The 72,089-nt window shown below is 35.3% G+C and overlaps 1 protein-coding gene across 1 annotated transcript; it reads left to right on the top strand.

Moving 5' to 3' along the window:
- The first annotated feature begins 37,942 nt into the window (after positions 1 to 37,942).
- Positions 37,943 to 57,190, top strand: LOC131151307 (uncharacterized). Its single transcript, XM_058102560.1, has 3 exons — positions 37,943 to 38,162; positions 56,556 to 56,768; positions 57,051 to 57,190. The coding sequence occupies exons 1-3, from the start codon at positions 37,943 to 37,945 to the stop codon at positions 57,188 to 57,190; spliced, it is 573 nt and encodes a 190-aa protein (XP_057958543.1).
- Positions 57,191 to 72,089: the final 14,899 nt, after the last annotated feature.

The following is a 72,089-nucleotide window of genomic DNA, read 5'->3' as shown; positions in this document are numbered from 1 at the left end:
GGCCTTTAATTCCTTTATCCCCAATTGTTCATACACATTATAATGTAGCAAATTAATCCTTGCACCTAAGTCTAGCAAGGCCTGACCAATCTTAAAATTTTCAATGACACATGAAATAGTAGGTGACCCAAGATCCTTGTACATAGGTGGTGTATGATTTTGAATAATGGCACTAACTTGCTTAGTGAGGAAAGCCTTTTTCTGCATATTTAGTTTGTGTTTTACAGTGCATAAATCCTTTAGAAACTTAACATAAGCAAGAATTTGTTTTATAGCATCAAGAATTGGAATGTTAATCCTAACTTGCTTTAAAATTTCTAGGATTTCAGTATGTTGTTTTTCTTTATGCAAAGGGAGAAAACGCTATGAAAAAGGTGTAGGTATGGGACATGCATCATTATTTGAATCTAAAGTGCTTGTCTCACCACTAACTAGAAGATGGTTAGCTTTTTTACCTAAACTTCCTACAATATGGGTAGGATCATCCACAGACTTACCATTCCTCAAAGTAGTAATAGCTTTCATTGATTTCACATTGACTAGTTCACCAGTATTCTAAGATGGTTGACTTTGCCCTTGTGGTTTGGGTTGAGGTTGAGCTGGGAATTTTCCCTTCTCTTAGCTACTTAGAGTAGTGGTTACTCTAGCAAGGGTCCCTCTAATGTTATTGATGGCTTGGGAGTTTTGGTTGTTGATTGTGCTCTCACTCTGCATAAACTGTTGTAGGCTAACAATTAGCTATTATATGAAGTCTTCCACTCCCCTTGTCTGCATTGGAGGAGGCTGATTTACAAAATGAAAGGGTCCCAAGCCTTGGCCAGCTGTTGTATAAGGAGTACACTGACTTTATCCCTGTGTAGATGGCCCCACATGGTCATTTTTCCAGTTGAATTTTGGATGACTTCTCCAACCTACATTGTAAGTATTAGAATAAGGACTAGAAAAATTCTTAGAAACCATATGCACAAGGTTGGATTGATCAAACAAAAAAGTAGGAATTTTTGGGCATACATTAGCCACATGCCTTAGATCCTCACGTATGCTGCATTTTTCAGAAGATGGTGGTAATATATGCATTTCATTTACTTTCTTAAGCTCAATGGAATCTAACCTTTTAGAAATCAATGCAAGTTTAGAATTTAAATCATCGGCTTCTTTCAATTGATATTTACCAAATATCAATTAAATACCAAATATGTATTTGAGATAAAATCCAATGACATAAAACGAGTAAGTTAACTACTAAAACTAGAATAGACAAACAACCACAATATATTTACCTCAGCCAACCAACAATTGAATTCAAAGATTCAGCTCTTGTCTGAATTTTAACTGAAGACTTTAAAACATAAAAACCATTAATAACTCAATGGATTTATTCAAAGTACTTCAAACCCGAACTCAGCGTTCAACATAATTTCCTAATTAATTCAAAAACATACATAGCAGTTTATGATTGTAGAATTTAATGAGAATACCCTCTTGCTAGGGAACGATTATAACAACGAATCGTCCGATTGCAAAACAGCACTATAAATTCGTTCGTAAAAGAAAACACTCTCACAATAGAGCAAAATTGTACAAGATTAAGCACTATGTACTCAAAACAACAATATGCAATAGAAGCTCATAAAGATTGCAAAGGGATTTTGATTGCAGTATGAGAAATTAGGAGAATTGAAATCAAAATACATTTAGGGCTTTCAACAAAAACTCACACCAACTTTTCGGAGTTTGAATCAAGAGTATATCAAGAATTCAATGTGTATATGCGAGTATTGGTTGCCTTAATTGCGAAAAAGTCATCTTTACATAGAGTAGGAAACCAAATCTTTCAATTTTGGAAAGAAATCAGCATTGTTAGAAAGTTTAAAACACAGACTTCAGTCGCCTGAACTATTTAAAAATAGTGCTCCAACATAGGCAATAGCAATTCAGTCGCCTACCCTTATTCTAGTTTTCTTGTTTACACTGGCAGTAGCATATTAGTCACCTGAGTAGTAAACCTCAATCGCTTGAACACTATACTACTTAGTGTTTTTCACATTTTGATTCCAAAACTTGTTTAAATTAACTTAGAAAAGTATTTTGAACCTTATAAAAATATTTTCCAAATTCTAAATCAGGTCTCTAAGTTCAGAGTTAAATCATAAAAGTTGCAGTCACAATATTGAAGCTTAGAAGTACTTACATAAGACTCTAAGAAAATAAATACACTTAATTCCTATGTCTTCATGTCGTATAGCTTTGACATTGTTCAAGCTTGATCAAAACTTCAATATGCTTGTATTCTTCAAGACTTGCAGCTTTAAGTTAGATTTCATGTAATCTTTGCCAAGCATAACCATTTACTTTGTTAAACACATGATTCTTGAAATTTAACTTGAAAGCACAATTAGTAACCTTAATTTAACTTGAAAGCCTTGTTAGGCCAATAGCCCATGCATTATTAAAAGCTGCCCTAGCAGCCTTTTATCTCCTCTTCAATTCTGCACACATGGCTCATGCAATTGTATTTTTTTTTCACCTTTAATTCCTAAAAATTACCTACAATAATTAAACATAAGTGCTCATAAATTTACGGGCAAAAATAGAATAATGGTCCTAATGTTATCAATTAAGCTTCATTTAAAATAATGTACATAACTAGGCTTTTTAATCCAAATTGCAATAACCAATAAACACATTTAAGCACTGAATTAAGCAACTTTGACACCTAATCACACCCCCTAACTATCGTTTTGTTAGTCTCTAACAAATAAAGTGAATGAACTCATACAATGGGAAGTTACCAACTACAATTCTAGTATATTCTAAAATCACTCGCCATGAAATAAACTTGTTGAGTTTAAGAACACATGAAATAGATTAGTATGAATTTGAAATGAGCTCCAGAAGGGTCAAATTTGGCGATGAACATAGAACGAAAAAAATGAAATATATATATATATATATGGATATATGATGTGACCCGGCCATGCAAGCCGGGTCAGATCCATTTTGGTTGGGTCACTTATCCGGGTAGGCCACTATAGCTCTCTTTTAAGAAGCCAACCCGATCACAGCTCCAGGGGGCCTCTCTTCTCTCATTCTCCCCTCTCTCTTGTTCTCCATCCTATCTTCTCTTCTCCTCTCTTCTTCCTTCTTCTTCTTCTCTTGTTCTTGTTCTTCCCTCTTTTCCTTCTTCTTGCTCTGTCTCTCTCTTCCCTTAACTATCTCCCTCTCTTTCTCCTTCTTTCCTCTTCCCATGTTCCCTCTACAGAGCACCAGCAGACCTGCGTTTTTTCTTCTAGCTCCAACCACTGCAATAGCCCAAGAGGAGGCCAACCTGCCAGCAGCCACAGCAGAGAACCGAGAGGTCTTACAGCAACCATCATCTGCCTCTCCCCCTGCAGCAACTCGGGTGTTCCACAGCAGCTTCTACCAGCCTCCCGAAGCACCATACGCAGCCGACCACAACACCAGCTCCATGGTCGAGAGCCTCCACAACAACCAGCTGCCACAGCCAGTCACTCCAACACTGCTAGCCGCCGAGAACCCCCTACAAGAACAGCCAGCTTCACTGTCCTCTCTTCTCTCTCTCTCTCTCTCTCTCTCTCTCTCTCTCTCTCTCTCTCTCTCTCCTCTCTCTTTCTCTCTCTTTATTTTATTTTATTTCATTATTTGTTTTTTTGTTCCCCTTCTTCCATTCTCCTTCAATGTTTTTTTTTTTTTTTTTATTTCAAGTAAAGTTCAAGTTGAATTGTTATTGTTTAGAGAATTTAAAATTTTTTTATTTTATTTTATTGAGTATTAAGTTTCTATTAAAGTTGTTTTTTTTTGTTGGTTTTGTTTTTATGTTTGAATATGTTAAGTTTGATTTCTTGAGAACAAGAAAAGAATAAAATACAAAAAGAAAAAAATTTGTCTTTATTTTAGAGATTAATTTAGTTGCTTTTCTTCCTTAAAAATTTGATTTTTGATTGAAACTCAGTTTAGTTAGGGTCCATTTTATTAAAGTTTATATTTTTAATGTGCTTCGTTTGCGTAAAATTGTGATTTTATTTTGAGTTCTTAGTTTCATTAAGGGTCTGGTTTTTATTGCGCGTGTGTGTATTTGGTTGAGTTTCCATGGTGTGTTTTTAATTCCACGTTCTAGGTTGCCATTTTTAATTAATGCGTGTCCCAATGTTTCCTTGAGTAGATTAGGGTTTCCGTTTTTGCTCTCAATTTCAGTGCATGCTAGGTTTAGCGTTTTAATTCGTGTGTTATTTAATTCATCAAAAGTAAAAATAAAACACCATTGAGACCCCGAATCTGAACTGAGTTTAGTACATTTTTATTTTTGATTGGACGAATGTAAAATTTGAGATTAAAACGCATTCCCTGAGGAGATGATCTAGTATTTTAGACTAAATATTACATGACATAACTCTTATACTTGGGAGAGCTTCCGAGCTACTCATTTTTTGAGTGAGTCAAGTTTTTGGTACTGTTGCTGGGGAATGTCGGTCTTTGTCTCAAATTAGCGCTTTTTCGTGTCATTTTTATTAGTTTTATGAAAAAGATAAAGAAAAAGAAAAGCAAAAAACAAAAACAAAAAAAATTGAGTTTCGAAAAATGGTTGCACTTGTTCTGCGCATGATAATGGACTTTTTACAGCTTGAATATGCTACTGCATCCTCTTCCAATATTTTGTCTACTGACAAGCTTAATTTCATGATGCAGCACGGGAGGACGTCATTGCTACCCGAGTTCTACGGGATGGAATCTGAGTGCCCTTATCAGCACTTAGCAGAGTTTGAATTAACTGGCAATATGTTTTTCCCTCATGCTAGGACTGATCAATCTATTTGACTGAATTTATTTCTTGCTACTTTGCAGGATAGGGCATAGATGTGGTTTCATTCCTTAAGACCTCACTCTATCACTAATTGGTCTGATATAGAGTGTGAATTTTTGCGCACATTTTGTCCCTCACAAAAAACTTAATTTTTACAGGAACAGATTCTTAATTTTGTGCAACAGGATGATGAGACATTTCGGGCTTGTTAGGAGCGATTCAAGGATCTATTAAGTACTTTTCCACATCACGGGTTCGACACATGGAGGTTAGCTGATTTACTTTATACTGCTCTTACCCCTGATTGCAAGTATTTTGTCCATACCATGTGAAATGGAGAACTCTTCAGCAAGGACCCAGATCAGGTGTTATCGTTCTTTGATTACCTAACTGAAAATGTCCCACAGTGGAACACACGATACACTCAAGCAATCATGACTGCACACCCTATCAGCACAATCGGTGGTGGAGATATATATGAACTACCAAACTATCGAGATATTCCTCCGCCTCAACACCAGCCACAAAAGATCCCTCAAGGCTATACGCCGTCAAGAATTTTCGAGGATAACATAACACAGATGGTGAACATGCTCCAGAAATTCATGCAAACTCAAGTCAATTATAATAATGAATTGCGGGACACCATTAATGCGATGAGCACACAGTTGGACATTTTAGAACAAGAGGAATCACTTGCGGAACATCACACCAATTCTCAAGAGTACTAGCAATAACAACAAATGAATGATGTTCTCTATGAGATAGCAGAGACCGCCATTACTCCGAGAAGTGAGAAAGAAGATTCTCAATCTGAAATGCTCATCGCCGGACAACCATTTGTCCCAGCACTAGAAGTTATGGCTGAACCAAAAGAGGTTAAAGAAAAATCAGAGGAAACGAGCTTAGAAGCGGAGCAGTCAGTTAATGCGGAGACTGATACCAATGAGGAGTACCAACTTGTGGTACCTCACACTCAGAGCTTAGAACCTGTGGAACTGTCACTCCCGCCTGAATCAGATGTCAAGGAGCCCAATGTGGAGGCAGACCCTTGTAGTGGTAAGATGATATGTACACCCGATAAAGAAGGTGACCAGACTAGTGAATGTATTATTTTTAAGGAAGCAGGTAAAGCTTTTAATGTTAATGCTTCATAAGAACTACAGGTTATTGCTTAAATAACTTCCCATCACACGTTGATTCGTAAAGAAGCAAATTTCCTGGACACAATGTTGAATAAAGACCCTTTCTTATCAACACATGAGGGTCGACTTGCACACATATTGTTTGGTATATTGATGAGCATTAATTCATTTGAGGTTGATTTTCGTGCAGGTATGAAGGCTGATCGATTGTGGCTGCTTAAATTTGGAGACCCGTCGATGCAATTTATATACCTGCGGCCACCAGACGAAATTCCCCCTGAGCCTCCGTCAGACAATTACGATCTTTTTCTTTCCCTTATTTTCCTTTTATTTTATTTTATTTTATTTTTAGTTAGTTTTCAAGTCGATTTTCTCGTAGTTCGATTTTTGTTTTCCATTATTTCGCCACTCAGGTACGCCCTACTTTTCCCGTGCACAAACTTTTCTATTTCCCTTATGCTCTCACATTGAGGACAATGTTCTACTTTAGTTGGGAGGATGAGCATTCACATGTGACACTATGCACGTACACGTACCAGGTTTTATATGTGTTTTATATTATAAGAAAAATCAAAAAAATCAAAAAGAAAGAGAGAAAGAAAGAAAGAGGAGCACTGAGGAACTACACTGCATTATGCCATGCTTATCACTAACTCATACCCTTCACATACTTGTGTATAACTTACGAATTACACATTTGAGTCAATCATGCATAGTTTCTCTTTATACGATCTTATGACTCCACGAAGAATCGATTGGTAGTACATTCGTGTTAATTTGGCTATATAATTTCTTGTATTTACATGGCATCTAACGAGACTAAATAGACACATTCACGTGATTCATTGCACTTAGGGTTTCCTATGAGCATTGAGAGAACAACCATGGCGACTATGACACCTTGTGAGATATCCTTGAGCTATTTATCGTCCTTTTGAGCATTAATATCAAATCAGAGTTCACATAACTCAATTCTCTCTTTCTAGATGATTCCTTATACACTAGTCTCTATCTTTAATTTGCTAGCCTAGAGGTGACACCTAGTGGGGAGATAAAAACCTAGGTCTTGTAGCCTACTCAAGATGTGAAGGCTGAGCCACCCCTAGAGATAGACTTAATTCATGAACCTCTATTCGAGCTCAATTCTCATTGATGGTATGAAGATTACAAAAGAAGTGTTAAGATTGTCCTTATTGCTTAAGAAAAGATAGAAAATAAAGAATGGGCAAAAGAAAGAATAAGAAATAAATATGTGCATGAAATGAAATGTCAATGCTGGTCCACATACATATCACAAAAAGTCAAGGACACGACACACGTTTTCCACGTATGAAGATGCTTCAACCGGTTAATGCTTCAAATGTACTCACGACAAGTTTGTGAATAAGTTGATCTAGGGTGGTCTCGATTGGATATGGCGAGTAGGTGAGAAGATGTTAGGGTGAAGGACCCAACACCTCATAGATAGGCTAGATCCTTTCCAGACTAGTCCACTCCGTATATTTAGCATTTGTTCCTTTTAATATGTGCGATGTTTGATCGCGACACTCCTCCTCACATATGATGAGTGAACCCATTTTCTTTGAGTGTTTTTTAGGGTATACCAGTTAGGCCGAGTCAAAGCGACCGTCATGTAGGTGTCCACTGGTATCCTAGGTGTACTGAGTCACACACATCACACACACGTCGAGAGTTTACCTATTTATACTCTGACTTATATGACTGCATTAACTCTGAAATGTGCCGCTGGTTAACTTCATGTGAGTATATTGCTCTTAAATGACATCTAAACGATGAAACTTGCATGAGTCACATGCTTCGAAGTTGTGTGTATTGAATATGAACAAGCCTATGTGAGTTTTAGTTATGTTCTTGTATGTGAAATGGTATACTTGTCTCGCATGTGCATTGATTTCATGATCACTGGAGTTCGTAGTGCTGGGCACTGCCCTAAAATTCATTCATGTCAATTGCTTGAGACTAGTAAAACGTTAGTTGGGGGGGTGTGATTACGCGTCAAAATTGCATAATTTGACACTTTAATTCAGTCTTTACGGCTTATATTTTTAATTAAGTGTCCAAATTTGTCCAATATTTTAATAAAGTTCCGAATTTATCATTCTTGAGTTTTATTGTGTAATTTATGAATTTTTGGTAATATTTTATCGTAAGAAAATTCCCAAAAATAAAAACCGACACCTATTCGTATTTCATGCATAACCTTTTCGTATGAGCTCCGATTGAGACAATTCAAATTTTTAAAGAAATATGAAAGGATTATCTACAACTTTTGTGTTTCGAGTTCTGTAAGAAATGGCCTCCAGAAGGGTCAAATTTTGTGATGAACAGAGAACAAAAAAAATGAAAAAAAAAATTTTAATGATGTGACCCGACCATGCAAGCAGGGTCAGATCCATTTTGGTTGGGTCACTTATCCGGGTAGGGCACCACAGCACTCTTTTATAAAGCCAACTCGAGCACAGTTCCAGGGAGCCTCTCTTCTCTCATTCCCCCATCTCTTTCGTTCTCCATCTTATCTTCTCTTCTCCTCTCTTCTTCCTTCTTCTTCTTCTTCTCTTGTTCTTCTTCTTCTCTCTTTTCCTTCTTCTTGCTCAGTCTCTCTCTTCCCTTAACTATCTCCCTCTCTTTCTCCTTCTTTTCTCTTCCCCTGTTCCCTCTGCAGAGCACCAGCAGACCTACGTTTTTTCTTCTTGCTCCAGCCGCTGCAATAGCCCAAGAGGAGGCCAACTTGCCAGCAGCCATAGTAGAGAACCGAGAGGTCTTACAGCAACCATCATCTGCCTCTCCCCTTGCAGCAACTCGGGTGTTCCACAGCAGCTCCTACCAGCCTCCCGAAGCACCATAAGCGGCCGGCCACAGCACCAGCCCCTGCTCCACAGCACCAGCTCCATGGCCGAGAGCCTCCACAACAACCAGCTGCCACGGCCAGTCACTCCAACACTGCCAGCAGCCGAGAACCCCCTCCAAGAATAGCTAGCTTCACTTTTCTCTCTTCTTCTTCTTCTTCTTCTTCTTCTTCTCTCTCTCTCTCTCTCTCTCTCTCTCTCTCTCTCTCTCTCTCTATTTCATTTTATTTCATTATTTGTTTTGTTGTTCCCATTCTTCCATTCTCCTTCAATGTTTTGTTTTTTTTTTAATTTCAAGTAAAGTTCAAGTTGAATTGTTATTGTTTAGAGAATTTAAATTTATTTTATTTTATTGAGTATTAAGTTTCTATTAAAGTTGTTTTTTTTTTTTTTTTTTTTTTTTTTTGTGTTTTTTTGGTTTTTTTTTTTTTTATGTTTGAATATGTTAAGTTTGATTTCTTGAGAACAAGAAAAGATTAAAACACAAAAAGAAAAAAAATTGTCTTTATTTTAGAGATTAATTTAGTTGTTTTTCTTCCTTAAAAAATTGATTTTTGATTGAAGCTTGGTTTAGTTAGGGTCCATTTTATTAAAGTTTATATTTTTATCGTGCTCCATTTGCATAAAATTGTGATTTTATTTTGAGTTCTTAGTTTCGTTAAGGGTCCGATTTTTATTGCACGTGTGTGTGTTTGGTTGAGTTTCCATTGTGTGTTTTTAATTCCATGTTTTAGGTTGCCATTTTTAATTAACGCGTGTCCCAATGTTTCCTTGATTAGATTAGGGTTTCCGCTTTTGCTGTCAATTTCAGTGCATGCTAGGTTTAGAGTTTTAATTCGCGTGTTATTTAATTCGTCAAAAGTAAAAATAAAACACCTTTAAGATCCCGAATCTGAACTGAGTTCAGTACATTTTATTTTCGATTGGACAAGCGTAAAATTTTAGATTAAAACGCATTCCCTGAGAAAAAAATCTAGCCCTTGAGCTGAATATTACACGACGTAACTCCTATACTTGGGATAGCTTCCGAGCTGCTCATTTTTTGAGTAAGTCAGTGGGAAAATCCAGTAGTTTGAGGGTCTTTGCATTGATATTGCAAGATTCGTTAGGCTTATATTTTGTATGCAAAAAGTATTTTACAAGCTTGTTTTCAAACAACTCTTGTGCTTGCTACATTGAAGAAAATATTTTTTAGCTTTTTTGAATATTATTGCTAGCATCTTTAAAACACTGATCTGACATTGAGATTTGGTATACTTGGTTTCTAAAGAATAGCTTGTTTAAACACTCTAGTACTTACTTGAGAATAATCATTACACAGAGTGTAGATTGTACACGTAGAGCACCGAACTTATAATTCATACATTCTTGAAGTGCATTGATTATATTGTGCATAGTGGTACATTTTTGCTCATGTGAGAAGCATTTCCTTGTAAATCAAATTTATATTAAATTTTTTGTATTCTAGGCATGGGCTTGAAGAGGGAGACTAGCCCTATGGAATAGTCTCGAATTGGCTTAGACTCGGTTAGGAAAGATAGGTGCACAATCCTGGTAAGGTATAGGTTGAGGTCAGCCTCATGAATTGACCTGGTCATTTAGGTGCCGCTCCACCTGTTAAGTGAGCATTAGTGAAATCCTTGTGCTAGTGAACCAAGGCAAGGACGTAGGCACATTTGGTTGAGCCCCGATCACATATCGTGTGTTTGTTTATATTCTCACAATTTATATACCTGCATGGTTATGTTATTGTGTGAATGATGCACATGATTTAAATTTCCGCATATTATACTTATCTGGGCATTTGGGACTACATAGATAGACTCTAGGTTGTGTAATACTACAAATGCCTAGTCAAACCTAAGGAGAAATTGTAAATACCCAATTCACCCCCATCTTGGAATACACCAATTCCAACAATTGGTATCAGAGCCTCATTGCACTAGGCTTAATAGATTTTGTAAAAGATCGCAATGACTCACATTGGTGTATCCCAATTCGGAGATGGACAGTCACCTACTAGTCCTCTATTATTTTGTAATGTTAACTACACCACCTGAAAAATTAGGATGAACATATTTATAAAATCAATGGATTGAAGGGCCTAGTAGGGGATTGTCAAGGGAATTTGTATGTCTGTAAAAAAAAAAATGATATTATTGTGATGCATGCAAATTCATATGCCATGGACTTATTATACTGTGCTTTAGAGTCTAATATTTTGCTTGATATATTGGCATGTACAAGTGCAAAGGATATCTTGGATGAGCTTGAAAGGAAATATGGAGAATCCTAGGGGAATGAGACCACCACTCAAGAAGTGGTAAATAATAGGGCAATTACATTAATAGACAGTGAGGTATATGGTTATATCTTTGCCTCTGTTGACGATTCTTGTGTTGAATGTTGTGATGTATCATATATTGAATCATCTGTTGATAATACTATTAGTGATGCATGCAATGATTCTAGTGAAAAATACTGCAATATATTATATGATGAATCATCTGGTATTCCTTGTGATAAAACTGCTAAAAATGCATGCAGTGATTCATATGATGTTTATTGCGAAAAATCTTGTGTTGAATCATTTGTTAAAGTTTATGATGAAAGCATGCCCTTGAACAAAGAACTAGAATGTACTTTATTTAAAATGCATAAACTTCTAGTTAGGATGTATAAGCAGAAAACAATCTTAGAAAATGAGGATAAAAGGATAGCAAAGCAATTAGATGAATTAAAATATTATCATGCTATTCTAGAGAAGAAAAATATTGAGATGATATTGAATATTAACTACTTGTAAGAAAATGAAAAGAAGAATCACAATAAACCCTTAGGAGCTAAAGGAAATAAATCTTTCAAAAATGGTTCATTTTTTAAATCCCACAGTCACAAAAATGCCTTATCGAGCAAAAATAAGATTTGTAAGCATAATCTTTCACGCATACATAAAACTTATTTATCTTATAAAATGATGTGGCACATTTGGTTTAATTGTCTATCTAGAAGTGCCAGTGGCTTGGAAAAATAAATGATGTGGGTAATCATGAAGGAAAACCTTTCGAGACCAAAGGAAGAAAGAAGTCAAATTAAAATTACATAATTCTTAGATTCTTCCTTAGTGCATAAGATTAGCCATAGGGGGTAGTGGTGTCGGTAGGCTTGGAAAGTGGTTGATGCTTAAAATGAAAATATTTAGTAGATGCATTCACTATACACTATATTGAATACTAAAAATCTTAGATAATGAAGCCAATGTGAAAAGTCAAGTAAAATATTCAATCTAATCACTTAATGAAGAAATATCATGATGATTGGACAAAAAATGAAAACATTGACTGTAGCATACTTGAATGAAAATTCACTTCAAAATGGACAAGGCAACAAGGCCTTGTATATAATTCTTATTGTTTAACTCACACGCAAATATGAAAATCCTAAGTTAAGCCTACTTTGTCCATTTCACAAAGTTGAGGTTTAGGGATTCGTCTCACTACATAAAGGCCTAGATCAAAACTTAGACATTACTCTAGGCTTAAAGCACTATTGATTATAAATTACTAGTATATATTAAGTGCTTCATATAGTCATAACCAAGTTAGGGGCATCCACTAAGGAAATCAAATCTTCATCTAGTTGAATCAAATATTTCTTTTGAGCTTAAAATATAAAAATCATCTAATTTTGGTTCACCTATCTTCTTCCATAAGAAGTCTTTACCATACCACGATCATATTTGGTAAGGTTTCTTCTATTCTTTGGTTCATATCCTTGCTTTGAATTGTGATTATTTTTATAAGGATACTTTCCATTCTCCGAAGAGCATTGTTCAAAAATTCATACTCCTAAATGCTCTTTGCTAAAATGGTCAGGACATAATCTTTTACTTGTTTATCATGAATAAAGCCCTATTTCCTCAAATACTCTTCTGAACATAATAGAAATTTAATCCTTAAGAGTATTTAATTTATACTTCTCTCACATAGCTCTCAACTTTTAAATCAAATTATTTAGAGCTTCACTTCATTAGATCATGATGAATGACTAATATGTTTGCACTAGGTCTCAATCGAGATGAATGCATAAAATTCAAGTTGACCTACGCTCATGTATCTATAATTCAAAACCATTTGATCTTGTGCCTCTCACGTACTAAAAATCATAACAAAAGAGACAAATATTGGCTTAACTCATAGAAAAGATATTCATTGTGACTTTTTGGTCCGTTAAGCCTATAATCAAAATGCCATGTTTATATCATTGAATACCCTTTAAGTCACTTGGCCAAAAAAACTTAAAGCATATGATGGCATAAAATGAGTAGAGTACATAATTGAGGGGGAGCATTACTCTTTCATGACTATAAAAATTAAATGCTCTTATTATCTTATAATATCTATGCCAATATGCCTTTATGAATTATAGCATTGCACTGAACTCATATCTATCCTCTGCTCTCTACTATTCATATTCATTGATTTATGGATTATAGTTTGTTAAGTTGTTAATTACTATTGATTTGCATGCTTGTATTGAAAGTCTCCTACATGGCGGATGCAGTGATGTGTATTGCATGCTGGTAGTGTGACTCGTTCTGAGTTATGCTTCCAAGTGCAGAAGTGTCAAGTTGTATCAAGGATGAGTCCAGGATCGTATTCCACAGGGACCACTGAGTATCAAAGTATTTATGCAAGTTTAGTGAAATCCTGTTGCTGAAAAATGGGTTTTGAAAATCTTTTTGGTCTTTTACGATTTTGAAAACAGTAAACAAAGTGAGAAAAGGTTGAGTAAACTATCAAAATGAAAGTAAAATTTTATCAATTTTCCAAAAATGTAAATCTAATAACGCAACCAAATTAAACGGATTAACTGAAACAATTTACCAAATACTCGGGTTACGGGTCAATGTCTACTTGCTTCCATCGTTTATTAATTCCCTAGGCCGTACTCCTCTTCTTGTTAATCCAATCAAGGCATTAATAAGATGAAATTTATTACTAAACTCGAGTAAATTTGCCACATCCAAACGGAAGAAAATATAAACTCTCATTAAGCATCAACTGAATTTCGTGTAAATTAGTTGATGAAAATCCTATATTAAATCAAGGTTTTGATGTGCCTAACGTCAACAACAAAACAAGAAACAAGAGCTAGTGATTTATCAACGATGCCTTCAATTTTCGGTTTTAACCAAATAAAAGTTTAACAATGATATTTTAGGGAAACTAATAAACCATGAAACGCAAACGACATCGACCCACAACCCGAGTTACCGAACTTAGCCACTCATGCTTGTAATAAAAAAAAACAAGTATGGAAATCCTAGTCTACTTAAGCAAGTATCAAAACTCACGCTAACTAAAGACAATAACTTTGAACACGAAATTAAAACAGGCACTAATAAAAACTCAATCAAACACATACATAAAACAATAAAAATCAAACTTTAACAAAAAATTACGAATAAAAATAATTAAATTAAAACGAATAAAAATTCACTACTAAAAATTACTTGAGAATTCAAATAAATAATTGAAATACAATATCATTCAAGATCAATTTTTTTTTCCAATTAACTTCAATAAAAACATTAATCATAACCAACTTAATAATAAGAGAAGAAATAAAAGAAAAGCAAAGGGAGAGAGAGATAGAGAAAACAGAGGATGGGCGACTGTGTTCACGGTTGCTGTGGAAGAACCGTGAGGATCTGCTGGAGAGGGCAGCTGCTGGTCTGCTGAGTTGCTGCTGTCTTCTGTTGAGTTGCTGCTGGCCTCTGCTGTGGTAGTAACAGAGGAGCTGCTGGAGGGGTGAAAATCTGGAGCAGACAGCAGAGGAGCTGCTGCTGTGCGGGCTGTAGCAGGGTGAAGATGGAGGGAGGCTGGCCGTGGCTCTGCTGGGTAGGAGTTGCAGCGGGAAGCAGGGGTTGCGGGTAGGAGTTGGTGTAGGGGCTGGTGTGAGGAAGAACAGAGGAGCAGGATAGAGAGGCCAGCGGGAAAGAAAGACAAGAAAAAAAACTAAGTAAGAGAAAAATAAGATGAAGAGGATGAAGAGGAAGAAGAAGAACAAGGAGCGTGAGAGAGCCCCCACGGGCTGCCTTTCAAAAGAAGGAGGAGGAAGAGAATATTTAAAGGGGATGGGGAAAAACCCTATGACCCAGATTACCCAACCCGACCCGGCCATGCATGGCCGGGTCACATCAAATACCCATTCATATATTTTTTTTTTCTCATTTTATTTGTTCTCTGTTCGTTGCAAATTCTGCTCTTCTGAAGCTCGTATCTCACAAAACTCAAAACACAAAAGTTGTAGATAATCCTTTCCTCTTTCTCTAGAAATTTGAATTGTACCAATAGGAGCTCGGACGAAAAAGTTATGTACGAAATACGAACAGGTGTCGGTTTTGATTCCCGGGAATTTTCCTGCGACAAAAAAATTACCAAAACTTCATAAATAGTGCAATAAAGTTCAAGAATGATGATTTTGGCATTTTATTAAAATATTGGATAATTTTAGACATTTAATTAAAAATATAAACCGAAAAGCCCGGGTTAAGATGCCCAATTAAGCAGTTTTGACCCGTAATCATAGTGGATGTAGGTCCTCGTGTGCCTTGAACAGAAGTATAAATTGCTTATTTGAACCTATCGGGTATAGGTTTTATGGGAAAACGTCCGATTACAGATTGGTAGAATTTTCCCAAGTAAAACCTTGTCTAAAGATGACTATAATAAAATTAAAGTTAAAATATTTTTGAAAGGATGAGTGAAAATCAATTAAATAATTAAACTTCATCTTAGCATAAACATCAGACATTTAGAGGAGCTTAGCTCCATTCCTATAGAAAAGGCTCAAAAAACTCACACGCATCAATTCGCTTATCAAAATATTGAGGCTCTTCTAATATCCTTGAACATTATATCTTGTACTTAAAGTTCTATGATCTGATATGGAATGTTCTTGGGTCGTGAACTACATAGAATGCCTTAATACATATTCTCTGATGCATCTATGGTATATAGGGTCAACTATACTAATCAAGTGACAAATGTAATTGACAAATACTCAATATAGTTGATTTTGAAGAGTTCGATTGATGACTTATACTACCAAGCATAATGAAATAATTCTCTATCTAATATAAGCAGATTATTGTATCTAAGCATGACTTCAAATTGATAGGGGGAGCATCCAAAATTAAATCCCATTGTGTTATGTTCTCCAACATCTTTAGCTTAGATCTAGCTTGAACTCTTTGTGGCATACGCTTAATTGTTAAGATTTCATTGAATATTTTAAAATGAAAATATATTGATTTGCAACAAGTTGTTTGTGTTTACCAATGATCCTGCATTTAAATTGTCTGAAATTTTTAGGATCTATATGGTTGTTATATTCTAGTTATCTTATGAAATTATGCCTAAATGCTAAACCAGAAAAAATTGTGCTTGCTTGTTTTAAATTAAAGCTTCTTTTTCAGCAAGCAACCCCTAGCACCGTTTTGCAACCATTATAAGGGGATATATATTATTATTATTATATACATATATATATATATATTTATTTACGTGTACTTTTGGCAAGATCAAATTTCAAAACTAAACTCTTTATCGCTTGCCTTATTATTATTTTATACTATATGTTTGTAAATTGCACAACTAGTTTGATAACTTCATATGAAAATGCATGCGAACTAGTTAGACTGTGTTTGTGTTCAAACAAACTATTTGCTATCATATGTCGTGTGCTTTAAATTTATATCTTCATGGGTCTTATGATATATTTCAATTGAAATGGTTTGTACATATTTATAGTCTAATTCTATTTTCATGTCATTTAAATCATTTAAATGACCAGTTATATTGTTCGTGCGCTTAATTGCTTTATACTTTATGAGCTTGTTTGTGTTTTGCAATGCATGACTATCATATCTCTTGCATATTGGTACTTATAGTTATGTTTTATGTCTTAATCATATTGGATTGTTTGAGTTAAGTAGTTGTAGATAAACTGGTAATTAAAAAAAAAAAAACTCAATCAGGTCATTTTTATACAGGTATTTTTGGGAAAATGTCCTATTTTCAAATGGCATGCTACCGAATTTTCATAAAATTTTCTCAAACTTTATCTTGTATATGAATGATATTTTTCTATAATTTTTCTATATATATTGAAATGACTTATTTATGCCTTTTTTGTTATTGCCAAAAGGGGGAGAAGTAGGCAAGTATTTGTCATCATCAAAAAAAGGGAGATTGTTGACCCGATGGGTCATTCCCGGTTTTGATAATGACAAATACTCAGGTATTGGATGACTTTCAAGCTTGTGTGCAAGATCATACTAAGTTGGATCACATTGATAGCATGCAGTAACTTGAAGAAAAGGAAGACCCCCACATATTTATTTGTGGTAATTTCTATTTGGGTCTGTAATATTAATTAAGAAAATGTCTGTAATAATCTAGATATCATGCGTGTAGGATTATAAGCTCAAGACCTTAGAAAGACCTTAGGGATCACCCTTCGGTTGACTAGTGCCGGATTTTTTTGGTGTCCTCAAAAGACCTTAGAAAGACTCTAGGTCCTAGCACTAGAACATAAGATGTCCCCAAAATCACTTAACATATCAAGGGAATTAATTGAAGTGAAAATGAACATAAAAGCCAAATCTGTGAGAGGTCGGGCAACCGAACCGTGGATGGGTCAACATGTTGACCTATGTTCGGAACTTTGATGGAATAGGAGCTAAATTAGGTTGAAATTCTGGAGGTGCGTAGCTCTGAGAGATCTTTTTTGGCTAATACTGCTATTGAGGAGCTGCAACTGGATGATATAGCGACTACAAAGGTGGTGGATAAGATTGAGGTAGTTGCTGATATTGTGAAGAAGATGGGCCAGACTAATCATTCTTCCATAAGAAGTTTGGGTGATTCCTTAATCTCGGATTATTTTTTTCGAGAAGGGCTGATTTTGAGATTTGTTGACCCAATTTGCTGATTGCATTCGATAAGATCTACTCTCCTGCCACATTGGTAAAAATGGACAGTCTTGAATTCAATGATCAGGGGTCACACAAATAGAACATTCTTCCACTAATTTCGTAACTTTCACTTTCTCTAATTCCATAATCTCTAGTTTCTTAGTGAAAGTAGCAACAAGAGCCTGTATGTTGACCTTATAGGTCATATCCCTATTTTGATTATGACAAATACTTAGGTATTTAATATCTGCCGAGTTGATGTGCAGGAATTCTAATTGGCAGATCACAAAGAGGAACTAAAGCTTGAAGACCAGTACACGTTTTTTAGTTGTAATATATATATTCAGTAGGGAAATTGGTCTGTAATATTAAATAGGTCTTTTGGTTTGTAATAAGTTTCACACATCACATATATGATTTATTAAGTAAGCTTAAACAAACCGTAAATAAGAAATGACCTTAGAAATACCTTAGGGTGTACCCTTCGGTCGACCTTCGGTTGACCGACACCGGACTTTTTCGGTGTCTTTAAATTGGACCCCAAGTGACCCTAGGACACACACATTTACACATATGTTTGTTAGGCACTTGAATAAGGCTTGTTTGTTTTGAAACGGGACCGAAATGCACACATGGTGCACTTTCGATCGACCAGCAAAGTTAGTTCATTTTGGCCCAGTCGACTGAAACATCTGGTCGACTGAACTGGGTAGTTCAAAAGGCCTTAGTCGACCAAAACCTCCATGGGTCAAAGTTTGACCATCTGGTCGACCGAACCAGGTAGTTCAAAAGGTCCTGGTCGATCGAAACCTCCCTGGGTCAAAGTTTGACCATCTGGTCGACCGAACTAGGTAGTTCAAAAGGCCCTGGTCGACCAAAACCTCCTTGGGTGAAAGTTTGACCATCTGGTCAGCCGAACCAGGTAGTTCAAAAGGCCCTGGTCAATCGAAAACCTCCCTAGTCAATATTTTAACCATATGGTCGACCGACCACTTTTGTACTCCAACTACCTGGTCGGCTGGAGGGTCCTCGGGAGAATTCCTAGTGGTCTGGTCGACCAAACCAGGGAGTTCAAAATGGCCTGGTTGACCGAACCTCAGAAAATTGAGAAATCTTCTTCTCCTGGTCGACCGAGACCTTAGTTCAAAAGTCCCCTGGTCGACCGAACCATATGAGACTTGGTCGACCGAACTTGTTTTGGTCGACCGAACCTCTCGGGTTGCCCTAATTTTTTTACCGTAGTTAATATTTTTAAACAGGGTTAAAATGCTTTATATATCATTAAACTTTCCTAATAATACCCAATAAGTCCCCAACGGTCATATTTTCTCCCATGTCTATATATATGAGTTCATTTGAGAAAATTAAGTGGATTTAGCCACTTTAATTAGGGAAAATTCTCTGAAAATCCCAAAGTTTATAATACTCATTTATTGAGCCTCCAACATTTATTGTAAGTGTGATCTAAGTGTTGTTGCTTTCTAGGGTTGCTCTCCCAAGTGTGTTAATTATTTGTGACGATTTTAATTAAGAGCCAACTCGAGTATTCTTAGCGGACTTTGTTAATAAGTCTCTCATAAGAAGACTTATATTAAACTTCCAAGTATTGCACATTAATTGCAATATCTTGTGAAGTTTGTATTTTTTTTTGGATTGCAAAATCTCTTCAAACATTTCCAAATATCTTGTGGGATTTATCTTGATATAACTTTGAAAAGATATTTGTTTATGTGATATTGATCTTTGTTGCAATATTCACCTACATATTATTTGCTGAATACAAAGATTGAATATCTTTTTGCAAACCAAACATATACTTTACTAGAGCATCATACGATTGAGAAAACCCGCTCATTGAAATATACACACATATATATATATATATATATATGTGTATATTATATATATATATATATATATATATATTGTTTGGCTAGCATCTTTGTGTGAACATCTTGCCTGAATATCTTGTGAAACAAAGATTGCTTGATTGTTACTCTCATGCACTCATTACACTGATAGTAAATATATATATATATATATATATATATATATATATCTGAGAGTTGAAATATTGGACCACACTGAGCTTACATATTGAATCATATTGTGGTGTATGTTATTACACACATTTGGGTACATATCTACTTTACACGAAAGCACAATCACTGTACCATCTGTTTATATACACATCTTTTGTATTTCCAAGCACGGGCCTGAAGAGGGAGACTAGCCATGGAATAGTCCCAGATTGGCTTAGACCCGGTTAGGAAAGCTAGGTGCGTCGTCCTATTAAGGTGTGTAGGTTGAGGTCAGCCCCGCTAATTGACCTAGTTAAGGTTGAGGTCAGCCCTGTGTTAATTTGACCTGGTTGTAAACAGTACCGCTCCACCCTTAAGTGAGCTATTAGTGGAATCCTCTGGCTTGCGAGCTAGAGGCGGGGACGTAGGCACAGTTGGCCAAACCCCGAGAATATATCGTGTGTCTATTTACATTTCAGCACTTTATATTTATCGCACGTATATGTTATTGTATGAATGACGTGTGAGATTTAAATTCCACGTATTTTCTTATTAGCACATTTGGAACTGTGTAGAAAGACCTTAGGTTACCAAAACTTATTGACTTATGACTTAACCTAGGATAAAAGTTAAAATTTCCAATTCACCCCCCCCCCCCTCTTGGGAATACGCCTTTTCTAACACTGTAGACTAGATTCCTCTTTGACCTTATATCTACCTCCATCGCCAATTGCTCTGAGAGGTTGTGCTACCATTGGTGCCAGATCATATTGTGTGTTCCATTGTTGGGCACTTTCAGCTAAGTAATCAAATAATGATAGAGTCTCATCCGGTTCCTTACTAAAGAACTCCCTATTGCACATAGTCTGGATAAATTGTTTACATTCAAGGGCAAGAGCAGTATAGAAATAATTTACTAACCTCCAAGATTTGAATTTGTGATGTGGACATATATTTGTCAGGTCCTTGAATCTCTCCTAACAAGCTTGGAAGGTCTCATCACATTTCTGCATGAACTGACTGATATGCTCCTATAGGTACTAAGTTCTCTAAAAAGGAAAGAACTTGTGTAAGAACTCACGCTACATTTCAGCCCAGATAGTAATAGAGTTAGGTCTTAGGGAGTTATACTAGATTTTTTCCTTATTTTTCAAAGAAAAGGAAACAAGTGAAGTTAGCCATACTCATTGGTTCCAACCCTATTAATGAAAGTGATACAGACCAACTCAAAACCTGTCAAATGCTAATATGGACTCCTAGAGTCCAACCCGTGAAACCGTGGTATCACAGATAACATACCATGCTTAATTGTGAAGTTTAGTGCATCTTGTGGTAAAACAATGTAGGAAGGTGAAGAAGCGTGTGTAGGCTGCAGAAAAATCCTGAAGTGTACATGGTGCAACCATAACTTCCTAAAAAATTTCTTCAAAAAGATCACTAAAATCAATTTCAGAATCACTTGTAAAAGTAACAGGAGAACAATCAGATTATGTGCTCCATGTGTCACTACTGGGACTAAGTGAGATTTTAGACAATCTATTTGAAAGATCTTGGCCCCAAGGCATTAAACATTAATTCAAACGGTAGAAATTCAACAACACAACAGCAAACAAGAATGATCAAAATTTTCAAAATTTTCATTTTTTTAATTATTTTTTTTAGTTTTTATTTTTTATCTTTTATTTTTTTAATTAAAAATCAAAATAATTGGAAAAACATAAATTTTGAAATTAAATCTGGCACTCCCAGCAATGGCGCCAAAAACTTGACTCACTCAAAAAATGAGCAGCTTGGAAATTGTCCTAAGTATAGGAGTTTAGTCGTGTAATAATTAGCCCAATGGCTAGATCATCTACTCATAGAATGCAGTATAATTCCAAATTTCGTGTACTTCCAAACGAAAAAATAAAAAAAAAAGTTTTACTAAACACAATTCATATTTGAGTTTTGGGATATTTGAGATTTTTTTTATGAATTAAAACGACATGAAATTTAATTTATGAACCTAACATGTACTAAATAAACAATAAGAAACGGAAAAAAAAAAAAAAAAAACACAATGGAATAGACGATGAAAAAATTAAATACCAAACACAATCCTACATTTAATCAGCCAGGTAAGAAAAAAATCTCATGTTTGAACTTCGGGAAAAAAATCTAAAGACGATAACTTTACTACATAACTTAAGCATGCAACTCCAAAAACTTCAATCAAACAAAAAAAGATAAACTTTAACACAATCAAGAACTTAACTTAACTCTTTAAGAACTTAAACTGTAAACTAATAGACGATAAAAATTCAGACCTTAATTAAACTGAACTTAAATTAAATAGAACCCAACAAAGTTTAAATCCTTAAAAAAGATTTTTTTTATTTTTTTATTTTTTTATGACCAAACCAAACCTTAACAATGAAAAATAAACCAACCAAAGTTAACTTCTAATAAAAATATTAAATAAGAAGAGAAAAAAAATTAAATTGAATCTAATAATAATAACCTAGCATAAATTTAAAAATTTAAAACTTTAATAGAAATTTGACAATATTCCATAAACTAAAAAAAAGAAAGAATAGAGAGAGAGAGAGAGAGAGAGAGAGAGAGAGAGAGAGAGAGAGAGAGAGAGAGCAGCTGGTCGCATTGGAGAGTTGTAGGGCAACAATACTGCAGTAGCAGCCTCGGGTCCTCCTTTAGCAGTTGAGTTGAAGCACAGCAGCCAGCGGAGCAGTAGCCACACGACAAGGGTACAACAAAAGCATGAACAGTAGAGCAAAACAGAAGTTGTGGTAGCACACACAACAGTAAAACTAACACAAGCAGACAACAAGGGGGAAGGGTTCTCTGGCAGGAATGAGATAGAGCAAGAGAGAGAGAGAGAGAGAGAGAGAGAGAGAGAGAGAGAGAGAGAGAGAGTAGATTGAGGGAGAGGAAGAGAAAAGAAGAGAAGAGAGAGACGAGAAGGTTGAGAGTTGAGAGATGAGAGGAGAAAAAAGGGGGCCGAGAGGGAGAAGACTAAGGGAGAGAGGAGGCAGAGAGAAGAGACCTAAATGAGTAGTGGAGAGGGGGCACTGGCCAAAAAGTCTTTAAAAGGACAAACCCCAGGAATCCCTACATGCCTCCCTTTGCTTCAATTCCAGTGCACACACGCACACGGGCCTTCTTGCATGGTTGGGTCACATCAAGACTCATCCCACTCTTTTTTTTATTTATTTGATTCTAACTCACACACACAGCCATGGCTAGCCCTAGCCTAATCTCATGCACACACGCCTAGAGGCCCAAAAACTTCACTTGTTTTGCAAAGACCTAGAAAAATTATAATGATTAAATAATTAGGAAGATAACAGATGGAATAGATAAATAAAGAATAAGGGGAAAAATGGGGAATTTTGAAAGGAGAACAGCAGACCTCATCGATGAATTTCTTGTCTTCGTTGACAAGTGTTCTTCTAGAGATCATCGACGAAGTTCAGTTCCTCGCCGATGAAGAGATCCCGAGTGAGTGAATTTCAAATTTTAAGTTTCGTCGACGAATGCATCCTCTCGTCGACGAAGTCCCTTTTGTTGTTTATCGACGAAGCTTGTTTTTTTGTTGACGAAGCCGCGTGTATAAGAAGGGATAAGGAAGCTTCTATATGAAGAAAAATTTTCCTTCTTCTTTCTCTCTCTAAAATGCCTTTCTGCCTTCTCTTTTCAAATCTGGCCTAGATTTAGCCCTAATCCACAAACGGAGACCGCTATGATGTTCTAGGGAAGATTCTCTACACATCTAGCGGAGCAGATTTCTAAACTAGCTTTTTCAGGAAACGCTCCAAAGTTGAGGTAAGGGTTAAGATTCTTAGTTTTAGGGTTTTTAAATGTTTATTTGAGGTTTATAGGTTGAGGAAATGCAGAAATAGTAAGTTATTTGGGGTTTGTCTGATTAAACTAAGGTTTTTGATTCAGGATTTGAGTGAGTGCCACAGGCATCATTTAGGGTTCTTGTTGGAGTAGTTAAAGAAAGTAGGTAAGGGGGAATATATATTAAACCAAGTTTTATAAATTAAACGGATTAATGGATTATGTTATGTATATATGTATATGTTTCCGTATATGTTTAAAATGTCAACCGTTTAAATTATAATTTCTGACCCTAGGGCTTTTTTATTAGACATGTATTTGTGAAAATGGACTGATTAAAGTGAAAGAATTTTCAGGATAATTATGTAGGAAATTAAAGGTATACTTTTAGTATATAAATGATAAATGAGGGTTGGCTTATTTTACAAAAAATGTTTGAAATATAATGCTAAATTATGTTACATGAGTAAAATGGAAATTCTGTGTTGAATTATGTTATATGTATGAAATGCAGGTTATACAAAGAATGAAATGAGAATGAAAATGTGTTATGAAATATACTGCATGTGATTGTTAATTCAACCATGGATAAATGATAAACAGCTGAAAGGAGTTGTAGTAGCAGAATAGTGCATATCTATGTGGACTAACTGATGAACAACTAAAAGGAGTTGTAGTAGCAGAATAATGCATATCTATATGGACTAACTGATGTACAGCAAAAAGGAGCTGTAGTAATGAATGCAAAAAATGAAATGGAAAGAATGAAATGAAAGGTGAATGAACCGGAAATGAAATGTGAAATGTGAACAATGTGAAATGGGAAAGAGCCACATAAAGTGAAATGTTATGAAATATCAAAACTGAGAGATGAAAAGATGAGAAATACAGAATAAATGACGGATAAAGTAATGTATTATTATAGTATTAGTATTCATCCTAGTATGATATGTATCTATATGGGCAGAGGCAAACTTTTCTCCTAAGGGCTTGCTGAGAAAGGCGAGTGCCCTAATAGGTATCAGATGTAGCATTAAACTACATAACGTATTAGGGAAGAGGGAAATTACATGGTTGGGCGGGTAAATTTCCTTACTCTTAGGAGCCTTTGCTGGTAAATTATTGTATGAACTATGAGAGTTTGAGATTACTTTTTCACCTGAGGGCTTATTGAGTAAGGTAAGTGCCCTAATATGCTTCAGTTGTGACCATTGGTTGCCTAAAGTATAAAAAAAATGGGTGCTACTTGTATGGGCGGGTAATCACCCCAATCCTTTGGTATTCTCATGGGTAAAATACCTTGCATACATTTGATCAAGTTCAGGAAAGGATTTTAGAAATTATGACAATGATTGGCAAATGAAGAAAACATTTACATATGTTATTTACAAAACTCAAGTTGGCCACACACTTATTTAATATATTGTTTCTTCTCTTACTAAGATGTGTCTCACCTGAATACAAATTTATCTTTTTCAGGACCTCTAAGGGATCCAGCTTAGAGAGCTCAGGGTTGTTATAGCATTTTTGGATATAGAAAGAAAAATGGTATAAACTTTGATGATACTTTTTGGAGATATAAGTTTTATGTTTTTTGTTTTATGTTTTATGTTTTAAGTATTTTGAGTTGTGAATATTGGAAGTTGTAGATTATGTTTTTGGAGATATGTATATATGTGGATACAAGTGAATGAATGGTTTATTTTGGAATGTAGATTGATGTAGAAAACTCTAGTATTATATTAGTTGAATATTGTAGTTATGTTTTCCACTGCGTAATTGTTAATGGAATAACAGGTACAGGAAAATGATTTACGTGGCACTCGGGTCCCACCAAGTGGGTTCGAGATGCCACAAAGCATGATTTAAGTAGAATAACGCATTGGGCCCTATTTACAGGTTTGGGGTGTCACAATTTGGTATCAGAGCAATAGGTTTTGGGTTCTGCAAACTTTGGAATGATTTATACCAAAGTATAGGAATCAGTTAGGATGAGGATACTAGATGGATAAGTTATGTGTTGAGAAGTATAGGATTTTGTTTTGTAATTTAGAGGCAGAAATACGTCAACAATTTCCTGTGATTTTTATAAAGTAGTTGACAGTCTTAAAAAAGCCACAATAAACCTTAGATGATTTCGTTTCTGAACTGTGAGACTTGTCCTTATATGGAGAATTTGGATGTATATTGGATTTAAATTTAATGATTGTGTTGTTAGAGTTATGATATAAGATTCTTAACTCTTTCCTGTCCTATTTTCAAGATGGATCATAGGGATGAGGATGTAGAGGCTTTTTGATCTTATAGGTCACACCTGGTTTTGATAATGACAAATACTTAGGTATTTGATGGTTTTCAAGTTTGTGTGCAGGTTTATATTAGAAAATCAATTGACAACACACGAAGTAAAACCTGAAGACCGTGAAGACTATTTATTGTTGTAATTTATATTATTTAGGTCTGTAATAATTTATATCGGTCTGTAATAATCTCTGCATGTCATGCATGTAGGTAATTGTAAGCTCAACAAGACCGTAGTTTGACCATAAGGACCGAATGACCTTAGGGCACCCTTCGTTCGACCGATGCCGAATTTTTTCGGTGTCCTCATAAACCCTAGAAAGACCTTAGATCCCTACACAAATGCACGAAATAGTCCCCATAATCACTTATAATATCAGGGGAATTAGTTGAAGTGAAAATGGATTAAATAGGAAAAATTTGTGAGAGGTTGAGCGACCGAATCCTAGGAGTTCAAAACTCCTTACGTGCTGGAACTGTTAAGAAGTAAACAGTAAAACCAGGCTTTGGGCGACCGAACCTATTTTGACCCTATCTCCTTTGGGCACTCAAACCCTTTGAAAAAGACATTTCACCAACTCGGGCTGCCGAGCATTTTAGTTCAAATAGGCCCCAGGCAACAAAGCACTTGTGCTTGGGCTACCGAATCTAGGACCGGACACCCGAACCTATGAACAAATTTTTGAATTTTGTTCGGGCTACCAAACCAACACTCGAGTTGCCGAACCATTTCTAAGGCTTTTTAAAAATGCGTCTGTTCGGACGACCAAACCTCAGTTCAGCCATCCGAACCTTGTTAGGTTAAAATTATTTTAATCGAGGTAAAATTGAGTTAATTTGGGTTAATATTTCATGCTGCACCTAAGGAGTCTCACTTGTTAGCAGTTAAGAGGATACTTAGGTACCTTGTTGGGACTATTGAGTTAGGATTGTGGTACCCTAAGCATACTTCATTTAAGATTGTTAGTTACATAGTTGTTGACTTTGCCGGTAGTAAAGTAGATCGAAGAAGAACTAGCGACACTTGTTATTACTTAGGACAATCTTTGGTTTCTTGGTTCTCCAAGAAATAGAACTCAGTTGCCTTATCCACTGCCGATGTCGAATATATTGCGGCTGGAAGTTGTTGTCCTCAAACGCTTTATATGAAGCAAAAACTTATGGATTTTTGTTTGCACTATGACATGGTTCCAATCAAATGTGATAGCACTTTTGCAATCAATATATGAAAGAATCCCATCTCAAATTCACTAACCAAACACATTAAAATTAGACATCATTTTATTCGTGATCATGAGCAAAAAGGGGATGTGGCGCTTAAGTTTGTGTGCACAACTGAACAGTAGCCTAATATATTCACAAAACCTCTTTAGTAGGATAGATTTTTGCATATTAGACGTGAATTAGGTCTATTGCACAGTAGAGATGCCACCTAGAAGTATAATTAAGTGCATAAACTGAAGGGGAGCCATTTAACTTAGAAAACTACGGTTCCGAAAATTTAAACATTCTCTCACATCAATCATTACTATACTTCATACTTTTTGAGATTACTTTTGCTATTCACTTTGTATTGCATGACTATACTATCTTTTGGATATTGAAAGTAATACTTATTATATAAATTGTTTTGATTATACTGGACAACTTGAGTTGATTGTTGTAAAATTATTATAAACTATTTTTTGAAATCATTCAGGTCTTTGATATACCGATATTTTTTAATAAATGCTCCACTTTCAAATGACATGCTACCAAAATTTCCAAAAATTTTCCTAAAACTATGTCTTGTATTTGAATGACTATTACCCACTGCATGCTTATATGCTTCTATCCTTTCTACCTTAACCCTTTTGCTGATGCCAAAAGGGGGAGAAATAGGCAAAATTGGGTCAACAATTTGATTACATTGTAGGATTAATTATGTATGTCTTTCTTTCCTTATATGTTTGAGCTTTAAAAGTCCTTTATGCATATTCTCAAAGGGATCCTTTCATGGCTATACCCACTTTTGCATGAAGTATTTGTCATCATCAAAAAGGGGGAGAATGTTAACCTTATAGGTCATATCCCATTTTGATAATGACAAATATCTTTGTACCTTACCTATGTCCTAAGTTTGTGTGCAGGTTCATTCTTGCATAAGATGGCTAAGTCTTGCTTCATATGGTGGCATATGAAGATACAAGGGAAATGAAGACAAATTTGTTTTTATTTGTATTTAATGTTTAATTTAATTTTGAGTCTGCAATATTCATGGGCTGTAATAATTAATGCATTGCATGCATGATAGGTTAATATGAGCTTAATGACCATTGATCGACCTTAGGTCCCCTAACATCACTTGAAAAATCTCCTTTAACTCACAAGTCATATCTATGCAAATAGGGGTGAAATTTAAGCAAAAATAGGACCTACCGTTAATTTTGAAAGGGCTTTAGCCGACCGAACTCAGCTCATTAAAAATGTCTCAGTCGACTGAACAGGTAAAAAGTCAATAAGTTGACTTGACTCGGGTGACCGGTCCAAAATGAACGTACTATTCAAGGTTGACCAAACATAAAAGCTGACACTTTCTACCTGACTCACTTGAAAAATGAGCAGCTTGGAAACTATCCTAAGTATAGGAGTTACGTCGTGTAATACTCAGCCCAAGGGCTAGATCATCTCCTCAGGGAATGCATTTAATTTCGAATTTCAAATTCTTCTAATTGAAAATAAAAAGGTATTGAACTCAGTTCAGATTCGGGTTTTTCAAGTTTGGTTGAGGCTTATTTTGACAATTAAATAAACACGCAAATTAAAGTCCTAAAACTAGCATGCACTGAATTAAATAGCAATAATGGAAACCCTAATCTACTATAGGAAACATCGAAATACGCGTTAACTAAAAATAGTAACTTTGAACATGGAACTAAAACACACAGGAATGCAAACTCAATCAGATTCAAACACACACTAAAAACTGAACCTTTAATCAAATCATGAACTTGAACCAAAACCACAATCACAACAAAAATCTAATGCTTGAACAATTACAAAACACAATAAATATACGAACTTTGATAAAACCGACCCTAACTAAACCAAACTTCGTTAAAATTTAAAGTCTTCAAATCTAATAATAACATTATTTAAGAGCAACATAAATAAATAAAAACCAAACTTCAATAAAACAAATTAAAATTATTTAACAATTGTTCAAATAAGTTTTTCAAAAACTCTAATAACTAACTAAATAGATTGAAAATAAATATTCAGTTGCAATAAAAGAAAGAAAAGAAAAGAAGAAAGAAAAGAGAGAGAGAGAGAGAGAGAGAGAGAGAGAGAGAGAAGCTTGGAGTGATCCTCGGGTGGTAGAGTGTGGTTTCAATAAGGAGGGGCTCGTTCTCTGAAAGTCTACTAGTGTTCTGTGGAGTTGTTGTGTCGGGTGCTCAGGTTGGTGCAGTAGTGGTCAGATGCTTGAGGGCTGCTCGGGTGCTGGAACAGGGTTGCTGTGCCGTGCTGGAGAAGGCCTAGAGTGTTGGTCTTCGTGGTGTGCTGAAGATGGCTATTGTGCTGTCTGCAGCTAGTGTTGCGAGAGTTCGGGTGGAGCAGAGTTCAGGGAGTTGCAGGGGAGAGCTGGGGTGGTCTGCGGAGTTGGAGCAGTAGGGAAGAAACAGGGAGAGGGAGATACTGAAAGAGAGTAGGGAAAAAATGGGAGAAAGAGAGTCAGGGAATGAGAGAAATAGAGGGGAAGAAAAGAGAGAGCAAAGAGAGAAGAGGGAAGAAAGGTTGAAGGGAAAGAAGAGAGGGGAGAGTTGGGAGAACAGAAGGGAGGTGCGCTGGGGCACCACCCCCAAAAGAGAGAACAAAAAAAACTTAAATAAGGGTATGGGGAAAAACCTAGGTGAGCCTGACCTGACGAACCCAACCCGACTCGGCCATGCATGGCCGGGTCACATAAAAAATATCTTCAATATATATTTTTTTTATTTTTGTTCTTTGCGAACACTGTCTGTTTTGACCTTCTCAGAACCTGTTTCTCTCAAAACTTAAAACATGGAAGTTGTAGATAATTTTCTCTTTTTTCTCCAAAAAATCAAATCTTCTCAATCGGAGCTCTGATGGGAAAGTTATGCACAAATTACGAACTGATGTTGGTTTTGGCTCCTGGGAATTTTCCAGCGATAGAAAATTGTCAAAAATTCATAAATTGTTCAATAAAACTCAGAAATCATATATATGGCACTTTGTTAAAATGTTGGACGCAATTAGACATTTAATTAAAAATAGAAGCCCTAATGCTCGGAATAAGATGCCTAATTATGCAGTTTTAGTGCGTCATCACCACCTTCCCTGGCCGCTAGAACTCGAAGTTCAAAATCACTCCGAGTGACCAAATTATGAAGTTCGGCTGATCGAACCGTTCACCGGGCAACTGAACCTCGAGCGTTTGGAAAATTGCCTTGGCCCAGTCACCTAGACTCATCCTCGGGCACTCAAGGTCAAAAACTTAACTTTTCTATCTATGTTTGTTCAGGTGACTGGCTTTAAGGACTAGGCGACCAAAACTCTCGGGTTGCCTTAATTTAACCATGGTAATTAGGGTAATAAGGCTGGTTAAACTTTTCTAAAAATTCCCTTTGCAACCCAACAGTTATATTTTTATCATAGGCTATATATATGTACCTTCATTTGGTAAAATTAAGGATTGATTAAGACTTTGATTATCAAAAATATCCTTTGAAATTCGTTAAGCCCTTCTTTCATATACAAGCTTACATACTCCACCTTTACTCATTCCTTTTGCAAAAAAGTCTTTGGTGAGAGTATCTTGAGAAAACCTACATTTTTACTACGAGCTTACACTCTTATATACTCTTATTGATTTTCGTTTTTTTTTTTGTGAGAGTAAGCCAAAAAGTTTTCCCTCATGATTTAATAATAAAAAATTTTTGGGAACACTTTCTTAAGCTAGTGAGTCTTTGCATTCTTGTTGCAAGACTCAAGAGCTTGTCTTGTGTTGTGAAGAAATTTTTTTTTTCACAAGCTAGTTTTCAAAATATCTCGTGTGCTTATCCTTTGAAAAACATTTATGAAATTTTTGCGTGGGTATTTCAAATCTTTGATATTGAACATTGTGAATGATATTGTTATTTTGAATCAAAGATCCCTACACATACACTCTCATACTGTGATTGCTATACTTGCACTATCTTGAGAGTAGTTATATAATCATCATTGAGCTTATAATATCCTATCATATTGAAGTGCATTGGTTATACTGGCACAAATCTACTTATTGGAGAAGCACATATATTGTACACAAAATTCGTGTTTCATTATTTGTTCTATCCCAGGCGTGGCCTGAAGGAGTGTTAATCTAGCCCGTAAGGATTGGCAGAAAAGGTTGAGGTCAAACCTTGTAATTTAACCTGGTATTGTATACGACACCGCTCCACCCATTAAGTGAGCTTTAGTGGAATCTTCAGTCTTGCGAGCTAGTGGCGGGCACAGAGGCACTTTTACCAAACCTCGATAACACATCTAGTGTCATCTTTATTTTATTTTCTTTACAATACTATGCATGTTTGTTTAATTTATTTGGAGCAAATTAATTACAGTTGTATTTATTGGTTTACTTTTTATACGTTCTAGATTGACTCTAGGTTGGTGAAATACTACTGTTGGTTAATCAACCTAGGAAAGAAATTTTTTAAATATCCAATTCACCCCCCCCCCTGGGAAAACAGTAAAGTCCACAAGAGCAATCTGCCTCCTCATGAATTATCCTTTTAATCTATGCATCCTTAAGTACACACAGCCAGGTGTAAAACCTCAAAACTCCATCGTTTGAGATATTGAAACCTATTCCTAAACCACTTTGTACTTTCTCCACAATTTTTATCAACTCTACATCTTTTAACTGAGTGGCTTCAATTCTTTAACTCTTACAAACTCTATTCACACTCATCTATCCATTCATATCTCAAATTCTTCCTGGTTAACTTCGTTAGAGGGCCTGATAGTTTAGGAAAACCTTTTACGAACCAGTGGTAATATCCTACCAAATCCTGAAAGCTTTTGACCTCGTGGACATTTTTCAGTCTTACCTAGTCCTTTATTGCCTAAAAATTTGCTTGAATCCATAGAATGACCACCCATGGATATCACATGCCTGAGAAATGCCATTTGTTCCAACCAAAACTCACACTTCTTAAATTTAGCATACAACCTCCTTTCCCTTAACACCTGAAGTACTGTCCTCAAATGATCCTTCTGTTCCTTTGGAATTTTTGAATATACCAATATGTCGTCAATGAACACCACCATAAACTGATTCAGGTACTGATAGAAGACCTTATTCATCAGGTCCATAAATGCAGTAGGCGTATTCGCCAATCCAAATGGCATAACCAAAAATTCATAATGGCCATATCGAGTCCAAAAAGCAGTCTTCGGTACATCCTCTAACTCAACTCTCACCTGATGGTACCCGGATCAGAGCCTTAGAGATCGACGTTGTTCCTAGAGATAGATCGATAGCAAACTCTCCCTCCCGCTCAGGAGCTAACCCCAACAAATCCTTCGAAAATACGTTAGGAAATTCCTTCATTATCGGAATATTCTCTAGCTAACTTCCCCCTCTGGTGCTTCCTTTACCCAAGCTAGGTACCCCTAATACCCATTCAAGAGTAACCTTTTAGCTTGCATGGCTGACATAATCAATGGCTAGGCACGCGCACACGTGACCCCACAAATCTATACTCCTACTCCCTTGGAGGTATGAACACCACCTCTTTCTTGTAGCAGTCGATAATGGCATAACTAGAAGCTAGCCAGTCCATTACCAAAATCACCTCAAATCCGTGCATGTCGAGAATCACCAGATTAGCAGGCAGGGTCTTCCTCTGAATACTAATCGGAAAATTAAGTACCCACCTACACATTACTATGATCCTTATTGGTGTAGGCCACTGATAATTTGACGCCTAGTGGGTGAGCCTTTATCCCACACAATTTAACGAACTTCTGAACCATGAATGAATTTGCCACTCCTAAATCAAACAACACAATAGCTTTATGCAAGAAAAATAAAATAGTACCTGTCACCACATCGTCGGCGTCCTCCACATTTCTTGACATACGTGAATATACCTGCGCCTAGGTGATGCCCCTCTAGTGGTCACCTCGGGGTGCCTGATTGTATCCTTGGAATTGATGAGGTGTGGGCACATCACTAAGCACTGCACGACATTCTCGTGCTATGTTTTAGGTCTACCACATCTGTAACATCCAGCTACTCTACCCCGACATTCGCCCTAATGCTTTTGATGACACCTAGGACAAGGAGGGAGTGACGGAGTTCCTTGAGGAGCTCGGGGTCCCACCTCCTATTGCTGAACCGCATAGTCACCAGGCCTCCTCCATGAACCCCAAGCAGTGCCCTTCTAAAAACCTGAAGGCAAGGTCCTCTTCCTCTAACTCGCTATCCTCGCAGTACTTTACGGATTGGTTTCCAACAATGTGGCCTTATCAACTAGCTTTTAGAAACTCTGGACCAGAAACACCACAACTTGCTCATATATATGCTCTATATCAGTCCTCTCTCAAACCTCCAGGCCTTCTTAGGCTCATCCGAGATCATGTACAGAGCGAAGCGAGATAGTTCCATGAACTTGGCCACGTACTGCTATACGACCAAGTGCCCTTGTGTCCGATGTAAGAACTCCTTTTCTTTAGCTTCTCTGGTGGATTCAAGGAAATGCCTATCAAAGGAGATCTACCCAAATCGGCTCTTGGTCATAACTACTGGCCCTAGCCTTTACTCCTCCACCAGCTTAACTGGTCTCCACCATCGCTTAGCCTCCCTAACTAATTTAAAAGTAGCATGTTACACCCTCTGCTTATCTGTGCAACGTAGAATAGTCAACAACTCCTCTATCTCCTCAACCAATCCTTCTACAAATGCATGTGGACGCATATGAGTGATTTGCTCGATGGTGCAGCCCAGGTCTACAGGTGGTAGTCTTGCCCTCTATAGTCCCTCCTCATCTCTATTCTAACCGGTTAGGCTAGACCTCGCAGCACCGTAGAGGTATCTATATCCTCCTCATTAGAAGCCTCCAAATTATTATTCCCTTCGGCATCAACGTTCTTACCACTGGGATCCATCTTGAAAATAGGGAAAATAATAATTTTCTTACAATTCTATTGGCAGAACACTACCTATACAACTAATTAGCTATAACTATAAATTTCCCCTACATCTCGTACTAAAATACTTAGACCTTCCCTGATATACTTTTCCTACACAAATAAATCATTTGACCTCCAACTCCCCAATCCAAGGGTCAACCTTACCACTCAGAAACAAAATCGTTGATAGTTTGCCTAATTTTTCTGAGACCGTCGCCTCGAGAAAACCACAAAAGACCATCAAGGGAATTCTACCTCTAGACTACAAGAAAAAACCCCAATCTCTCAAGTACTCTGACTCACTATCCACCCTATACCTGAGCCACTTTATCGTACATAGGCTACCCATTCCTACTCTTACCACCACTCATTCCCACACTCTGGTAGTATTATTCCTCTAGAGTATGCATAACCTAACAACCTAGGCTCTGAAACCACAATTGCAGCACCCCGTACCCAGTAGGGCCCGGAGTTCTAATATTCCATAAATAACCCTATAATGCTTTGATACCACAATATCAACATCCAAGAACCTAGTGGGGTCCAAGGTCATACCATCCCATTAGTGACATAAACATACAACCAATGGAAGCCAAACGTATTTATGCAACCATACATACCCGAGTACTAATTCTCAACCAGTCATACTAAAATTTCCCAAAACATTATACAACCCAAAATGTCCAAAACATCTAAACATAGCAGCAAAGTATCCTACTAAGCTCACTCCCGAATAGATCGTCTAGGTCTCTCGCTTTGGAGCTCCTAGACTCAATATCCTATAAGTACTGAAAAATTGATATATTTTTTGGGGTGAGACACTTCTCAATAAGACGGAATAGATTAGTATCAGTGTGTGGGAAAACATGAGTTTTAGTAAACTTAAATGCATTCTTTAATTTACTTTATCGGACAAATATGGCATTTGTACATTATAACTCACACATATATAGTTGAAAATACACATCTCTTTCATAATATAAAACAGTTTGATAACTAATCCCATTTACATAAATTCACATATATGCATAGAAGAAACCTCATTTTGGATATACGACACCATCATGTATAAACACCCATGATTGGGTTATTCAGTTCATATACTGGACTCAGCACTAGCTGGTCCACCATTAGGCTAAGTCAAAAATCATGTCTGCAAGTCTAATTTGCCTACCCAGTCTTGTCCAAGCTCCAAAAGGTACACAACCCTTTCATGGCCAAATCGTTTTTTCATTACCAACATTTCTATCCAGAATAGTGTGGTTGCATTGTCTCACATACTGGCTACCGTATCGTGCTCTCATCACATCTGATCCTTAAGGTTCTTAAATCATATAATGCAATTTAAGTAATAAAAACTGTTATATAAACTCATTTTGTAATTTAGTATAAAACATGTCATATCAAAGCTCGACATACAATCGTTATATCAAAACCCGGCATATAGTCATCATATCAAAACCTGGCATACAACCACTATTTCAAAACCCAGCATACAACCATCATACCAAAACCCGACATATAGCCATCATATCAAAACTCAGCATACAACTATCATATCAAAACCTGGCATACAACCGTCATATCAAAACCTAGCATACAACCATTATATCAAGACCCAACATACAACCGTCATATCACATTTCCAATAACTCCATAAAACCGTGTAAATCACATTTTTCACTAAATAATACCATAGTAATACACAGATTCACTTATGCAATAAATTGGATTAACCTCATGCCACACGATTTGTAGATTAATTAGCAATACCATAAACTGCCCTAGAAAATATATATTTTATCTAAAAACTAGGTCTGATCATCTTCATAATTTTTTTTATTCCAATCAAAGCACTCATTTAATAAGGAAAATGATGATGATCAACCACACTCACTTTGGTTTTTCCCAAATACGTATAATAAGTAAACCGATTAGTTTCATATGATGGAATCATTCAAAAAATCATATATAACACTCACAAGTTCGCATACTTGAGTTTAATCAGTTCAAATTTAAGAAAAAACTGACATAATCTATTCCCCTTACTTGTTCCTAAAAATTTGCTTATCCCGCTCCCTAGAACAATTCCCCGATTCTCTAATACATCGAGGAGAAGGCCGCCGACAAGCTGAGAAAGACAAGGGATATGATTAGAGGGCTAGCCAAAGCCTCGGAAGGCTTTAGAAGAGAGAGAGATGTGCGAGAGAGGGAGCGAGTTGAAACCCTAGTAGAGAGAGAGAGAGAGAGATTTGGAAATTTTAAATTTAAAAAATTACTTAAGTTCTATTTATAAGCAAGCTGACCCACACGAAACCATCGATGGTTTTCTTGAAACCGTCGACAGTTTGGCCACTTACTAGGCCAAACCTTCCTATTACAAGCTCTCACTAGTTGAAACTGTTGAAGGGTTTTCTTGAGATTTCCAAAACCATTTACGGTTTGGTCTCAAACCAAACCCTCCCGCCTAAAACCGTCGATGGTTTTCCTAAGTCACAAAAAACCATTGACGGTTTGGTGTTGTACCAAACACTATCCTTTCTTTCTTTCTCTTTTCTTTTATTCTTTTTTTCTTTTCTAGGTTCGAGTTACTACACATGGTGTTATGATGCAAGCTGCGTGACTATAATAGTTAGATATTTATTATATCATATTTCTTGTTTATATATGCTTGCTTGATGTGTTTGTTCTAGCATTATGTCATTGGCATCTAAAATTTAAAAATTTAACGTTGGTTTATGCATGTGCAACTAGAGAATAAAAATAATTCCCAAGTTATAATAAATTTTTTTTATAAAAAAAAAAAAAGAAATATTAAGGGAATTTGGAATTTCATTTGTTGCGTTTAATATAGTTACCAATATTGGAATTTAATTTTATTTGAATAATAAATACGTGTTTGTATCCCTTGTGAATTAAATAACTAAGTGGGTTAGGGAATTTATTACATATAAATCCCATGATATCCATCACTAGTTTATAGGTGAAGTAATTAATTTTATGTGATGATATTAGTATCTCCATCCCCATCAGATGGAATTAATTAAAGACTCACCAAGTTTAAACTCTAGTAATTGTTAGTATTAGGTCACCTCTCCATCTGGGGATTCACTACGGGACAATAGGTCTAGTATTATGTGATGGTATATACTTAGCTATAAATAATACTATCTTCACCATCCGAGCCACTTCTATTGTTTATAAGACCAAAGCTAAGTCACCAGTTTAATTTTGCTTGGCATAGTTGTTTATTGAGATAGTAAAATTAATAAATCCTCACCCGTCTACACAAATGTTGAATAGTAGATGACCTCCCATCGAGGTATACTACTCATGGTGTTCCAGGTTGCTGACCGATTCTTTAAAAGCAAATATTGGTAGAGAGAACCATAGTCTTAATTGAAATAAAAGTTTATAATTGCTCATCATATTTTGTTATAATATGTGATTCTCAGGATTAAAATGACTTTTGATCCCCTAGTTGTTATTCTCAAGGAAAACAAACAGGTTCGACCTAATTATATTGAAAGGGAAAGGAACTTGTATGTTATACTTATTGTAAAGGAGTACAAGTATAAGCTCGTAGAGGTATGTCAATAGAAACTCAGTGAAGGGGCAATCGATGAGGAAACCTAGGCTTATCAGAGGTGGATTAAGGCTGATGAGATGGCGCGGTGTTACATTTTGGCATCTATGTCGAATGTTCTACAACATCAACATCACTATATGCCTTCTTCTTATGATATAATGCAGAACCTCAAAGAAGGGATCATATTCTGAAGATGATTGGTCTTCTGAATGAGTTAGAGATCCTTGGAGCTGAAATTAATGGGGAAACCCAGGTTGATATCATTCTCCAGCCATTGCCTAACTATTTCAAGCAGTTTTTCCTGAACTACAATATGAATAAGCTCTCTTACTCATTGGAAAAACTTCATAAAGAGCTTCAAGTAGCTAAAGGCCTTATCAGGAATCCAATAATTGCTCTTCTAACTAAGAAAGGTTTGTCTAGGCTAAAAGGCCAAAAGAAGTAGGAAAAGGTTCAAAAACCATAGGGAGCTCCTCTATCGTGCATGGGCCGCATGATGGAGTGAAAAGGCCTAAGGGCAAGGGTTTTCACTGCAATTAGTCAGGGCACTGGAAATCACAATGTCCAATTTATCTCACCAAACAGAACAACAAAGGTATATCTCACTCACTAATAGTTGAAACATGTTTAGCGGTGATATCTACTTATACTTGGTATATAGATACGGGAGCCACTAATCATATCTACAATTCTTTGCAGGGGTTCCAGAAAACCATTGGTTAAGTGATGGGGATATTTACGTATTTCTAGGAGATGGCACGAGAGTGTTAGTAGTTGTAGTAGGACATATTCGCATTTCTTTTCATAGAGATAGGATTTTAATATTGAAAGACTCTCTTTATGTACCTTCCATTAGAAGGAATTTAACCTCTGTTTCCAAGTTGGTTGATCAAGGATATTCTATTTATTTTAATAAATCAGTTGTTATTAACTTAAATACATGTTTTATCTGTTCTGGTACATTGGTGGATGGTCTTTATATAATTAATTATGTTTCTCCTACAGTGCAACTAAATGAATTGAATAACACTAATAAACTACCATGTAAGAGAAAGAAACCTTCTGAATTGAATCAAACTTGTCTTTGGAACTATTGGCCTAACTGTTCATATCCCGTTTTGATAATGACAAATACCTTGGTACTAATGTTTGCCCTGAGCTTGCATGCAGGTTCACTCTACGCATGGAATTGAAAAGAACGTTATATCATGATGGCGTATGGTAACCCCCAGGGAAGATTGAAGAATACTATGCTTAATTTGTAATTGTACTTTTATATTCTTCATTCTGGATTGTAATTTAATATAGCCTGTAATAACTACATCATACACGATAGAACTGTATGCTCAGGTTGCCATAGATTGACCTTTAGGTTCCTATACACTTAGTGCACAGAACCCCTCTAAGCTTACATATCATCAGGGGTAAATTTAAATTAAAGCATGGAACTTAGGCTTAAAATCATAAGGACTTTTGGTGAAAGAACCAAGCAAGTCAAATGTCTCGGTCAACCGAACTGTTGACTGGTCAAATTGTTGACTTGACTTTGGGCGACTGAACTCAAATGACTTGAGTGTCCACGATTGACCGAACTCATACCCTTACTTTTTCCAACGTCCTTGGGCGGCCAAACTTGTAGTTCATTTTCACCTCGGGCGATCGTACTTGGTAGTTTGGTAGGTTGAACTTTATTTTAGGCGACCGAACCTCAGACATTTTGGAAAATCTCCTTGAACAGCAAACCGAACTTAAATTTAGGCACCTGAACATGGAAAATTCACTTTTTCCCATGTGTCTGTTTGGGCAACCGAACCTATGGCTCGGTCAACCGAAACTCTCAGGTTGGCCAAATTTTTACCACAGTTAATTGGGTTAAATAGGGTTAATTTCTTAAACATACTTTAAACAATTTTAATAATTCCTTATGTGTCCCCAAAAGTTATAATTTTGGCCTTCTCTATATATATGGGTTCATTTGCACAATTAAAAAAAAAATTAGCATTTGGATTAGCCTAAAAATCCTTTGATTTTTTGAGTGCTTATTTATCAAATCCAAAACCCATACACTCTTCATTTGTCATTCCTTTGATAAATCAAGCTTCCTAAGAGTGTTCTTAAGTGATTCTATTTACTTAAAAACTCTCATTTGTTCTAGAGTGATTGATTGTTTTTTATTGAGAGTTTCAGCCAAGGTTTTTCCCCCAATTTAACTAATAAATCTTTATGTGGGAAAATCTTTGTAGCTAGTGAGTCTTTGCATCTTTGTTGCAAGACTCATCAAGCTTGTGTGTTTTTATTGTGCAAAATCTTTCTCACAAGCATACTTTTCAAATATCTCTTGAGCTATTATTTTGAGAAAATTATCTTTGAGATATTTTGAATACTCTAGTTGGAACTCTTTGAAACTTGTGGTGATTGATTAATACTGATACTTTGTTTCAAATATTGTTTAAAAATACACTATAGGACTTGATTGTATATTTACATTAGATTGAGTGTTAGCACACTCCATTTGCACTGAGCATAATTACTATCATCTATGAGAGCATCTTTATCTGGACTATATTGTAGTACATATATGCTTGTGTAGAAGCACTTAAATTATACGCAAAATTTCATATCTGATTGTACACCTGATGTGTGTTCGGAAGAGGGGGACTTGCTTTGTGAAAAGTCTTAGATTGACTTTGACCTGGTTAGGAAAGCTAGGTGCACCATCCTAGTAAGATGTTGTATATGGTGCCGCTCCACCTGTGAAGTGAGCCTTAGTGGAGTCCTTGTGTTTGTGAGCCAAGGTGGGGACATAGGCAGTATTGGCTGAACCCCGCTATCATATTTGGTGTCACTTTTACATTTCTTGCTTATATTCTACTTTGTGCTTGATTTAATTTCCTTGTTGAATATAATGCATATCTAATTGACAAGGTATTGCATTTGGTTGAGAAATACTGAAATTGTGTTGCATGTATTGAAAGTTGATTAATATATCGAATATGTAATTCTATACATACTTAGACTACCCCTAGGTTGCATAATACTGTTGCTAAACTGGTGGACCTAGGAAGAAATTTTTAAATCTCCAATTCAGCCCCTCTTGGAATTGCACCAAATTCAACAATTGGTATATGAGCATTGTTACCTAGACTTAGTCATTAGTTTGTAAAAAGATCATAATGGCTTATGTTGGCGCATCCCCTTCGTGTGAGGGAAGACTATTTACGAACTTTTTAAGGTGAAAATTTCACCGAATAGAGATTTAGAATGACTATATTTGTTAACGCCTTAAATTAGAGGTTCTGGAAAGTTATTGCCCAGGGAGATAGTATACCAGTAAAAGTCATTGATTGTGTTGATGTTGCCAAGTTTGAAATTGAGCTGAATGATAATGATAGGAAATTAATGAAAATAAATTTTGATGTCATGAACACCTTGCTGCTTGCTTTAGATTCTAATGTTCTCTGTGAAGTTATGACATGTAATAGTGCTAAAGAGATATGGGAGGAACTTGAAAAGAAACATGAAGCAACTAAGCAAGAAAAGGGGATCACTCCTTGTGACTCAAGCTCAAAGGATCTTGAAGGAGAAAAAGGTGCTTTATAGCTTTAACCAACGATGAGGTAAATTCGTCGCCTTCTACTTTATCAAATAATCCTGGTAATGATTCATGTGATAATTCTAATGATGTATCTGATAATGAATCATGTAATAGTTCTTGTAGTGAAAGCATGCCTACTTATGAAGAATTGCAAGTTGAATATGCTAGAATTCATAAGTCACTTGTTAAAGCCAACAAAAGATATACTACATTGAAAAACAAGTATGATGAATCTTTGAAATAATGTGAGTCAAAACTTCTTGTTGAAAGGGAAAATGATTTCAAAATCAAACAATTAGTAAACAAGAATGAAAAGTTGGAAAAATAATTGAATGTAGTAAGATCTCAAACTTCAAGTGATAATAATAAAGATCTTCTCGTTGCAGAACTTGAATGTAAAGCAAACAACATGATCGAAGAATTTTTGAAATTACAGGATGTTTGTAAAGGTCTAAAGAACTTAAAAATTCAAGATCTAGAAAAGAAAAGATAAGACCAAGCTAAGATCATCTACACATTCACTAGAGGCATGGGCAATTTTAATAAGTTGTTAGGTTAACAAAAGATGACCTTAGATAAGGAAGGTATAGGATATAATGGAGTTAGAAATAGAAAGAAGAAGAATTTGTACATGGGGTACTTTGTAAGAGAGTCCAAACATTATGCTAGTAATTCCTTCAATCCTTATACTTATACCTACTGCGCATTATGTAAAAAAAAAGGGCACACAAAGTTTGATTGTCCATTCAAATGCAAAGGGGTGAAAATGAAGCAAGTGTGGAGAGTCAAAGAAAAACCTGAATCCATTTCTCCTTGACCCGAAAATGATCTAAGTGTCAAAAGATTAAAATTGGTGCACTTAACAACCCTTAGGTCATGTATCTAAATCATAGGGGGTCATGTCAACTAAGAAAAAGTTAAAAGAAGACATGTTGACTAGGTTCACTTGACTGAACCCTTTTCAGCTTAGACCATTCGGTCGACTGAACATGAAAGTTGACCAGACTGTTGACCACATTTGGGTGCTTGAGCTTTCCAATTCAAAATCTGTTCGGGCCACTAAACATGGTTCGGGTGATCGAACTGAACTTCGGGCAACCGAAGCTTTTCATTAGGGTGGTTCCGCCAACCGAACTGAAATGAACTATTTTTTTTTGGGCTACCGAGGGTCAGAATATGAAAGGACACCTAAGATTCAGGCAATCGACCTAGTATTCAGCCAACCAAACATACTTAGCCTCTGGCGTATTTATTATGGTTCGGGTGACCGAAAGTTGGACCAGGCGACCGAAATGCGATCTATATATATGTTGGCCACATGAAATAGGTTCATTTTTTCATTTCTCTTGAGAGAACCCGAAAGTTCCTCTCTTCTTGCTGCCCCTTACTCTCACTCCAAACCTAGTTTTCCCCAGAATATCTCTTCCAATCATGTCTAGGGATCAAAGGCGAGCTGAATCAGGGATTGCTCTTGATAGTGGTTTATTTCTGTAGAAAGGAGGATCAAGTATACAAAAGTTTTTAGGCTCAAGGAGCCTATCCTAGTAAAACTCTTGACATACAATTCATGCAAAATCATTTAAATAATGTGTTATATATGTTCAGGTATTAGGGATGGTACGAGTTCATTAGTTTTCAGCCCCATGGGATATATCCCATCCTTGTCATATTATTTTATGCCAACCTAGGATAGGACTAGAGATGCTACTCTTGGGTCTTTAAGACCAATATACGGTTTGATGACTGATATCTAGCTGAGACTCTCAATATTCAGAGAGGATATTTTGACTACCTTGACTATATCTCTACCTAAATTAATGAGTAGTATTTCACTATGAGTACTTTTTTTAATCTGGTTATGACTAACCCTATGGTTGATTTGAGTAACAGCCTCAGCTACAAGTCTCTGACACTTGAGACGAAAGTTGTGCACCACTAGATATCCTATAACATTCTGCCAAAGTCTGGGTCTAGAGATCATATTTCAAACCAAGACTACTTTGTGATGTGGTGCCTCTTTATGAGGAAGAAGCTGGACTTACCGAGACTGATCCTAAAGTGAATTTTTGTGAATACGGTGGGCAAGAGGATTATTCTGCCATGCGAGGGTATCTTGACTAAGATTTTTGTCAAAGAGAGAATTACCAGGACTCCATATGTAGTGCTGAAGAAGATTAAGGGCATATATACCTTCTCCTCTATAACCCTGAAGATGATGGGTTATAAGCTGACTAGTAACATGTGGTTGCCAACCATACCTAAGAGAGGACCAGGGCCACAGGAGCTTCCTCAGGAGCAGCTCCACATGTCATCTAATGCTGAGATTATGGCTGCCATCACTGGTCTCACAACGTCCTTTGATGAGTTTAAGACATCTATCCAGAACAAGATCAGGGAGTAGGCTTCCTTATCCCAGGTGAGGCATTCTGAGTTTTACATCGAGTTCACAAAGTTTTAGTCTATTGTAAAGGCGAATTACCACAACCTTGGTGAGCACCTGAGGGAGATGAATGGGGAGGATGACAGTGAGGAGCAGATGGATGTGAGTGGCGAAGAAGAAGGGATTGATGATAGAGAGACCAAAAGGAGACCTTGAGGATCAGTAGCTCATATATTTCATCTTTTACATATATACACTTCAGTCTGTAATAACTATACTGCTTTTGGTTTTGCTTTTTGCATTACATTCTCACACACCACACTCACATATTGATTTTTTTTTGTTTGTGTGGTTGACTTAAGTTTGTATATGATGGCTTACGTGCTCTTAAATGTCTTTGATTATTCTGTTTTCCTGATTGATGCCTCCTGCATGGCGGATGCAGTTGATGAGTATTGCATATTGGTAGTTGTTTGTAGGTTCTTGCATGCCCAAACTAGATGATATACTGGTTGCTTGAATCTTTTTTAATGCAGGTTTTTATGGGAAATTTCTTATTTACAGATAGTATAATGTTGGATTTTCATCTGACATTTCCCAAAATATTCAAACTTTTGCTAAAATATTGATGGATGTGCATGCAATTTTTTTTTTAAAATTTTTAAACTACCTGCACTTAGCTCAAATTAACTTGAAATATCTTAAGGTTGTGCATGTGTTTAAATTCTTTACTGATCATGCTATTCAAAGGATTGGAGTTAAATGGTATCTGGATGATGCATCACTATTTAGATTCATATAATAAAATTAGTTTTGTTATAAGCAGGTTTCCATGGGAAAAACTATATTTCAGACGAAATGCTGCCAAAATTTTCCTAAATTCATTGCACACATCCTATGTTTCAATAAAATTGTACACTATAATTTGAGTTTGTACTTCTAGAACATTTTTTTTTTTTGTGTGCATCATGAATATTCTAAGTGTGATTTGTTTTAGTTAACTACAATAATATTGCTGGACTTAAATCCAATCTTTTGTGGCAAACTTAATCCCCAAAACACTTGTTGATTATCTTTAAAGGGGGATCTATCTTAAAGACAAATTTGCATGAAATGATCCTAAAAGCTAATCTTTTGTGATGCTAAGTATTTATAAATTTTAAAATACTCGTGTCGTATGCTCAAGTTGTAAGAATAACGAGAATGCATAACCTGAGGGGGAGCCACTTCACTTAGAAAAATATACGGCTCTGAAAAATTAAACGCTATCTCACATTATTCATTGTTATACTCTATATCTAGTGAGAATATCTTTCAGTCATTGTGTGCTGCATGATTATATCGTCTCTTTGACTTGGCTATTTGAATTTATCAATACTGGACTCTTTGAATTGATGTAAATTACTATATATTATTTGTTCAACTCAAACAGGTCACTTAGATAAAGATTTTTCTTTTTTTTTTTGGAAAAAGCTTCTTTTTCAAATGACATGCTTCCAAAATTTCTAAAAATATTTCCAAATTTTATCATGTATCTAAATGATTGTCACTCATTGTTTGCCTATATGCTCTAATTCTTTTATCTTGGTCCTTTTTGCTGTTGTCTAAACGGGGAGAAGAGGAAAAATTGGGTACATCAATAATAATTGAGTTTTAATTCTCTTTATGCATATTGTCAGGGGGAACATTTCTTGGTTGTACCCACTTTTGCATAACGTATTTATCATCATAAAAAAGGGGGTTATTGTTGACCTGATTGGTCATATCCTATTTTGATAATGACAAATACCTTGGTACTAACGTTTGCCGTGAGCTTGCATGCAGGTTCATTCCACGCTTGGAATTGAAAAGAACATTATATCCTGATGGCGTATGGTGACCCCCAGGAAGATTGAAGAATATTATGCTTAATTTGTAATTGTACTTTTATATTCTTTATTTTAGATTGTAATTCAATATGGTCTGTAATCATGCATAATAGGACTGAATGCTCAGGTTGCCTTAGATTGAACTTTAGGTTTCTACACACTTAGTGCACATGATCCCTCTAAGCTCAGATATCATCAGGGGTAAATTTAAATTAAAGTATGGACCTTAGGCTTAAAATTTTAAAGACTTCAGGCGAACGAACAAGGCAAGTCAAATTACCTCGGTCGACCAAACTATTGACTGGTCAAATAGTTTACCTGAATTTGGGTGACCGAACTCAAATGACTTGAGTGTCCACGGTCAACAAAACTCATACCCTTACGTTTTTCAACATCCTCGGGTGCTCGAACTTGTAGTTCATTTTCACCTCGGGCGACCGAACTTGGCAGTTCTGTAGGCTGAACTTTTTTTTAGGCCACCCAACCTCGAATATTTTGGAAAATTGCCTTGAACAACAAACTAAACTTAAATTTAGGCACCTGAACATGGAAAATTCACTTTTTCCCATGTGTTTGTTTGGGCAGCCGAACCTATGGCTCGGTCCACCGAAACTCTTGATTTGGCCAAATTTTTATCATGGTTAATTGGGGTTAAACATGGTTAATTTCTTAAACACATTTTAAACAATTTTAATAATTCCCTATGTTTCCCCAACAGTTATAATTTTGGTCTTATATATATATATGGGTTCATTTGCACAATTAAAAAAAAGATTAGCATTTAGATTAGCCTAAAAATTCTTTGATTTTTTGAGTGCGTATTTATCAAATCCAAAGCCCATACACTCTTCGTTTGTCATTCCTTTGATAAATCAAGCTTTCTAATAGTGTTCTTGAGTGATTATATTTGCTTAAAATATCTCCTTTGTTATAGATTGATTGATTGTTTTTATTGAGAGTTTTAGCCAAGGTTTTTCTACCGGTTTAACTAATAATTTTTGTGTGGGAAAATCTTTGTAGCTAGTGAGTCTTTGCATCTTTGTTGCAAGACTCATCAAGCTTGTGTGTTTTTGATTGTGCAAAATCTTTTTCACAAACATACTTTTCAAATATCTCTTAAGCAATTATTTTGGGAAATTATCTTTGAGATATTTTGAATAATCTAGTTGGAACTCTTTGAAACTTTTGGTGATTGATTAATATTGATACTTTGTTTCAAATATTGTTTGAAAATACACTCTAGGACTTGATTGTATATTTATATTAGACTGAGTGTTAGCCCACTTAATTTGCACTGAGCATAATTACTATCATCTATGAGTGCATATTTATCTGGACTCTATTGTAGTATATATATATGCTTGTGTAGAAGCGCTTAAATTTTACGAAAATTTCATATCTGATTATATAGCCAACATGTGTTCATAAGAGGAAGATTTGCCCTGTGAAAAGTATTAGATTGGCTTTGACTCGGTTAGGAAAGCTAGGTGCACCATCTTGGTAAGGTGTTGTATACGATGCCTTTCCATTCGTGAAGTGGGCCTTAGTGGAATCGTTGTGCTTGTGAGCCACGGTAAGGACGTAGGCAGTATTGGCCAAACCCTGATATCATATTCAGTGTCACTTTTGCATTTCTTGCATTATATTCTACTTTGTGCTTGATTTAATTTTCTTACTGAATATACTGCATATCAGATTGACACGGTATTGCATTTTGTTGAGAAATATTGAAATTGTATTGCATGTATTGAAAGTTGATTAATATATCAAATCTGTAATTTCATACATACATAGATTGCCTCTAGGTTGTATAATACTGTTTAGACTGGTTAACCTAGGAAGAAATTTTTAAATCTCTAATTCATCCTCCCCCCCCCCCTCTTGGGATTGCACCAAATTCAATAGACACCCACACCTAGGTCATATTAATTTGAGATGGATTTCAAGGCTAGTTCATAATGGGCCATTAGGTTCATTAGAAATGGAGGCAGTGCCAGTCTATGAATCCCACTTAAAAAGTAAGATGACCAAGCGGTCCTTTTCGGCCAAGGACTATAGAGCAAAAGAGGCATTAGAAATGGTTCACTTTGATTTGTGTGGCCCCATGAATATCTAGGCTAGAGGTGGCTTTGAGTATTTCATTACTTTCATTGATGATTGCTCAAGGTATGGTAATATTTATTTGATGCGTCATAAGTCTGAATTCCTTGAGATATTCAAGGTATTTAAGGCAGAAATGGAGAAATGTCAGGGTAAATGTATCAAGACACTACGATCTGATCGTGGTGGCGAGTACCTCTTAAGACAATTTGTGGATTACTTATCAGAGGAGGGAATTAAATCCTAATTGTATGCTCCTAGTATGCCATAATAGAATGGTGTGGAAGAAAGAAGGAATATGACTCTTATGGACATGGTCAGATCAAAGATAAGTTGTTCAGATTTGCCTAATTCATTTTGGAGGCACGCACTAGAAACAATAGCCTATATTCTAAACTTGGTCCCATCTAAGTTAGTACCAACTACACCCACAAAATTGTGGACTAGGCGCAAACCTAATTTGCGCATGTTTGGATATAGGGTAGTCCAGTACACATTCTAAAAGGGAAAACAGATAAGTTGGAATCAAGGAGAGAAGTCAGTTTATTTATTGGCTGCCCTAGAGGAATGAAAGGTGGCTTATTTTATTGTCCTAAGGATTAGAAGGTCATTGTTAACACCAATGCTCGATTCTTAGAAGAGGATTATGTAATGAACCATAGACCCAGAAGTAGGATTGTTCTGGAAAAGTTGAGGGGAGATATACCAGCTATACCAATACTACAAGAAGAACCATCACAAGACAGAGTTATTGACATCCCATTGCCTCGTCATAGTGGAACGAATGTTGTAACTCAAGCTGAGTCTGACCCATCACGTGCAGCCACCATCAATATGTCAGTTGTACAACCAGGGCAGAATGATGGTGCACAAGGATCAAGATCAACACACAAAATGTTTCCCTAGAGTTTATGGTTGGTTGAAATAAGTAGTCTCAGCCTTTGACCAATTTTCAACTGTTGGATAATTTAATTAAAATAAATCCATCCGTTTCTACGCTGGAGTGCCATTCTACGCCATGAACCTATCGACGAGTGGATACATTTTTCGCCGAGTGTCCTTCATTCGTTGGTCAATGAGACCAGGGGATTCACTGACGATTGGGATTTATAAGGTCTCAATATTTTCTTGTTGACGAGACTAAGCATTAGTCGACGAGTGACCTTCATGCATTCATTAACGAAGTCAGGGGAGAAGTCAACGTGTGCCCTGATTTCTGGCCAAGCCCATCATAGGTCAAATGCATACGAATATGTCATAAAAAAACATGCATCCTAAGGTCAATCTATATATCATTTTGAGCTTCACATTATATCTTATGAGTTATGCAAATACAATCAAATCTAATTTGCAAAATAGAATTTAAAATATGGATTGTATTTATCCTTCTGCTCTTCTGCTTCCATAGATTGAGCCAAGTGGTATGTACTTTGTGTTCCTTGTGGCTTCCATAGCGTATTTACCCTCCATGTGTGCTAATTTATGATCATGGTCAAAATCTCAATGCATAGGTAAAATACGAAGTGATTTGTCATTATCAAAACAAGATTGGACTCATAGAGTCAACAACATATTGAATACTACAAAGTTAGCAGGTAGTATTCTTTCCTGAACTCAATTGGGTAACCTTTAAGTATTTTTTACATATTATTGAGGTTCCCATTAGTGTAACCATAGATAACTCAATTTCTAATGGCTGAGTCCCAACCCCACACATTTTAATGTAAGTTGTAGATATAAAGGAATGTGTTGCTCTAGAATCAAATAATACTACTACTTTCTTAGAGAACATGGGAATGATACCTATCACCATATCGTTAGAATTTTCAGCATCTCCTGGAGTGAGGGCATAAACACGCGCCTAAGCGGTGTTATGTTGATTATTGCTCCTAGGTGCCTAGTTGCTTTCCCTATGCTAGTTAGGATTGTAGAAATTGTTCTGCAGGTAATCGAGCCCAACACTATGCTTCTTCTTCTACTTCTTCTGCTTCTCCTTCTCCTCCTTCTGCTTCTTCTTCTTCTTCTTCTCCTTCTCCTCCTTCTGCTTCTCCTCCTCCTTCTTCTTCTCCTTCTCCTCCTTCTTCTTCTCCTCCTGCTTCTTCTTCTTCTCCTTCTTCTTCTTCTTCTTCTTCTGCTTCTTCTCCTTCTGCTTCTTCTCCTTCTTCTTCTTCTCCTTCTTCTCCTTCTGCTTCTTCTTCTTCTTCTTCTTCTCCTTCTACTTCTCCTTCTTCTTCTTCTTCTTCTTCTTCTTCTTCTTCTTCTTCTTCTTCTTCTTCTTCTGCTTCTTCTCCTTCTTCTTCTTATCCTTCTGCTTCTTCTCCTTCTTCTTCTTCGTCTTCTTCTTCTTCGTCTTCTTCTTCTTCTTCTTCTTCTTCTTCTTCTTCTTCTTCTTCTTTTTCTTCTCCTGCTACTTCTGCTGCTTCTCCTTCTTCTTCTTCTTCTTCTTCTTCTTCGGCATGGGCCTCTTTCTCTGGTCGAACATGGCCGCACTCCTTTGTATACTTTTCTCCACCACCATTGCTTTTTCCACCAATTTGGAGAAGTCTTTGACTTGGAGTACAACCACCCGTTCATAAATCCTTGGTTTCAAGCCTTCTTCAAAATTTCAAGCTTTCTTTGATTCATCAGGAATCAAATATGATGCAAAACAAGATAACACAATGAATTTCACTGCATATTGTTGGACGACTATGTTTCCTTATGTTAAATTTGTAAACTCTTTAGCTTTAGCATCTCTGGTTGATGTGGGGAAATGTTGTTTAAAGAAAATTTCCTTAAAGTGTCCCTACGTAAAGATTGTTGGACTTGATTCTTGCTTTAGGAGTAGCTTCCTCGAGTTCCACCAACATTTGGCTTCACCGGTCATTTTAAAAGCAAAATATAGCACCTTTTGTTCGTTCGTGCAACAAAGGACTTGTCGTAATTCTTCCATTTCTTGGATCCAATTTTCTATAATAATTGGATCAGCTTTTCCCTCAAAAGTAGGAGGGCTCGTACGATTGAATTGTTAACAATACAACCATCATGAGTTGGTAAATTATTTTGTCCTTTGGAGTTTCGCAGAATTTTTGCCATGACTTGCTGTGCCACTTCACGTAACACTGTAGTAACATTGATGTCTTCTCCATTCCAAGTTCCTATATTATTCTCGTTTCCTACAACATTCATGTTGTTGTTCATAGGGTCCATTCTAAGGGAAAGAACCAAAGTTAATTTAAAATCATAATTTTTGGCCTAACACGGCTTTCAAATCTCTTTTTGATGATAACAAATAAAGCATGATTTAACATGTGTTGTTAAAGTGATGATGTTTCAGTAATACTTAAAGACAAAGTTCAAAAGAAAGAATAGCAATGAAAGTTCAAGATCACTAAGGACTCAAAGTCACATCCATATTTAAAGTGATCCAAAGGAAGCTGAAGCGACACCAAAATGAGTTAAGTATGTTGAAATCTAAAGCTGACTCAAAGCTCAAGTCAAAGGGGATTCAAAGCAAAAATACCATGGAAGACTTCAAGCTTAGAGTGTTTTAAGGCTTTAAGCCAAATGATGTAAGCACTTCATATTGAAATATCACATGGAAATATGTTGAAGCTCTTTACGGGTCATTGTGGACTTAGAGATTTTATTTTACAAAACCCCTGATAAAGTTTTTATAAATCAAAGCAGGAGAGCAAAAGGTTTTTGAAAACTAAAAACTGAAAAACCAGAATTTTAACTGCCTAGATGACTAAAGTTTATCCTCGGAAGGCTGGAGAATTTCCTCAAAAAGATTGAGGATTAAGTTCAGTCTACTGAAGAATTTCCTGACGAAATCCTGAAGAGGTAGTATAGCCTCGGAAGACCGAACCATGTCAGCCCAGTCGACTGATCCTGCTTCCAGATAGTTTTTTAGTGTTTTAAAAGAAATTTAGAAGACTAAACTCGATACTTCAGTCTACTGAAGATTGTTAATAGCTAACATTTTTTTAAATATTTTAAAATTCAAACTTAAGTTTCTTATGCCCCAAATTTCATAAAAATTTGGGAAATACTCCAAGTAATCTTCGGCAACACAAAAATACCTTTATGAGCCTATAAATACATGTTTTTGCAAATTAAACTACACCAAGAAATTGAAAATCTATTCAAAAGCTGAAAGCTCTTTTACTCTCTCAAAGATCTCTCTTGCTCACTTTTGCAACTCTGAATTGCTGAAGAATTCTAAAGTGCTGAAACATCCTTCTCTGAGTTCTAAACTACTGAATTGCTGATTCTCATCTAGAGAAGAAATTTGGTGAAATCACTTTTGAGCTTCAATCTATTTCTTTTTATATTTGATATTGAAGTATATAGTGCTTTCAATTGTGCTAAACCACTCTTTTGAGAGTGTCATTGTACACAGGTATTGTTTATTGTCTCTTGTAGTTGTTGATGATTCAAGGATTGTTTGGATCATTGGCCCAAGTATGGGATATCGCTTGGAGAGGGGGCCTTTACCCTTAAGGAAGAATTTGTAAAGGTTTGCTCTGCCGGGAACGGAGTGCTATAGTGGAATCCTTATAATTCCTGGTATTAGCCTAGGGAAAGGACGTAGGCTAGGGATAAGCCGAACCTCTTAAAAATCTCGGTCTCACTCTTGCCCTTCTCTTTACTTTTAGCATATGTATACATTGTGTTGTGTGTATGCAAAGTTCAAGTTGCTAAAAATTAAAAATCGAGATTAAGAGGACTCTTAACTTAAGAAAGTATGTTTGATTAAACTTTTACGGAAACCCAAAAGGGAGTACATTGTTTAATCATTTGCAGAAATCTTAGTTGAGGGAGTGCAAACAATTTCATTCACTACGGGGCTTAAAACAAACATATATTCACGGGGCTACAAACAAACTCTACCTTGAGTTCTTCCAAAAGCTGAAAATTGCTAAAGAGCTACATATCATATCTTGATTTGGTATTCTGTGGATGATTGATTTTGTTGTTGTTTGGCTATTTGATTGATTGATTACTGGTTTGTGGATTGATTAAATAACTTAGTTTTTGCTGTGTATTTGATAAATTAACAAGAGGTTGAAAATTCTTGAAAAGAATTAAAAGAAAATTTTAATAACCCAATTCACCCCCCCCCTTAGGGCTACACCTTGACTTTCAATTTGTATCAGAGCCCTGTTATAACAAATCTTAAAAACTAGTTAAATAAAGATCTACATGGCACATATAGGAGTAGCTCCCTTTGGAGAGGGTCAATCCTCAACTAGACCACCTTTCTTTTGTGTAGTGACCCAGAAATTATAAAAATAAAAGGAAATGAGAAAATGGATTTTTTGGCTAAAGCAAGAGGAAACTGACGGCAGTTTTCTGAAGGAGCCAGAAAATCGGCGACGGTTTGAGTATTAACCGCAGAATGGTAAAGGTAAAACAGTAAATTTGGGGCCGATTGATAGAAAACCGGTGACAACTTTCTGAGAAGCCAAGAAAACTGTTGACGGTTTTTGGTTGCAGAGCTGAGATTATAAAAAACCGAGAGATGCATTTTAAACATAAAATCAAATACTCTCTCTCTCCTCTCCAAACCCATGAACCTCTCTCACTTCTCTCTACAATTTCTAATTTGTTAAGCCTCGTTTCAACGATCATGAACCACCACGAGGTTCCAGGGAAGATTCTCTATAGCGTAGTTGGAGTAGAATTTCAATTTGGGGTTTTGGGGCACCATCCCAAAATTGAGGTAAGGGTGTTGTTTGAGTATTTTTGGGTTGATTATTTAATTATTGAAGGTATAAGCTTAGATGTGAATGCATTCCTGAGGTTAAATTGAGAAATTGGGATTTTGTATAATTCAGGTTTGGTGTATACAAGGCAGGCAGGCTAGGTTTTCAGTAGGTGTTTTTCCTCAGGAACCTAGGTAAATGATAAATAGTTTATAATTTAGGAAATGTGAGTATGAAACTATTATGGGAAATTTAGTTGATTGATAGGGAAATATATACATACATATATATATATATATATATATTTATTTATGTGTGTGTGTGTGTGTGTGTGTGTGTAATTGCAGGATTATGGAATTATGAACGTTGTGGGCATGAGTTAGAATCAGTAGGCGAGTTCAGTTAGCCAAGGTAAGGGAAATATGCTATGCCAATTAAATTAGGAATTTTTTTATCAATAAAGTATATGTATTCTAGTATATGAAGTTCAGATGGTTACAAGTATTACATTATTTTTAAGGTTATTATTCAGATCACAAATTACCTTTATTATTAGAAAATATAGATTTCAGGATATGTGATAGTCCATTAATTATAATATCATGATTTACAATATATATATATATATATATATATATATATATATATATATACCGACAGATATTTCATAGATTACATACAGAAAGATATTTTACAGTATTTATAGAATACCATGTTTTCTAGAATTTCAAATCCATAACACTCAGATATTACAGTTTATTCAGTCAGATAATACATATCAAATATTACAGTGATTTTAGGCAGATATTACAGTATTTTCATATCAGATTTACAATGTTATGGTTTTTTTTTTTTTTTTTGTATTCATGATGAAACAGTAAGATAATTATATATATTAGTATTATATAGTATCAAACCCTAATGAATTATTTCAGTCAGATTCAGTCAGTAGAGCCCGGTACCGTTGCTATTTCATATCAGAGTGCAACAATATATCTCAGATAGTGTGTGGATTTTCTTCAATTCGAATGCTTTTAGCCTACGCATCCCATAAGGAATTCAAATTATACCAAATGGATGTAAAAAGTGCCTTCTTGAATGGTTTCATAAATGAAGAGGTACATGTAGCACAACCACCTGGATTTGAGGACATAAAACATCCTGATCATGTGTATAGATTAACTAAGGCATTGTATGGATTACAACGAGCTCCTAGAGCTTGGTATGAAAGATTAAGTGGATTCTTATTAAATAATAGCTTCTCGAGAGGGAAGGTAGGTAACACCTTATTCATTAAAACCAAAACTGAAGACATGCTTATAATTCAAATCTATGTTGATGATATCATATTTAGTGCTACAAATGATCAATTATGTAAGGAATTTACAAAGTGTATGCAAAATGAGTTTGAGATGAGTATAATAGGAGAAATAAATTACTTTCTAGGATTACAAATTAAGCAAGCTAAAATTGGAACCTTCATAAGTCAATCCAAATACATAAAAGACAAGCTTAAAAAATTCGATATGGAAAGTAGTAAACCCATGGGGACACCCACGAGTACTTGAATAAGTCTTGATAAAGATGAAAAAGGGAAACCGGTGGATATGAAGTATTATAGAGGAATGATAGGAAGTTTGCTATACCTAACGTCAAGCTGGCCCTATATAATGTTTAGTGTATGCATGTGTGCACAATTTTTGAACATGATCTCTTAGAAAAAGTACTATTGACACTTATCACTTTTTAGGACGATCTTTAGTATCTTGGTTTTCTAAGAAATAAAACTCTGTAGCCTTATCAATCGTTGAAGCTTAATATGTAGTAGTTGGGAGTTGTTGTGCACAAACTTTGTATATGAAACAACAATTAAAAGACTTTAATCTTGAAGACACAACTATTCCAATCAAGTGTGATAATACAAGTGCAATAAATATATCTAAAAATCCTATATCGCACTCAAGAACTAAGCATATTGACATAAGACATCACTTTTTAAGAGATCATGTTCAAAAAGAAGATATATCACTTGAATTTATTAATAAAAATGACCAATGGGTGGATATCTTTACAAAACCTCTCCCCGAAGAAAGATTTGTATCCACTAGAAGAGAACTTGGATTGTTACATAGTAGGGAAGTGATTTAAGACGGTTTCTAAATAAGTATAGAAAGAATTTTACAAACTTACAAACTTTACACAACTGAGCCTGGAAGCTTTGATGACTGAACACTATAGCTTGAAGGTTCAGACGACTGAGCCATCACACCTCATTCGACTGAGGTACTACTTCCTGTTCAAGTTCCTATTCTGTAAATCCTCCGATGAATGAACTTAATCTTCAGTCTACTGAAGTCGCGGGATCTATATATTTAACAAGCAAAAAAACCTAACTTCAGGCTTTTGAACCCTATTCCATCACTCATCTGAAGCACCCACTCTTTGTCTTCTTCAATCCTCACCAAAAATCTCTTGAATCCTAGCCTCTTAACACAATTGTACATCCTCACCTACGGATTCTAGGGTTTCATAGCTGGGTTTTGTTTGCTCTCTGATCTTTAGTATGCCTCATGCTAAGACGACAACAAACTTTGGAACTTCTACTGGTAGAGATGATAACAACATTGAAAGATGGCTAGTCACACCTCCATCCAAGCTTTGTTATCATTCTTCTCTCAGGTCTACGAATCCTATTCTTGGTAAGGTGATCGACACCGCTTTCTTTGATACTGAATTCTCTGAGATACTCCCCATGTTTAGGAATATTGGCTGGAAAAACTTTGTAGTGTACCAAGCTAAAGGCATGTTCCCCAATCTCATCAAAATTTTTTATGCCAACATAATTAATAATGACGGTGTTTAACTTCTGAGGTTAGGGGCAAGAAAATTGTTTTAACTCCTCCGATTTTAGCTCCCACACTGCATATCACCCTAGAAGAATTTGAATGTCCTGCATTTTCTCAATCTTGGATTTTAGAGCAAGACTTCACACCTGAAGCATCTGATTATGGAAAATGAACCTATGTACTTTGGACATCCACCATTGTACAAACAATTGAATCTCCAAGCTCAAATCCTTCATTATATCATTTCATATAACATTGTACCCAAGTCTGGCTCTTTCGATCATCTTTCCTATGTTGAGTGCTTTGTCTTATGGTGTTTATTTAAAGGAAAGAAACTTGACCTATCTAGTCTTATTTTGAAGTGGATGTGGGCAAAGTTAGAAGCTTCTAGAGTGACCCTTCCATATGGAGGTGCACTGAACCTCATCTTTGCTCAGCTCGATATCACTACACCTTCTGAGTTGTTCATAAAACGTACTCGTTATGATCTCTTCAACTCCACAACCCTTAAACAAATGGGCTATGACAAGAGTGATCAAGGTTGGTACTTCAAAGGAGAAAGGCCTCAATGAGCACCAGCAGAAGCTCCTCCTCCTCTAACTCATGACCAAAGACCTCCTGCAGACACTCCTTCTTGGTTCATGTCTTTTCATAGTGAATTCTCCACCTTCAATAGGGATATGAGGTCAGGACATCAAAGCCTTCAGGAGAAGGTATCCTCCCTTGATCAACGCCTCACTCGTATTGAGGAACATCGGGCTAGCTCATCTCGAGGTGTTGATCCTATAGACACCAGTTCAGCCCCTTGAAGTGATGATGAAGATTCTGAGGAAGGGAGTGACGAAGGTGATGAAGAAGACGAAGGTAATGAAGAAGAGGAAAGTGATGAGGAAGAAGATGGAGATGAAGAAGAGAAAGGTGTTGAATATGCTAAGGAGGAAGATGATGATGCTGATAGTTAAGTTTTAGACATTTTATGATTTACTCTTGATGTAAACACTTAGTTTTTATGTTGCCTTGCTTTTATTTGCTTGAATTTCCTATGCTTGAAATACATATGCTCTTTTAATGACTTTTTGCATTATGCCCCTCGATTCTTTTTTAATGATGTCAAAGGGCGAGAGAAGTTTTGAGCAAATATGATATGAATTTTGATATGGATTGTGAAACAAATATGAATGTTAAAGCATGAATGATAAAGCACAATATGAGCAAACATGTTAAAGCAAATATGAATGTCAAAGGAATATAAATAAAGAATTAAAGCACACTACATGATGACATATGCTATAATGAAATATACTTGATTATGTGTGTTCATATGCTTAATGTACTTGATTGTGTTTATATGCTTAATTGTGATTTTTTAAACTTGCTCATATTTGATATCATCATTTTTCAAAATTATTAAAAGACATGCTTATTGTATGGAAGGGCCTTGTCAAAGGATCTCTCATCTTTGCTCCTTATTGTCATCATCAAAAAGGGGGAGATTGTTGGCCTAACATGGCTTTCAAATCTTGTTTTGATGATAACAAATGAAGGGTGATTTAACATGTGTTGTTAAAGTGATGATGTTTCGGGAATACATAAAGACAAAGTTCAAAAGAAAGAATACAAAGGAAAGTTCAAGATCACTAAGGACTCAAAAGTCACATTCATATTTAAAGTGATCCAAAGGAAAATCAAGCGACACCAAAATGAGTAAAGTATGTGGAAATGTAAAGCTAACTCAAAGCTCAAGTCAAAGGGGATTCAAAGCAAAAATACCATGGAAGTTTTCAAGATTAGAGTGTTTTAAGGCTTTAAGACAAATGATGTAAGTACATCATATTGAAATATCACATGGACAATACCCCGGACAAAGTTTTATAAATCAAAGTAGGAGAGCATAGAGTTTTTGAAAGCTAAAAACTAAAAAATTCAAATTTTAACTGCCCAGACGACTAAAGTTTATCCTCAAAAGATTGAAGAATTTCCTTAGAAGACTAAGGATTAAGTTCAGTCTACTAAAGAATTTCCTAATGAAATTCTGAAGAGGCATTATAGCCTCAGAAGACTGGGCCATGTCAGCCCAGTCGACTGACCTTGTTTCTAGTTAGTTTTTCACTGTTTTAAAAGAACCTCAAAAGACTAAAGCTGATACTTTAGTCTATTGAACACTGTTAATGGCTAAAATTTTCTACATGTTTTAACATTCAAACTCAACTTTCTTGTGCTCCAAATTTCATAAAAACTTGGACAATACTCCAAGCAATTTGTCGGCAATAAGAAAATACCTTTGTGATCCTATAAATACATGTTTTAGCAAACTAAACCACACCAAGAAATTGAAAATCTATTCAAAATCGGAAAGCTGTCTTACTTTCTCAAAGATCTCTCTTGCTCACTCTTACAACTTTGAATTGCTGAAGAATTCTGAAGTGCTGAAACATCCTTCTCTAAATTTTAAATTAATGAATTATTGATTCTCATCTAGAGAAGAAATTTAGTGAAATCACTTTTGAGCTTCAATATATTTCTTTTGATATTTGATATTAAAGTAAATAGTATTTTCAATTGTACGAATCTACTCTTTTGAGAGTGTCATTGTACACAAGAATTGTTTCTTGTCTCTTGTAGTAGTTAACGATTCAATGATTGTTTGGATCGTTGGAAAAAGCGTGGGGTATCTCTTGGAGAGGGGGCTCTACACTTGAGGAGGGATTTGTAAAGGTTTGCTTCGCCTGGAAAGGAGTGCTATAGTGGAATCCTTAGGTGGTATTGACCTAAGGCGAGGACTTAGGCCGGGGATAAACCGAAGCTCGTAAAAATATTGATCTCACTCTTACCCTTCTCTTTACTTTCAGCACATATATACATTGTGTTGTGTGTATGCAAAGTGCATGTTTCTGAAAATTAAAAACTAAGATTTAGAAGACTCTTAACTTAAGAAAGTATGTTTGATTAAACTTTTGTGGAAACCAAAAATGGAGTAAGTTGTTTAATCATTTGCGGAAATCTTAGTTGAGAGAGTGCAACCAATTTCATTCACTACAGGGCTTGAAACAAATACATATTCACAGGGCTACAAACAAACTCTACCTTGAGTTCTTGCAAAAGCTGAAAATTGTCAAAGAGCTAGATACCGTATCTTGATTTGGTAATCTGTGGTTGATTGGTTTAGTTGTTGATTGATTATTTGATTGATTGATTATTGGTTTGTGGATTGATTAAATAACTTAGTTTTGACGTGTATTTGATAAATTAACAAGAGGTTGAAAATTTTTGAAAAGAATTAAGAGAAACTTTTAATAACCCAATTCACCCCCCCCCCTCTTGGGGCTACACCTTGACTTTCAATAATCTTATCTTAAAGTTTAATCAAAATAATAAGCAAAAGAAATATATCTTAGTCTACTTGACCCTACTCACATCATGGTTTATACCTATGCTTGGGTAAAAATTACTTTCTAAAATCTACAAAACCTATAACCTATGCTTTGATATCAAACTATCACGCCCCAAACCCGATAGGGTGAGGTGTTACTTTCTGCAAACAATTCACAACAGAAGTAAATAAACTTCAACATTTATCTTATTACTAGAATACTAATTAACCGCATTACAAACATATTTCAAATATTAGAATTACATCCTAAAAATAAAAATATACAAACATAAACAACTGGTATTATACTAATTCTTAGTCTATTTTTTTTTTCTATTCTCGCCCACGCACTTGCTATGCCTGATATGTGGTATGCTTTCAAAGTTATCTGAAATATAAAATATGAATTGGGTGAGATGATACTCAGTACGTAAATAAAATTATTATTAGTGTGTGACCAAAATTAGCTTTCACAGTATTTTATTTTCGTAAACTAGCATTTAATACTCCAACTTCAAAATAACAGTAAATTTAAAAATTGCTGCATAAAACTTTTACTATCAACTGTAATAGTAAAATTTTATAACCATACACTGTAACTATAAAATTGAACTTGTTAACTTTAAAAACTGTAACTATAATACTTCCTTATATATATACACTTTCCTTTATGTCTTTCTCATAAATTATCATTCAGGCCTTTTCAAATATGACCTTTTTTCCATAAATATAAAAATATATTTTCTTTATTTTGTAGAAATACCCTTTTGGCATGTTAACTATAAATCATGTTTATCCCCATGGCAAGGTTGTGCAGTCCGAAGACTGGACTTAGCTGGTTGGCTGACCAAACTAAATCAAATTGTAATATGTAAGTGAGATTTTCTCTATTAAGTCCTGACCCGAGACCAGGTGTGCACTCAAGAGAAATCCACTATTCTATAAACCATTCTGTAAACAGTGTGGGTATACTCTAATCCCTTTAAACTTCAAGTTACGGTATCGACCATCTGTAATTCTTTGATTTTTGGGCCATTAGGGGTTTTAAAAGAGCATACTACTATATAATCTATAAAATTTACAACATAAAATTTGCACATATAATTTGAACAATATCATAAAATATTACATATAATTATGCAATAAAATGACATTATAACTATTTTACTGTCTTAAATTATTTTGTAAAACATACAATGTAACTTAATAAAATAAGCTCATTCCACACAATTTTCCGTGCTAAAAAATATTTTCTTGAATAGATAATAATTTTGTAAAATACCCAAAGGAGTTAGAACATTTATTAACCCAAAAATAAACATAAATTTATTAAAATAAAACCGGTATCTATAAAAAAATAAATTCAGGTAAAATTTAACATAAACCTAACATTATCAAATTTATTTAATCTGATTTAACCATGTGAAATGGTTGCAACAAACTTTTAACTAACAAGATTATAAAAAGTGGAGGAGTGATAATTTTAAGTATAAAAATTTTCTTTTTACCACTAATCATTTCACTCACTTTTCCTTTAGGGAACATTTTTCACATAAGAGTTGTGAGATTTTAGTAGTGAGAACTTCTCTATTTATAGGCAACGGGGAGGGAGCCAATTCAAATTGAAATTTGGTGAGGGGGCAATAGCAAATTTGCAAGGGGGATTGCGGCAATTGGAATTGCTGCATGGGAGAATGATTGAATCCAATTTGGATTTGTTTGGTTAAAATCGAGTAATAATATAAAAGAAACAAACAAATTATGAAATGTGGGGTTTGATGAGGTGGAGTGGGGCTAGTATAAGAAGGAAAATAATGGAAGAGTAGGAAGGTCACAAGAAAATAAAGAAAAGTGATGGGAAGGGGTTTTGTCCCCTTCATTATTATTATATTCTTGTTATTTTATTTTTATTTATTTATTAATATTTTTATTTTTATATAAAATATTGTTATTTTATTATTTACTTGCAATGGTGTGTGAAAAGCAAGAAATGGTAATAGGCTCTATTTATCTTATGAAATTTCATTTTGACCAGACTGACCTCTAGGGAGCAACTAAGCGGCAATGGTTTCTGAGCACTCACTTAGATAAGGTCTTTCTTAGGCAATTGTTGGAACTAGTGTGATCCCAAGAGGGGTGCGAATTGGGTTTTAAAAACTTTTCAACTAATTTAAATGTTTTGCCAATTCACCACATATCATATCCCATTATAATTATAGTCATATATTTAAAACTGAATAAGCAATACGCATAGACATACACATGTATCTCATTTAATGTAAATGTGTTCATACAATTCGATATAACCATAAATGAATAAGCATACACATGCTGAATTTAAAGTGTAGAAAATAAATAAGATAAGGAGAGAGAGACACACACACGATATTTGTTATCGAGGTTTGGCCAAACCAGCCTTCAGCATACCCCCTAAAGATTCCACTAAGTCTGCTCACTTAAACGGGTGGAGCAAAAGCTATTACAACCTCTTCTTACAGGGGCGAGGTAAACCCCAGCCCAAATTCTAGGTTGAGGCCAACTGTCTCCTTTACGGGGGAGAGACTCTCTAGTTCAATTTCTGGGCTGAACTGAACCGGAGTCACTTACGGGGTTGAGACTCCCAAGTTCAATTGCGGGTTGAACCCAACCGGTACAATAAAAATAATTTTCGTACAAAAATATGCTTCTGAATACAAGCAGAGATGTACAATGTTAAAGCTCCAAAACATACACTCTCCTATGATATGATATGTGTTCAGTAGAATAAGGGCGTGTTTCTCAAAATATTTTTGCAATGTTTGAATATAATATGTATGATGAAGACTTCAAAGTTTTAATCCCTAAGCCAAATATTTCTCAAAAAAATATTTTCAATAAGACATAGGAGAACTCTGGGTTTTAGTTTCAAAAACTTTGCACAAAACAAAATATATGAATTTGAAGATCAATATGTAAATCAAAGCAAGTAAAAGCCCAAATAAAATACTATTTTATAAAAATGATTTACAATAATAAATGAAAGAGAGTTTTGAAGAGTAAAAGATTTGCCCCAGGAAATAGTTTTTACAATAAAAAATAAGTTGGGGGAACTTTGATTAACAAGAGGATAAAATATTTTAGAAAAAATATTTGCTAATCAAAGTTACTAATTAAACTTATGAAATGGGTATTTATAGTTTTTCAAGAAAATATGACCGTTGGGGGCCTATTGGGAATTTTAGAAAAGTTTAATTAAATATTAATCCCAATTATCCTTAATTACCTACGATAAAAATGTGACAACCCGAGAGGTTCGGTCGCCCAAACCGACACAGATAGAAAAGTTACTTTTTCAAGTTCGGGTGCCCGAGGGTAAGTTTGGTTGGCTGAAGTCAAGGCGATTTTTCAAACGCTTGAGGTTCAGTCGATCAGTGAATGGTTCAGTCTGCCGAACTTCACAATTCGGTCACCCGAGCCTATTTTGAACTAAACGTTTGGTCACTCGGGGACAGTGGAAAAGTACCTTTTAAACATTCAGTCAACGGGGGATAGTTAGTTCAATTTAAGTTCGGTCGACCGAGTAAAGTCAAAAGTTGACTTCCTCGTCATTCGCTCACTTGAGGCGTTTGTAGCGCTAATGGTTCAATCGAATGAGGTTACTTGAAAATTTTTCTTCTTCTTTTGACCTTATATGATTTAATCCCTATTTGTATGTGTTCGCAATTTTGGCTTAAGGGACTTTTCATAATGTGTCCTAAGGTCAACCTATGGCCTTGAAATAACCTAAAACATCTTACGTCAGTCAACCAACCCTAAGGTCAGCAAATGGACTTGTGGTTCCCTATGGTCCATCTGTGGCCATTTGAGCATACAATTCATATCATGCAGATTTATGTATTATTACAGACTAAATAATAAAAACAAATGCAATTACAATACAAAACATATCTTCTTCTTCTCCTTTGCTCGTTGACATCATGGAATGCGCCAGATTTGTGCTTTAAGACTTGCCTTTGCTTTCATGTTCTCTTGTTCTTATGTGTGACCTGAATAATACTTGTTCACATACTAAAACACACACATAAGAGACACTTGTATTTTTCAGCATCAAAACACTGATCAAACTCAAAAAGCGAATATTGGCCTAACTAAGGCTCATAACACTTGATTTTGATGATAACAAAGTAAGGTTATCTAATGTTCTTCAAAGTTGTGATATTTTAGATATGGAAACAAGAGCATACTTCATGAACACAAGTGATCAATTCTGAAAGCTCAAGAGACCAACATGGGAAGACTCGAAGATCACAAGAACATTGAAAGCTCATATCAACTCAAGTGATCAAGATTGAAAATTCAGGAACTTAGAGCAACAGTTTGATGAAGTTTTTCAAAAAGAGTTCAAGAAATGAAGAGAGTCTAATAGAACATGTTTGTAAGTACTTCAAGTATTTTCAAATTATGAAATTTCATTTTGAAGCTCATTAGTAATGAAGAGACCTGGAGACCTTAATTTTAAAACTTGGAACATATTTTTCAAAGAAAACAAATTAACATTCCAAAAATAGATAAGAAAAGAGAGAGAGAATAATAATATTTTAAAAGCCATATTTTTTACTTGACAGGTGCCTGATTGCACATGGTCAGTAGGTTGCCGCTTTAAAGGCTTTTAAAATACATAAACAGAAGGTCGTTAGGCTACTACCTAGACCTTGACAGATGCCTAACGAAATTTTTTGAGAAGCCTATTTAGGTTTTATCAGGCTGCTGTCACCCTTCTACCCATTTATTTAAATTGAGAAATTTAGTGACTGACGCCTGACCATAAGGTGACAGGCGACTGCCACCCTACTGCCTGTGAAATTGACTATGTAAATTATTGACAGGCACCTGACTAGAAGCTCTTAGGCTACTACCACGCAGCAGATTTTAAAATTCACAACAGACAAATTTTTGAAAAATCAATTACTTTGGGCTCAAACTTGTTCAAACCTTGGACACTACTCCAAGTAAACTTAGGGATCATGTTAAATACTTTTCTAACTCTATAAATACACTCAAGATCAATTAATTCAATTACCAAAAATCAATTACAGCATTCATACTCTCTCAAATTGTTCTCAAACTCTTAAGGGCTCTCTCACTCTCAACTTGCATGAAAACAAGTGAGGCTTTCTTGACTCTCAATCCCTAGTATTGTGCTACAATTCAAAATTCTTTCATCCATTGAAAGGATCATACAGTGATATACTCTTGGGGTTTTAATCTAAATTTCATATTTGATTTGCTTTGAAGTATATAGCTTTGAATTTGTACTAATTAACTCTTTTGAGAGCATCTCTTGTACACCTTGTTTCAAATCTTGTTTTGTAGATTTATTGACGGTTCAAGTGCTTGGATCGTTGGACCAAATGAGAGAATATCGTTTGGAGAGGCAGGCTCTAGCCTAAATAAGGAGTGGATGTAATGGTGTTGTTCTGCTCAGAAAAAGAACTAATATAGTGGAATCCTTTGGTAGTTTGCCAAAGGCGAGAACGTAGGCTGGGGATAAGACAAACCTCGTAAAAACTTTGTGTTCTTCTCTTTACTTTACCCTTTACTTTCTGCATGTTATTTTTATTTGTTGAATGCATATTGCTGATTATGGGGCTTAAGTAAAAATTTAGAGAAGACTCTTAATTTTAGAAAGTACGTTTTTAATTAACCTTTTGCGAAAACCCACAAGAGAGTACGTTGGTTAATTTGCAGAAATCTTGGTTAAGAGAGCGCATTACAAATTAAAATCAAAACAGGGCTTGCATATAAACACAGGGCTGCTATTAAAAGTTGAAAGCATCAAGTTCTTGAATGATTGATTGATTTTAATATTGTGGTTGATTGGTTTGTTTAAATTTCAGTACTTTATGGTGTGTTTTGGTTGTGATTATAAACTGATTGATTTACTTACATTCTTGTTGTTGCACTAAAACAAGTAAGAAGTTAAAAAGAATTTAAATTTTTAAATTAACCCAATTCACCCCCTTATAGGGAACACTATTCAAATTTCAGTCAACAATCTCCCCATTTTTTATGATGACAAACACATAAAAGCAAAATTGGTATAACCTTAAAAGACTGCTCCCAACAATATGCATAGAAAATATGAATAGTAAAGTTCAGACATATTCACGAAAGAAGACATTACAAATGATCATGCAATTAATTTTAGCTTTCAAGCATAGGCTCAAAAATTTGCCCCTATGTTATTTGCCCTTAAGAAATTTCCCCTTGGTCATAAATATTTTGCTTATAAAATTCTCCCCCTTTTGGCATTAGCAAAAAAGGCTGGGCTAAGTAGAAAACATTTGAATATTTAAAAACACAGTTAGCAAGAGAACTCCCTTTTTTGAAAAAAAAAATTCAATTTATTTAGAAAATACTCTCCCTTTATGGTTTTGGCATTTATTTTTCATACAACACAATATAATTGGTTATTAAAAATAAAAATGACATGAAGAACAAAGTCAGACCAGACATATACACAAACAATTGCAATTTAAGCATTTCATAAAACCCGCGAGAGATTTGAATTTAAAGCATGCAACAAATAAATAAAAAATAGGTTCGAGCATAAGAATGGTCTAACTAGTTCACATGCATTTCATATAAAATCCATGAACCAGTTATGCAACACCCTTAAAAAGAATTTATAAAAAAAACATAATTTCATGATATAAAATTTAATATAACACAAGCACAGTCATGAAAACATTTAAGTACACAAGCAAGATATAAAAATATTCTATATAAGTTCAATTCTTGCTTTTATAAATGTGTATATATATGTATAAAAATATATCCCCTTAAAATTTTTGATAAATACTGGGGATGATACAAATACTTGCTAAAAAAGAAACTTTAAATAAAGTTCAAGCAAGCAAAGTCACTTAATGAATTCTCACAATTAATATCAGTATAAGTAGCGAACAGTATCTAAGCATGTAGTCAAATTGATAGGGGGAGCATCTGAAAATGATTTTATATCTTGTTATGCTCACCAACATTGTTAGCTTGAATCTATTCTGAATTTATTGTGGCATGTGCTTAAATGTGATGTTTATATTCAAATCTTTTGGAACTAAAATATTGCTTGGCCACAATATCTCAGGTTTGCCATGTGATCCTTGTTTTAAAATTATCATAATATTTTTAGGATCTATATTGTTGGTTTTTCTGGGTATTTATTGAAATGCCTTGTGTTTATCTGTTATACCCGAAAAACTTTGCTTGCTTGAACTTTATTTAAAGTTTCTTTTTTAGCAAGTATTTGTATCATCCTTAGTATTTATCAAAAATTTTAAGGGGATATATTTGTATACATATATATAGGGGATGATACAAATACTTGCTAAAAAAGAAACTTTAAATAAAGTTCAAGCAAGCAAAGGGTATAACAGATAAACACAAGGCATTTCAATAAATACCCAAAGAAACCAACCATATAGATCCTAAAAATATTATGATAATTTTTAAACAAGGATCACATGGCAAACCTGAGACATTGTGGCCAAGCAATATTTTAGTTAAAAAAAAATCGAATATAAACATCACATTTAAGCACATGCCACAATAAATTCAGGATATATTTAAGCCTACAATGTTGGTGAGCATAACAAGATATAAAATCATATTCAGATACTCCCCCTATCAATTTGACTGCATGCTTAGATACTGTTTGCTACTTATACTGATATTAATTGTGAGAATTCATTAAGTGTTTAACATAGTATAAGTACTGGAACAAATCAGACACAAAAAGTAAAAACAATAATAGTATGAGTCCATAGAGCTAGAGAGTATAATCCTTCTCTCAAGGATGGGGCTTATGCTCCCCAGTATAGTCTCCAGCATACATAAGTACATTAATGTTCAAGGATAGATTTCATTTAAGCACATTCAACATGTGTTCATCCTTCTTAATATTACTTAGCATGTAAGAGATTTTAGGCATTGAGTTCTTATTTATTTTTTCTAAAAGTGGGGCTTAAGCTCCCCCTGTATATTTGCATGCACACATACTTGCAATAAAGTTCAAGGATGATAGTCATTTAAAAGCATTCATAAAAAATTCATCCTTTCAAAATATTTTAGCACATAGCAAATATTGAACATTCAGCACATAGTATGACATATTGCATTTTAATTTAAATGCACAATAGCCAATCAAGGCTATACTCAAGGGTAATGCAATAGGGGTTCAAAGAGGATGACACAACTCAAAACACAATGAGTGTGTGTAAAATGAAAAACTCCCCCCAAGTTATGCAATTGTCCAAGTATATGAACCATCATCAAAATATGGTATATTCAATTAAAAGGATGATGCTTTACCATTTGGATCCTTAGTGAAAGTGCATAACCTAACAAATTGGACCAAATGGTATCCATGAACTAGTCCCTCCTAGGACAATAGAATGTGTACATGTTTTTTATTTACATCGTGGTTTGGATTTGACATGTACTTACCTATATAGTTATTTTGCATGCATTTTAAACAAAGGGTGAGAATAATAATTTCATTATGATTCACTCATCCTTTCAAAAATGGTTGGGCATGCATTAAGCTATCTATCCTAATACATGGTTTCATTTATGGGAAAAATTTTACCGAAAATTTGGTAGCATTTCGTCTGTAAATTGAACATTTTCCCATTTTTCCATGTACCAAAAACCTGATAGATTCAAACAACCAATATAAAATAATCTGCATCATGCAAATACCATTTAGTTAAAGACATGTGAGAACCTATATCCACTTCCAGCATGCAAGTCACGACACTGTATTAACCATACAGGTGGCATTTCAGTAGTAGTATGCAATCTAGTAGTTCAACAGTTTAAATAAATATAAACTATCCATCAAATCATATAAAATTTCGCAAACGATGGATAGTAGATTTTAGCTCAAGGCAATAGATTTTAACAAAGATTCTTTGCTCCCCCTCACTTATGCAGACACAGAATTTCAAATTTAATAACAGTATTTGGCATAACAAAGTTTTCAAATATGGGGATGAGCTTTAAGTTCCATTGTTAATTTAGGGCTATATGATATATATATATATATATATATATATATATATATATAATAATATTATATCCCTAAACTTCAAATCCATGAGATGGAAAAATCATTCTTTATTCAAGAGGTTTAAAATTTAAGCAAAAAGATAGCATTTAAAATGATGTAGCAGTTAAAACATTTCGTCCATCTGAATAGGATAGCCAATATCTTCAAATATTCACAAATCATAATGATATACATATATTAAGCAAATAGATTGGAGGTGATCACAAGAACCCATGTTTTGGCTTGGTTTTCTTCAGTATGATAATAGTGTATACACAATTTAGAATTTTTTTAAAAAAACACTATTTGAGCATTTAAAGTTCATAACCCCCTTTTCATTTAAAATAGACATCGTATGAGTACAACAAGTATTCCTATATGGCTTCTCATAAGATGGCATACAAAAAAAATGCATGGTTCATACAAACATATAGCACAACAAAAACAGTATGAATCATTGCATTGAGAATTGACTCATTCGAAAAATGAGTAGCTCGAAAGCTATCCCAAGTATAGGAGTTCTGTCGTATAATACTCAGCCCAAGGGCTAGATCGCCTTGTCAGGGAATGTGTTTTAATCTCAAATTTTACGTTCGTCCAATCGAAAACAAAAAGGTTACTAAACTCGGTTCAGATTCAAGTTTTTCAAAATTGTTGAGATTCATTCAAACTAATTAAAATAACACGCAAAGTGAAACCCTAAAACAAAAATGCATGGAACTAAGAAGCAAACAATGGAAACCCTAATGTACTCAAGGAAACATTGGGACACGCATTAATAAAAAATGGCAACCTAGAACATGCAATTAAAAACACACAATGGAAACTAAACCCAACACACACACGCACAATAAAAATCGAATCTTTAACTAAGTAAGAGCTCGAACCAAAATTAAATTATCAATTGATTTAAACAATAATAGAACACAATAAAGACGTGACCTTTAATCAAATAGACCCTAATTAAACATCTTCTTTTTTTTTTTTGCTTTTTCGGAATTTAAATGAAGAGAATGATAAATAAACTAATCTAAATTCTTCAAATTTAACAATAACATCAATTAAAAGCCAAATAGATAAGTAAAAATTAAACTTCACTAAAATAAATTAACATCACTTAACGCTCATTCATATAATCTTTTCAAAACTCTAAATAATAACCAAATAAAGAAGGAAAAAAAAAAGAATATCCTGCTGTAATTTAAAATAAAAGAAAGAAAAGAGCAGAGGAAAGAAGAGAGAGAAAGAGAGAGAAACAGAGTAGTGAAGGTGGCTGTTCTTAGAGGGGGTTTCTCGGGTGCTGGCAGTGCTGGAGTGACTGGCCGTGATAGCTGCTGTTGTGGAAGAAGAAAGCTACAGCAGAGGCTCTCTGGGATGCTGCTGATCTGGTGTGGCTCGAGTCCTACTGCTATGCAATGGATAATTGCAGCAGGTTAGCTCACGGTGGTGTTTTGGTGCTCGGGTGACTGCAGCAGGGAGTGGAATTCATGGCTGTGAAGGAGGTTGCTGGCCGAAGTTGCAGTGACTGGCAGAGAAAGAGATAAAGGGAAGGGAAACCAAAGAGAAAGAAGAAGAGTAAGAGAGAAAGACAAGGCAAAGGAGAAGTAAGGGAAGAAGAAGAAGGAGAAGAAGAAAAAGAAGAAAAGGGTGCGGCTAGGGCAGCGCCCAACAGGGAAAAGAAAGGGAAAAAGAGAGAAGAGGGAAACACAGCCCTAAGACCCAGATTGTCCAACCCAGCAACTTGACCCGACCTGGCCTGCATGGCCAGGTCACATCAATGGTCTAATATATTTGTTTTTTTTTTTCTTACTTTTTGCTCTTTGTTCACCACTAAATTTGACCTTCTTGAGACCTATTTCTCACAAAACTCAAAACACGAAAGTTATAGATAATCCTTTCCTATTTCTCTAAAAATTTGAATCGTCTTGATCGGAATTAGACATAAAAGTTATGCATGAAATACAAACAGGTGTTGGTTTTGGTTCCTAGGACTTTTCCTGTGATAAAAAATTATCAAAAATTCATAAATTGCACAATAAGACTCAAGAATGATAATTTTGGCACTTTATTAAAATATTGGACAAATTTGGACATTTAATTAAAAATATAAGCCGTAAGGACAGGGTCAAAGTGCCCAATTACGCAGTTTTGACGCGTAATCACACCCCCCAACTAACGTTTTGCTAGTCTCTAGCAAATGATGTGAATGAATCTTAGGGCGATGTCTATAACTACAAACTTCAGTGATCATGAAATCAATGCACGTGCGAGACAAGCATACCGTTTCACATACAAGAACATAACTGAATGTCACACAGGCTTGTTCATATTCAGTACACACAACTCTAAAGCACGTCACTCATGCAAGTTTCATCGTTTATATGTCATATAAGAGCAGTATACTCACATGAAATTAACCAGTGGCACATTCAGAGTGAATGCAGTTATATAAGTCCAAGTATAAATAGGTAAACTCTCAAGGTGTGTGTGATGTGTGTGACACAGTACACCTACGATACCAGTGGACATCTACATAACGGTCGCTTAGACTCGGCCTAACTGGTATACCCTAAAAAACACTCAAATAAGATGAGTTCACTTGTCATATGTGAAGAGGAGTGTCACGATCAAACATCCCATATATTAAAAGGAACAACGGTAAGTGTATGGAGTGGATTAGTCTGGAAAGGATCTAACCTATCTATGAGGTGTCGGGTCCTTCACCCTAGCATCTTCTCACCTACTCGCCATATCCAACTGAGACAACCCTAGATCAACTTATTGACAAACTTGTTGTGAATACATCTGAGGCATTAACCAGTTGAAGCATCTTTATACGTGGAAAATATGTGTCATGTCCTTGTGATATGTTTTTGGACTGGCATTGACATTTTATTTCATGCTCATGTTTATTTCTTATTCTTTCTTTTACTCATTCTTTATTTTCTATCTTTTCTTGAGCAATAAGGACAATCTTAACACTTCTTTTGTAGTCTTCAAACAATCAATGGTAATTGAGCTCGAATAGTGGTCTATGAACTAAGTTCATCTCTAGGGGTGGCTCAGCCTTCACATTTTGAGTAGGCTACAAGACCTAGGTTTCTATCTCCCCAATAGATGTCACCTCTAGGCTTGCAAATCAAAAACAAAGACTAGTGTACAAAGGATATCCAGAAAAAAAAAAAAAAAAAAAAAAAAAAGGAAAGTTGAGTTTCATGAACTCTGAGCTGACGTCAAAAACTCAAAAGAATGATAATTGGCTTAACAATACCTCACAAGGTGTCATAGTCATCACGGGTGTTCTTTCAGTGCTCACAGGAAACCCTAAGTGCAATGACTCACATGAATTTTTTTATTCAGCCTCGTAAGGTTCGATGTAAATACAGGAAATTATATAGCCAGA

The sequence above is a fragment of the Malania oleifera genome, chromosome 3 (assembly GCF_029873635.1).
Source record: "Malania oleifera isolate guangnan ecotype guangnan chromosome 3, ASM2987363v1, whole genome shotgun sequence".
Taxonomy (NCBI): Eukaryota; Viridiplantae; Streptophyta; class Magnoliopsida; order Santalales; family Ximeniaceae; genus Malania; species Malania oleifera.
This window is presented reverse-complemented; position numbering and strand designations above follow the sequence as displayed.

Bases quoted from the DNA above. Each gene is read 5' to 3' on its own strand.
- LOC131151307 (XM_058102560.1), top strand. From the start codon at position 37,943: ATGATTGGTCTTCTGAATGAGTTAGAGATCCTTGGAGCTGAAATTAAT. The intron at 38,163-56,555 runs GTTTGTCTAGGC...GTTTATTTAAAG, and splicing joins TGCTCTTCTAACTAAGAAAG to GAAAGAAACTTGACCTATCT. The intron at 56,769-57,050 runs GTTGGTACTTCA...GTGATGATGAAG, and splicing joins CTATGACAAGAGTGATCAAG to ATTCTGAGGAAGGGAGTGAC.